Raw genomic sequence first — 61,651 nt, forward strand, 5'->3', positions numbered from 1 at the left:
TCTCTGATACAGACTTGTGTTTCTTACAGGGGTCTGGGAAAGAGGCCCAGCCTGGAGCAAAGGAGGCTCAGGGGGACCTTGTGGCTCTGCACAGCTCCTGACAGAAGGGGACAGCCAGGGTTCGGGCTGTGCTCCAGGGAACAGGGGCAGGAGCAGAGGGAACGGCCTCAGGCTGGGCCAGAGCAGGCTCAGGGTGGACACCAGGAGGAATTTCCCCTTGGAAAGGATGCTCAGGTCTTGACAGGGGCTGCCCAGGGAGGTTTGGAGTCCCCATCCCTGGAGGTGTCCAAGGAACACCTGGACATGGCACTCAGTGCTCTGGGCTGGGGACAAGGTGAGAATCAGACACAGGGTGGACTCGATGTTCCTGGGGGGCTTTTCAAACCTCAGGGATTTTGAGAATCTGTGACCACAAACTGGTTTAAGTTCAGGACACTATTAAATGATATCTTTTATTCAGGGAAGCCCCAGAAATTAAACACCTTATATGAGCAAAAAGCAAGTAAGCAAGAAGAGTATCCTAAAATCCACCACAAAACCCAGCAATAACATTTTTTAAAAATTCAAATTATCCCTAGCTTTTATTTCCTATACAGCATATAAACATCTGCAGATCCTTTCTTCACATTCTTGCCACCAATAAATAAAACAACAGGCAACGCTTTCATTTCAACATGATTCCAGAACTGCAGTTTGGAGTTCCTTCCTCCTAAAGGGAGTTTAAAGAATCTCAATACACAACCAGGGAAGATTTCCTTTGCTCCTCTACAGCCATTCCCTACTCAGTACAAGGAACAGGCTGGTTTCTGGCTGTCAAAGTGCTCCTAAACACCAGGAATTCATCTTGAGCTACTTGTTGCAGTTCTGCTACAAACTCAGAGGTGTCACCTGCAGACAGGTGGAAGGAAAAGAGATCCAACACACTGGGAATGAGAGCTGAGAAAGGGGATAACCCAGTGCTGCTGTTGTGTGTACAGGGGGCCAAATCACAGACAGATATTAAATATTAAATATTAAATATTAGACATTAAATATTAGCTATTGAATATTAGATATTATACATTAAAATTAACATACTAAAAGGCTACTGGGGATGCTGATTTTCACCCAGTGTGTTCAAACCCAGGCAAAACAGTGGGAAATGAAACCCAGGGCATTTCCATTCGAGTGTCACCCAACTCCTGCAGCACTGGAACCTCTCAGAGCAGTCACAGCCTCCTTGCTGGCAGATCTGCTCTGCTGGTGGCACTTGATCCAGCTGCTGCAGGACTGCAGGGGTGTCCCCATGAGCTGGCAGCTGCAGTTTGGTTGCAGTGGGAGATGGAGCCCAGAAAAACTGATGGGTGAAAGTACATGATCCTGCTATAGAAATGCACAAACTTCCCAGCTGGACATGTCTTTCGTGGGTTTTTCCACCTTCTCAGAAGCAGATGGTGCAGGCAGTACTGGCACACATCTCACACAGGCTGTCCTCAGCAGCCAGGCCTGTCCGGGAGGAAGGAGGGATTCAGTTGGATGCCAGGAGAGCAGAGCCACCTGCCAAAGCATTTGGACACTCCTTTCCATTCCTGTTTTATTATTTTGAAGTTCCTTGAAGCCACCTCTGCTCTAAAGTAAAATTACCTCATGCTAAAACTGGCTTAAGGAATTAAATAAAGCTGAATTCATTAGGATGGGAACATCTGAAGGCAAGAGGACAAGGAGGATTTCTTCCTAAAGTTTCCCTTATACTGAACAATAGATAAATGCAATATAATAACATAAAAAGCAAATACTGCAGCAGCAGAGGACATGGCACTTTTGACAAGGGGGAATGTTTTAAGCTGAAGGAATGTCAATTTAGATGGGATATTGGGAGGAAAGTCCTCCTTATGACGGTGGTGAGGCTCAGAGCAGCTCCCAAAATCTGCTTCCAAGTGCATAAAAATCTGCACCTACAAAAAGGTACACACTGGAGTTAAAGGTGCTTCAGGCACAGGCTCCCTGAACTGCAGGACAATTGTCTCAAGCCTGGCTTCGGGCTGCTCCCCCTGCACACTGTCTCCTGCACACCAGCCACAATGTGGGAAGGATTTTGGAGCCCCTCTGGGACCCCCCAGCCCCAGTGCCAGCCTGCAATGACACTGCCAGTGCCTGCAGCCACCAACCCAATCTGTGTCACTCAGCAGGTGGCTCCTGAGGTGGCACCAGGGGACATGGGTCAGGGGTGGCCTTGCCTGTGCTGGGGCAGCAGCTGGATGTGATGGTCTCAAAGGGCTTTTCCAACCTCAGGGATTCCGTGGGGCATTCAGGGACTGACCCAGCCACACAGACAGGCACGAGAAGCAGTTACATATTGTGGAAAACATGTTCAATCTCCTGTGAAAATTTTAAAAATTTAATAATGGACAGTAGGAGACAAGGACCATAAAGCAAAGGTTATTACGGCCAGGTGCATCTTGGCACTCAGATAAGACCACACTGTTACTTTCATGGATACCTCTTAAATATCTTTTCCCTTACATCAGCCTGTTGCATATTCATACACCTTATGCATATCCATAAACTAGTTTACATTTTCAGGAACTATTTTACATGGCCCCTCCTTGGGTCTGCCTTTTTAGAGCATACCTGTTCCTTGGCTGTGGTTTTGGCTCCTTCTCCTTAACACTTCCAGTTCAGGCCTTGGTCCACACTTTCTTCAGAGAGTGAGTGATGATAGTTGGCAGATCTGTAGCAGGTGTCCTCATCCTGTGTTCATTGGATGTTATCCCATCCAAGCAGGCATTTTAACACAAACATAGCTATTTCACTACTATGTGTAATCTTAATTAACAACAGAAATATAAACTATATCTTTATAGCAAAGTTATTTTAACACCACACCATTAAAAACCATTTTAATATTTGCGAAAAGCCAATATTATAATATGTATCTATAACACACATAGATTACACTGCCATGAGCCAGAGCACCTCAGGGCATCATTAAGAGAGCACATAAAGCAGGAAAAACACACCCAGTCACACCAGTCTTGTGGGGCAGGTGGGGCTTGCAAGTGGGGCATGAACACCACTCATCCTGATCTTGGCAGCCCCAAGGAAAGCAACTGTTAAGGAGGCACTGACGATGCCATTTGTCTGATACTCCTGTCCCAGAGACACAGCCCAGCAGGCCTCTGTGACAGTCTGAACTATTTGTGTCCTTCAGAATCTCCACACTCCTAAAGCAGTGCCTTGGGAACACACAGTTTCCCACACGCCTCTTATAGCCCAGGCTGTATTTCCAGCACATTCCAAGATGGTTTAAATCAGAATGAGGTTGTGAAAAATGCACATTATATTATTGGCTTTTCAAAAATATTAAAATGAATATTATATGTGCTATGTTAGAAAGTTATACTGTATTAATCTTTTTTTAAGTAGTTTTAGGTTATAACATAATGTTAAAATAGGAACTATGCAATGTAAGATACTTTTAACTAGCTCAAGAAAGGGATGAGATAATCAAGAAATTCTTCACAGAGATAACAGCAACAAGACACCTAAATTCTCAAGAGAAGAATTATTGCAACCTTCCCACCTTTGAGGAACCAACAGGATTAAGGGGGAGAAGGTGACAATAACCAGAGAACACCCTTTGTTTGAAAAGAATTTATGCATCACGTATAAGATATATGAATATCCAATAGGCTATTGCTTTTAAGGGTTAATCCTTTGTTAGTGGGTGTGTTTTCCGGGCTTAATTGCCCTAGGAAAGCATCCAGACGTCTGTATTTCTTTGCTTTTTATTGTCTTCTATTGTCCTAACTCTGATTGTCCAAATTCTTATTGCTCTATTTTTTATTACTATTTTTATAACCATTTTATTGCTATTAAACTTTTAAAATTTTAAAACAAGTGATTGACATTTTTCACGAAGTCACTAGGTGACAGCACACCATTGGACCAGGCACATCAGGAGACTTGCCAGGCCACATTCACTGTGGGCCCTTGATGCCCAAAATCTAGTCAAGAACACAGTACTCCCTAGGAGGCCTAGAGAGCAGGTATTTGTTTATTGGACACTGGGAGTGAGGGGGTGGCTCCACCACAAACTCACTCATCCGTTCTTTGCACAGCACTAGCTTTTATACTCTTTTACTCATGTGCACATTTTATTTTCCTAACCTTCATAATGTAACATATTTTCTGATCACATGATTGTGTAAGCCCTTGCAGCACATGAGAAGTTTCTGCACAAGATGGTCATCAGCCTCCTGTGGTCATTTTTGATGAAGGCTCAGAAGTCTTCCTAGACTTGAACTTTTCACTTCTGTTTCTGCATATAATCTATAAGATTTTCTGCTCAGATAGCCAGTGGTTAGTTTTTTGTAGTTAGCTTGTTCTGCTAAATTTGCTGATTTCCAAAAAGTGCTTCATTCTCATACCCATTGTTATAAATACATATTATATTGTCGGAGTTTTGCAAATACTAGGATGAATGTTATATGTATAATGTTAAAAAACTTTGCTTTTAGTTCTGCTATTAACAAAAACTTAGACATAGTAGTAGTGGTAGGTGACATAGTTAGGAGTAAACTGTCTGTTTGGTCAGGATAACATCCAGCGAACATGTAATGAGGACCCTGCTATTGATATGCCAACTATCAGCATCTGCTGTCTGAAGAAAGTATGGACCAAGGCCCAAATTTATGATAAGGAAGTGATAAGGAGACAGAGCCAAAACCACAGCCAAGAAACAGGCATGCCCTAAAAAGCTGGACCTGAGGAGGGGCCATGTAAAATAGTTTCTGGAATCTGCAAACCAGTTTATGGATATGCACAAGGGTCTGTGAATATGCAATAGACTGATGTAATTGAAAAGGTATTTAAGGGGTATCCTCAAAGGTGAAGGTGTGCTCTTAGCTGAGTGACAAGATGCACCTGGCTGCAATCTTTGCTTTTATTGTCTTTGTCTCCTATTATCCTTTATCAAATTGTTTAAATTTTCACAGGAGAGTGAACACATTTTTCATGTGTTCACCTATTACAAAGCAACTTTTTTCTGCACAGCTACAGCTTTTTGCATAGCTCAAGCATTATCTTGCTGCCTCAGCATCACTCTCCATTCCCATTGCTCCGCCACAGCATCCTCATTTCTTGCACGTCTCGTTCTGTTCCAAGGGCTCCCGTTAGAAATGGACTGCTGTGCCCAGGATAAATTCCCGTTAGCCTTTGGCCTGCAGGCTGCAAAACTGAGCAGCGGAGCTGCGTCCCGACCACTGCCTGTCACTGCCCGCTCCAGCAGAGCCACTGCCCTCGTCCCCAGGCCGAGAAGCATGGCTGCAAGATCCGGCTCCAAGCTGGGACCGGGGCTGGCTTCAGGGGGAAAGACGCCCTTCTGAGGAGAGAGGCTCCCTTCTGAGGAGAGAGGCTCCTTTCTGAGGAGTGAGGTTCCCTGTAGAGGAGACAGGTTCTACCGCCGTTATTTCTCCTTCCCCATGATCAAGCCTAACCCACCGCCATCTTGGGAAGAACGGCCTGGTTAGCGCACCCGGGCCGCCATCTTGAGAGTGGTGTGGCGCCATTTCCTGGGCACTGTCACCATCTTGAGTGTGGCGCCGCGAGTTTCTTCCTGATCCGCCATCTTGAGTGCTGTGACACGTGAGTCCTCTCGCGATCGCCATCTTGAGAGTGGAATGACGCCAGTTCCTGCAACGCCACCATCTTGCGTGACTTGTCACGTGACATCTTGCAGCCGTAGCCCAATGCCACCTGGCGACAGCGCTGCTGCTCCGTGGGCTCCCTGAAGTCCTTGGACGACACTGACAGCACAGCCGGTACCCGCGCCTGGTGCTCCCACGCTGTTCCCCGGCACCGCGCGGGCTCCAGGGCCAGCGGGAGGCGGCGGCAGGCATGGCGGCCCGACGAGTCACTGCGCGTGCGCGCTGTCGGAGTTGCAGTACCGCTTTTGATCTGCGGGTGGGGCCAGAGAGCCGTTTGAGGCAGTGCGCATGCGCTCCTACCTTGCGGCAATACCGCCTTTGGCCTGCAGGTGGCGGTCCCGAGCCATCGAACGCGCGGCGCATGCGCAGTGCGCCTCGCCAGGCGCAGGCCGCAGCAGCGCTCGAGGCCCAGCCGAGATCCGGGACTTGGCGATGCACAAAAACTCCGGACCGCACAGAGCTGCTTCTGCTGCCCTCCTAGAGGTCATCGTCTCTCTCTTTTCAGGCCCTTTGTTGTTTAATTTATAAATACAAAAGTTATATTTGTATTTTCAAATCTTACATATATCCATATTTAGAATTCCTTATGCTGTATGATCCTTTATGTTAAACAGTAGATGCAGGGCTGTACTTGGAAAACATTTTTTTTTTGCTGCATGTATATAAAGAGATAAGAAATGTATTCGTATTTTTTGCACACAATTTGAGACAAACACTTACAGATGGACACACTGCACACAGACAAAACCAACAGTGTGACCCAGAGACATAAAAACCTCTCTGACCCAGAGACATAAAAACCTCTCTGACCGTGAGGGCAACACCAGAGCTGTCACCGGGGCCCATAGGAGCAAGGGCTGGGGATCACCCATCCCCACTGGGAAAGGCGGCCAGCGGGGATTAATTCTGTCACACGGGAGAAATTCCTGCAGCAAGGCTGCTCTGTCAGCTGGGGACACTGCCACTGCCCCTGGGACACCGGAGAAGAGAGAAGGAGGAGAAGTGGTGGAAGGAAGCGGCGGAAGGAAGCGGCGGAAGGAAGGAAGGAAGGAAGGAAGGAAGGAAGGAAGGAAGGAAGGAAGGAAGGAAGGAAGGAAGGAAGGAAGGAAGGAAGGAAGGAAGGAAGGAAGGAAGGAAGGAAGGAAGGAAGGAAGGAAGGAAGGAAGGAAGGAAGGAAGGAAGGAAGGAAGGAAGGAAGGAAGGAAGGAAGGAAGGAAGGAAGGAAGGAAGGAAGGAAGGAAGGAAGGAAGGAAGGAAGGAAGGAAGGAAGGAAGGAAAGGAAGGAAGTCTGGTGACATGGTGCAGCGAGAAAGCACAAGTCTGGGAATAGGACAGAGAAAGGTAGAAAAGACAGGGACAAGAAAGAGGAGACAGGAACTGCAGTGGAGGGGAAGGGAGGGGGTTGGGGGAGAACTCTGAGATGATCCAAGTCCAAGCATTCACCCAGTGCTGCTAATCCCCCTGCAAACCACCTCGGGTGACGGCAGCACCACCTGCCCCAGCTGGGGAATTGTGCCTGGAAGCACAGCAGGGAGCAGGACAGGCAGAAGGAGGAGTGGGAGCAGGCCAGGGAAAGGAAAATGAGGACAGGGTGCCAGGATGGAGGTGCAGAAAACAAAATGAATAGGCAGCACAACATACAGGGATTCAAAAATAATAAGGGCAGGGAACAGGACAGAAAGATACAGTAAGATAAAATGGTACAGAGAACACAATGGAGCAGCAGAGAATAAAAAAGAGGGATCATGAAAGAGGCATGGAGGACAGGTTAAAAGGACAGACAGCTAAAAGGACAGAGCAACAGGGAAGGGGTGTCAGGGACGAGGACCCTGAGCCACAATGAGAACATGAGGGGCAGTGTGGTAAGCACACACTATTTTTATTTCCTTCAAATAAATTATCTCTTACATTTTCAAACCTTTTATTATTTAATTTACATATAGAAAAGTTATGTTTATATTTCCAAACCCTATGTAATTATAATGATAATTTCTTATATTCTAAAATATTGTATATAATAGACATATTCTTATTTTGAAGTCAGTTAGTATATAAATTAGTAGTACTTCATGTACAAAAATGAGAAACTTTACACTTTTTAATGCATAAATTAATATGAGCAGAAATTCCATATTTATTTAGGGCCTGATGATGTCCAGATCTACACAAGCACACTGTGACAGTAGTGTTTATTACTAGTAAGTATTTAATGCTAGGTATTTAATAGTATTAGTACTAAATTAGAATTAGTAATTAGTATTAAATTAGTATTACTTGTTTAATTAGTATTATTATTTAATTAGTATTAAATATTTAGTATTAAATATTTGTAATATTATATATTTGTAATATTATTATAAATATTATAGTAAATATGTGGATAGCTATTACATTATAAATATTGAATAAGTTGATATGAATATTAAATGTTAAATAAATATTAACATACTTAATTCATATTTAATATAAATTAATTAAATTTAGTATTAGTATTAAATACCTAGTGTTTAATACTATGTATTAACACTAGTAGTATTTAATACTATATTTAATACTAGGATTCTCTAAATGGCAACATACAACAAACCAAGTGTGTCTCCTAATCTGCTATTCAAAGAAGACCAATAAGAAGCCTATAACATGCAGCTTGGCATCTGTCAGTGGTTAGCCTGCTCCTGGTTAAATTGCAGCTCCTGACTCTAAAACCCCTGAAAAGCACAACCTTAATCAATTTTTCCTCAGGCTGAAATAATTGTGACAACAGAATAGCATTCTCATTAAAAATTATGTCCTTGCATATAGGTAACACAGAACATTTTCAAATATCAAAATCTATTGAAAATCTGTTTCGTTTGCTTTTGGGCATTCTGTGAATACAGCAAGTTACCATACTGTACTGATGCTAAAATTTAACTTTCATTTGTCCAGTTTCTAGAGAATATTTATGGGATAAGAACAAATACTTGTAAATGTCTGGTTTCACTTCTGACCTCTTCCAAACAGTTGTCTCTGCTCCACTGCCTGTATTTCATTCTTTTGAAGTACTCACGTAAAAGTACATTTTTATTTGTACCAGCAGTTAACTTGCTTCAATAAAATAGAAAAAAACCTTTGCTTATAATTTCTCAGAAAAACGATTTTGTGAAGAACAGCTGTATTATTTTCATATGACTGCTCTGTATGGTAATGTGTGTTTCAAGTGATTACAGAAGAATTTGTCTGTATTTATTGCAAGGCTGAGAGTTTCACACATATCTTACATATCTTTGGTATGTGTGTTTCCACAGAATGTTTTTTTGATAGTTTTGAAATGTGTCTGTAATTCAGCACTGAAGAAACTTAGAAGGAAGACCTGCAAAGTTTTCAGCACACTCATCACTATTTTCAGGTCTCATTGTTATAAAACAAAACATCCTACAACCTCAAAAAGCAACAGATCATGCATATTAGTTCATTGTCTCTAAAAATGCAGCACATAAAAACTCTGAGGGTCAATGCCATGATTTGCACTGTAAGTGCTCCTTTTATTTTTTTTTTTGGTGTTGAGAGATTAGAAAAATATGGCTTTTGTACAGAAGAAAACAAAACAAAACAAAAATTGAAAAGAAAACAAAACAAAAATTGAAAAAAAAAAAAAACACACACAAAACCAGCCCTAGGCCATAGGTAAATGTACCACAATGCACACAAAGAACTGTACTGTGACAAGGCAGCACAAACCATACTTCCATTTCAGGGCAAAAAATGCCACATAGCTGCATGTGGTCAGCACAAAGGGGCCTAAGCTGGTTTCTTGTCATATACCAAAGCAAAAATTTCACTTCAATATTTCTACATGTTTTTGTGAGTACAATGTTGCAGAATGGAAGAAGATGAATACAGTAAACCAGTGTTCAAAGTAATTGTTTGTTTTTAAAAAAGATAACCATTTCAAACTATAATTACACATTATTCTTTCATCTGGTCACTGTTAAAAAAAAGGCAAACAAATGAAGCAAACAAAAAAAGTCAAACCAAAAAACAAAACAAAACAAAACAAAAAAAATAAAAACAACCTGTATGTTTAAAAAGTTTGTTTAGACCAAAATGCTGTCAAGCTTCAAACATCAGTCTTTATCATAGACTGCACAGGTGCAAAAAAAATACATTGATACCTAAAAGATGTCTTATTTTAGGACAGAAAAGTGTGTTTGAAAATGCAAATATAGTTGTGTTTTATTTAACATATCCACTTTCTATATGAGGACCTAGAAACATCTAAATCATATTTTAAATTCTTCTAAAGAGAACTTGTGGGTTTTTTTCCCAAGGCTGCAGTTCATACTGGCACAGATGGCATTGGGCAGGAGGGGCACTGAGACAGAATCACCACTGGTGAACTCGGGTGGGTACTGGGGAATGGCAAATGGCAGACTGTCCTAGGAGTGAAAGGAGTTTTGTGTGTGTGTGTTTGTGGGTTTTTTTGGGTTTTTTTTTTGGGGGGGATGTCTGTTTTTTTGGTTAGTTGGTTTGGGGTGTTTTTTTGGGGGGGTGATGTATGTTTGGTTGTGGGTTTTTTGTTGTTGTTTTTTGTTTTGGTTTGAGTTTTTTGTCTGGACAAAAGCATCAAAACACACCAGCAAGAAGTGGTGTCATATGTGGCATCACTGCTCTTTGAGATCACAGGGAGAACAGCAGTGACACCAAGATGTGCCCATCAGAGCCTGAAGTGTGGTGCCTGGAGCAGTGGATGGATATTTTCACCTTCCTTGATGTGCTCCCAGTGGCACCTCACATTCCCAGCCTTGAGAATCCTGAGAAATGACCTCAATCCTTCAGTGAAAGAACATTCTGAATTTTGGATAAACTGCGACAGGATTTGAGAGAAGGTGAGATACAGAAAAATGCCACCAAGGTGATGAAGAGATGAGTATCTGACATGCAAGAGGCTGAAGGACTGGGAGGTGGCATCTTAATTAACCAGTGTGCATAAATACTTGGTGGGAGGGAGTAAAACATTACAGGGCCAGACTGTTCTGGGAGGTATCCAGTGAGAAAAGAGGCATCAGGCACAAATTAAAATAGAAAAATTGCTTACAGACATAAGAAAAAGCTTTTTCTACATGAGCGTGGTCAAACACTGGAACAGGTTGTCCTTAGTGGTGGTGGACTGTTGATCATTGGAGAGACTCAAGACACCACTGGGAAAGGCCCTGACCAATCTGCTCAGGTTTGAACGAGGGCTTGGACTGGAGGATCTCCAAAAGTCCCTTTAATGTCCATAATTCCATGCTCCAAGTCTGTATTGGCCTCTCTGACATCAAACCCTGGCAGGGAACCTCACCACCCACCTTCTAAACAAGTGAAAAGCATGGAACCGTTCTCATTTATTTAGGGCAACTATTTGTATTTACTTAGGAACTGACCACAATGTTGGAGGGAGAAGTTGGCTTTAAATCTTTTTTTTTTAATCACCCCAAGAATTCTTGTGAAGCACCTGTAGTTTGTTCTGATAGCATCTGCTGTGTCAGAAAATAAAGACTTGTTGCTGTTTGAAATTAAATTTAGCATAAATAGTAAACTACTGAACTGCCAGTTGCAATTGGCCAAACACTGTTATGCACAAGAAATTCACCTCATCTTGTTTCTAAGTGCAGCCAGTTTTGTAAGGAACATAGCTTTAACAAAGATATCTGTTTAATTTCTCCATAGTTTTTCACACAAGGTAGTAAACAGTCAAGCAGCTAATTGCTCCTGCAGGTTTTTTAACTTATTTTCCACTTCCTTCTTCTTCTGAAGAGCAAGTTGTTTGTCCACATCTGCAGTGTTAGCACATTCTTTTGCTTCTTTGGCCTCTTTTTCCTGTGCATCAAATGCCTGGAAGAAAGATCTCCAGGATACAAAAAATAATTATTTTTTTAAATTAATAACAGAAAAGCAAATTCAAAGGCTTTAAATATGCAGATAATATCTAATTTTAGACATAATAATACATTTACTGTCAATTTAAATCTTCTCCCTACTTATCCTACCTTCTAATTAACAACTCTTCTTATTTGTCTTGATGTCATTTTTTAGGAATATTACTGTTGCTTGTCTGAAGACAGAAGCCTTTTTAGAGTTCTATAAATGGAACACATTTTAAATCTTAAGTTCATCATTTAATGCCGAGAGGCATCAAAAACTATCAAAATTTAGTACTGCTACTTGGCTGCTCTTGTCACAGGGAGAACAATGTGAGGGGAAGGAAAGGACAACAAATTATTTGAGGGAAGGAACACCTCTGCTATAGAAGCAGGACCAGAGAGTTGGGGTTGTGTAGCCTGGAGAAGGGAAGGCTCCAGGACTTCTTGTTGTGGCCTTCCATTGACCCATGGGGCTGTGAGAGAGTTGGAGAAGGGCTTCCAACAAGGGCAGGTAGTGATAAAACAGGGGAAATGGCTTTAGGATAGAAGATGATTGGTTTCCAATAGATATTGGGAAGAAATCCTTTACTGTGGTAGTGGTGAGGCACTGGCACAGACTGCCCAAGGAAGCTGTGAGAGGAGAAACCCTGGAAATGTTCAAGGCAAGGTTAGATGGGGCTTTGAGCAACGTGGTCTAGTGGAAGCTGTCCTTGCCCATGGCAGGAGGGAGGGGCTGGAAGCAGGTCATAGTTCAGGTCCCTTCCAACCCAGGATTCAGGGATTCTAGTGTGAAAAACATTCCTGTGAAAATTCCTGTTTATTCTCCCGTGAAAACATAAAAAGTTTAATAAAGGACAATAGGAGACAAAGACAGTAAAGCAAGGATTATGGCCCAAGAGCACAGTGTTATTTTCGGGGATACCCCTTAAATACCTTTTCCCTTATGTCAGCCTGTTGCATATTCATAGACCCTTATGCATAGTAAACTTTTTCCCAAACTAGTTTAAATTATCTAAGAATTGTTTAGCATATCTCTTCCTTGGAGCCACCTTTTTAGAGCATGGGTATTCCTTGGTTGTGGTTTTAGTCCTTTATATCACCTCGAGTTTTTGGGCCCTGGCCCACACTGCCTTCAGTGGTGAGTGCTGATAGTTGGCACATCTGTACAGGTGTCTTCATCCTGTGTTCATTGGATGTTATCCCACCCAAGCAGGCATTTTAACACAAGCATACTTACACCAGCTATTTCACTACTATGTCTAAGCTTAATTAATACCAGAAATAAAACTATATCTTTATAACAAAGTTACTTTAACACTACTCATATAAAATCCATTTTAATATTTACAAAAAGTTAATATTATAATACGTACCTATAACACTAGGATTTGCTGAACCTCTGACTGCCATCTGATGCTCAGATGCTGTCCAGGTGCACTGCACAACTGCAGCTGGTGGCGAGCCTCTACTTCTGTGTGTGGGGGTTTATCCTTTGTAAAAGGTACAGGACAGAGTATCTGAGATGGAGGGAAGAGAGAAAACAAGCAGAGAGACAGGAAAGTAAGAAGAGACAAAAGAGAGAGCAAAAGGGGCAAAGCAAAGAGGAAAGAGAAGAAAAGAGAGAGAGAGGTGGAGAGGGAGCAGGACAAAGATGGCAGAGAGAGACCCAGGGGAGTGAGCAAAAGAGAGAGGGTGAGACCCAGACAAAGTCAACAAAAAACACAAAAAAAAAAGAGTAATCACAGCAAAGAAAGAAGAAAAAGAAAAATCTTTATTACAATATCATAGCATCACTTATTTTCAGTTACACTTCCTCAGATACACTTCTGTGCAGCTTATTCATGTGACAGCTCACTAGTTTAAAATTTTATAAAAGTTTAATAAGGGATAAAAGGGATAAAATGCAGTGCTGGGGTGCTTGGCTATTTGCCAAAAGCACATGGTTAACTTAGCAACATGTTCTCTATATGCTGTTACAGTACAGGGGGTACAAGCATATTTATAAGAGTTTATACATATTCAAACATTCCTTTGAGTTTACTTGTCCTTTTGGTTGGTTTTAATCTTTGACTTGTCTTCATGCCTTCTTGTAGATTAAACCAATATATTTTATTTCTTCTTGTGGTTCCATCCTTTTGTATTTTTACTCCCTGATAATGAGGGATCAATAAATTATTCTCTTTTTTTGGTGCTCTGTTTTTTGTTTCCATTATCTTGTCAATAAGATAAGATAAGATAAGATGATAATGTGGGAGCTGATTTTCCCAAATGTGGGAAATCACCCACAATTATTTCACACCATTTTCTGAGTTAGTTACATGAAAAAGCATTTTAGCATTTCAGTCTCCACTATATTACTGTCTAAGATAGGATGTATTACACTACTATTTATAAAATCTATATGGTGTATGCATAAACTGACAGATTATATTATATCAAAAGCAGTAATTTCAAATTGTACTATATCAGGATTTTTGTGATCAATTGTACCTTGCAAAGCAAAAGTTAATACATAAATCGAAAGCAAATAACTGTATTTGTTATTTATATCATTTGGGAGTCTTTATGTCATTTGAGAGTAGAATTTGACATCAGTTTCAATACAGATTAATACAAGAGCACAGAGTGACAGGACAAAACTGGTAGAAGTTTTCAGAGAAGCTCTGATTTGCCAAATGTGCTTCTTCTACCTTAGAAAGGAGCACAAAGAAATCTTGCAGGACTGGTGAGGGCAAACCGGGGGGTGTTGGTGGCAAGTGGGTGTCTTTCCTTTCTATTCTGTCGAAAAAGGGGGTGTGGAAGCCTGGGACCAAGGAATATTGATGGCAAAGTGCTAAAGGGTGACAGCATCCACCTGACAGCAATGTTTATCCCCTTCCCTGAGGTTGCAAGACCTGTTTCTGTGTGTGTGTTAGCATGACATGAAATAAAAATTAAAAAAAAAAAAAAAGTAAAATAAAGACAAAAAGTCCTGGCAGGTGGCAGGGCCGCTGAGGGGTTTGGGATACACATTCCCACGTGTGTCCCCAGCTGACGGGATCGCTGTGGCCACGCCAGCACGGAGCTGTGTTGTGCTGCCGGGACAGTTGCTTGGAAAAAGAAGGGAAAAAAAAAACAAACTAAACAAATCGAAGAGGAAAAACTCACCCAGGCAGGCAGCAGCAGGCTCCGGCGTGGCCGACGTTTCCAAGGCTACTGCAGCCACACTGCCAGCTGGGACACGGCCGCTTTTGGGGTCATTTTGTACAGTGTTCAGTGTTTGAGCTGGTGGAGCCACTCGTGGCTCGGGTTGTGTGTTGCGGGGGGGAATTGCTGACTGAGGACTTATTTGTTTGGTGCAAGCCTTGCCAACAATGCGAGCTTTCCTGAAGAGCTCGGGGGGGTGTTTCCAGCTGAAATCCTACACCACGACCATCGGGAGCCACAGAGGGGCTGACATCGTCCTGCAGGTAGGGCCAAGGCAGCTGAGAGTGAGCATCCTAAACCGGGAGGGGGATGGAGGGAAGGGATGTGCTGGAGCCCTCCGTGCAAAGTGTGGAGGTACCAGTTTGTGCTGGGACTGACGGCCAGAAAAGGGGCTTGGCAACGCAGGAATGAGCCTGGAGCCACCTCCAGCAGCGTTCCCTTCCTGTCCCCTGCCTGCTCCCAGTCTGCAGGGGTCGCAGACCGCCATGCAGCCCTGGAATTCTCCGCCTCAGACAACAGCTTCATCCTTCATGACTTCAACTCCCCCCACGGCACCTTTGTCAACAGCTGCCAGGTCCAAAACGCTGCCGTCAGGGTGAGGCCGGGGGACATCCTGAGCTTTGGCACTGCGGGAGCATCCTTCGAGCTGGTGCTGGATGGGGCTGCCCAGGTAGGGTGGGGATGCCCAGGGAAAGGTGGATGCCATGGCCCTGGAAGGATGCCCGGGCAAGGGTGGGTGGGGATGTCCAGGGAAAGGTGCCCGGGGAAGGTCGGTGGGTGGGTGCTGATGCTCAGGGAGGGCTCCAGAAGCAGGAACTCGCTCCCAGCTCATCTGGAGATCCTGAGGAAAGGTGCCAAAGGTGAGCGTCAGGAAAACCCACAAACGCCAGAGGTTTATGTCCAAAAAGGAGACAGAGGAGTCCTTCGTCTTTATTCAGATAAATAATTCTCCCAATTCATCTCCCAGATAAATTATTCTCCCAATAAAGGGCGAGAGTCCACTGGGGCACGTGCCCCTGGGGTTTTCTCTCTCTCGGGGTTTTGGAAGGCACGGCCTTTTATCCTAACTCCCGGCCGCATGTTGCCCTCTTCCTTTTCCCACTGGCCGGGGTACTGGGAAAGTACAGCCTTCCCGAACCAGCTACCATATATTTCCCCCTTGAACCTACTGTTTTACCACAAAGTTCAGGAGTTCAGGTTTGTGCAGACCCTTGCCTATCTCAGGAGCCGAGCTGTCTGGGCTCTGCAACAAACCTGCCCAAAGTCAACAGAGGCATTAAGACCCATTTCAAAGACATCAACACCCATACCTTCACGCATCAAATTATTTGTCAAGACATTAGCACGCATCTTTCCTGTCACGGGGGAGGAAGAAATTAAAAGCTGGAGCTCCCCCTGCTGAAGAAACTCAGGCAGGTCGGTAGGAAAATGGAAAAGCACGGGACAGAGATGCATTAGCAAAGGAAGACCTGGAAAATGTCCTTTCCCTCTATTTGCATTTTATGTTCCTTCTTAAGCCACTTAACAAGAAAGGAGCTGGGTTTCAAATAAAACATAGAGGAATGGATAATCCCCAGTAATATTTTTATTGTTTTGGCTCTTGAAAAGTCCAAGATGCTGCCTAGGTAAAGCTAGATCGTGCTGGAGCAGCGAGCAGTTGAATTCCCAAAGGCAGGTGAGCACAGAATTGGGTCTGTACAACAATGCAGAGCCTGTCCATGGGGTGCCTTTTCCTCACCCTGGGATCCCCCTTTGGAGGGGCAGCTTTGCAGCCTGACCCTGCTGCCTGCAGGGAGGGAACCACCTCGCTGTGAAGCGTCTGACAAGGGAGGGATTGCTCCTCTGAGTCTGAGAGAAGGTGCTGTGCAGAGAAGCACACCCAGCTGGGAATCACACCCTGCCTGCCCTCACAGGCACTCTGTCAGGTTTTTGTGCCATTCTGCTGGGAGCCAGCGCCATGGGCAGCAGCAGGAGCAAAGCAGCAGGAGCAAAGCAGCAGGGCTGGGATGTGCCCTGGGAGAAGGGAAGGTGCTGGAGGTGCAGGGAGCCTGCACTGGGCTCTGGGGCTCTGTTGACAGTGGGGGTTTGAGGGACTCACACCCAGGTCCGACCCCGCTGGCAGATGTTTAATACAGCCCTTGTCACTGAGACCTTGGAGGTGGCGTGTCCCCACTGTCCTGGAAAGCTCTGCTCTTGAGGAGAACAGCACACTGTGTCCTAATTGCCAGTCTGACAGGGTCAGCTGATGCAAAGACAGGAACACAATGAGAGGCTTTGGTTTGCCTGGGAGAATGGGAGAAACAAATGGCATAGGACCATGTGTGAGCCAGGAGAGCTGTGAAAGGAGTGCTGCTGCATGGTGCAAATGATGTGCAGAATTAGGGCAGTCAGATGGAGAGGGAAAAGTTCAAAAAGCAGAAAACCCCAATAATTTTCTTCTGTTTCAGCAAAGCATCTGGATGCCCTGATTCAAATCTGATCCTTGCGTCATGGAAATGGCAAAAATCTAAAATTGTGCTTCTGCTGAGATCTGTGCTTAGGTTTTCCACAACACAGTGCACGTGAATCCAGAGCTAAAATATTTCATAAAATCTTGCAGATAACTCGGTGCTTTCCCACCACAGATGCCCTGTTCTCCTATGAAACGTCGCATGGGGTGGAGTGGGCAGCTCCAGGTGGTTGCAGAGCCCAAACCCTGGACTGCTGCATCTCCTCTGTGCCTGCCCTCGCTGCAGGGGCAGCTCCCCCCTGACTCCCTGGGCAGTGGGGCCCCCAGAGCCCCTAGCCACGGGCCCCATCTGGTGCTGCCAAGGCGACCTGCAAGTGCCCAGAACAAGAGCACAGCCAGTGCCACCTCTCTGGACACCTCCAGCAGGACCTCTGCAGTCAGGCCAGGTACTCCATGATGCCAAAACCAGCCGTTTGTGTCCTGGTGTCCTCACAGAGCCACTTGATTGGAGCAGAGCAGTGACAAGTTGAGCAGCTGGGTGCAAGTCATTGTCCCCTGGAGCTGATCAAAATCTGTGTGTGGTCCTGGGTGGCATTTGGGTCAGGGATGAAAGGAGCTGTGCCATCCCAAAGGGAATGCTGTGGCCCTTGCAGAGGGACATTTCCTCTTCCTTTTTCCTGGTGTGGGACCCAGAAGAGCCATGACTGACTTTATCTGCACCACTGACTCCTGTACCTGTTCCTGACTCCTGTGTAAAGTGGTTTTTTTCCCCTCCTTTGAAGTGGCTGTCTCCAGTGAAAGCACTTTAAAATAGATCTGTATCTGATACACATCTGGAAATAAAGTATGTGATAGAGCAGGGCAGAGGTGAGGGTTTGGGCTGGAGAATGTGGCATTTGCCATGGAGGTTGTGGCCTGGTGCACAGTGCTGTGCTTTTCCTGCTGTGGAGTTGGGATTTTTGAGCTGTCATAAGCAACACAAAGCAGTGAGGCAGAACCATGCAGTCCCAGTGCTCAACTGGAAACCTCAGGGCAAAGGGGGGATACACACAGCCAGGGTAGCACAAACTCTTTTTTTTGAGAACAGCCCAAGGATCTCCATGCCCTAATGGGGGAAGACAAAAAAGCACAGCTTTCTGGGGGCTGGCCAGTGCTGAAAAATAAGGGTCGCCTCTCTCTGCTGTGTCTCTGCTTTTAGGCTGTTTTGGTTCCCAGAGGTGAATTAACGCTCTCTTCTGTGCAGACTGTTTGCAGTATAAGTTTTTTTGCAGTCTTTTTTTTTGTTTGTTTGTTTCTCTGCTGGTTATGAAGTAAACTCATGCCCTGAATAGTGGCCACTGCCTTGGAGTTTTGGGACAAGGGAAAAGGATGCTGCAGGGAGCATTTTTGCTGCCTGCAGCCACCTCTCATGCTGATAATTTGCTTTCTTCCAGTCTCAGCCAGCTTCTCAGGTGATGGTGCAAGCAGTGTGAGGAGAGCCCCTCCCCTGGGGCCTCACAAGGTGGATCTCCTCCTGCAGGGGAAGGTAATGCTGAGGAGAGAGAGAGGGAGGGAGGGAGTGAGGACCCTGTCCTGGTCCTTGGAGGAGCAGGTGAATCCTGCCAAATGTCTGTGTCCCACCAGGAGTCCCAGCAGGGTGTGGGGTCTGCCACCAAAGCAGATGGATGGGGACAGTGGGTGGCTGGAGCATGTGGGAAGCCAGAGATGCTTCCCACATGCTCCCTTGCTGATGGCCTTCAGTTGGTATCCCTGGGCAGGAGGTCTGGAGCTTCAGTGGCTGCAGAGTGACCAGTGGAACCTGAATCTGCCAGCAGGGTGAGAAGCTACTGGAGAAGGAATTGGGTCACCTTTTTTGTTTGGAAACACAGTTAAAGGGGAAGGATGTGGTGATGAGAGACCTACAGGAGGAGATCGCAGCCATGGCAAAGAAACTGGCCCAGGCAGCAGTGAGGAACGAGGCTGAGCTGACCCAGGAGCTGCTCACCTTCAGCCGAGAGCTGGGAGCCCAAACAGAGGAGATCAAAGCCCTGAGGGAACAGGTACTGGAGGCTTCCATAGTCCCTGAGCAGGGAAACACCTCTCAGGTACAGGTGTGTTTGTGGGGTAATACCCAGGTTTGGGGAGGAGAGGTTTGCGTGTCTGAAATCAAGGGAAGTGAGGGTGAGAGCCTTCCTTCCTTCCTTCCTTCCTTCCTTCCTTCCTTCCTTTCTTCCTTCCTTCCTTCCTTCCACCCACCCACCCACCCACCACTTCCTTCCTTCCTTCCTTCCTTCCTTCCTTCCTTCCTTCCTTCCTTCCTTCCTTCCTTCCTTCCTTCCTTCCTTCCTTCCTTCCTTCCTTCCTTCCTTCCTTCCTTCCTTCCTTCCTTCCTTCCTTCCTTCCTTCCTTCCTTCCTTCCTTCCTTCCTTCCTTCCTTCCTTCCTTCCTTCCTTCCTTCCTTCTGCCACTTCCTCCCTCCCTTCCTCCCTCCCACCTCTGGCATTAGGATTTCAGCAGGAACAGCCAGAGCACATTTAGGATGGTATGTGAAGATGCTAAGGAGTGGTCCAACCAAACCACAAGTGCCAGATGACCCTCTCTGAAGGATCTGTAGCAGTCAATGAACGTTCTGGTGAGGAGCACAGGTAAATCTGTATTTTGCAGATCAATGACCTGCAGAAAGGCTCAAACCAAGTTTTCAGCCATTCCCTCCATGAAAGAGACCTGGAGATCGGGAGGCTGCGGAAGGAAAGTGAGAAGTTGAAGAGGGACCAGGCTTTGACTGCAGGTTTTGTATCCCTGAAGCTTTGGGTCAGGGCATGAAGCAGTTTGGGACTGGCTCTGGATAAGGAGCAAGCATTGGCCAAATTGTACAGGCAACAAATCATTCCTAGTGCCTTGTGGTAAGGGACCCTAAAGAGCACCTCATTCCACCCCCTCCCATGGGCAGGGACACCTTCCCCTGTCCCAGGCTGCTCCAAGCCTGATCCAGCCTGGCCGTGGACACTTCCAGGGATCCAGGGGCAGCCACAGCTTCTCTGGGCACCCTGTGCCAGAACCTCCCCACCCTCACAGGGAAGATTTTCTTCCCAATATCCCAGCTAAATGTCACACCTGGGTGACCTCTGACCACAGTTCTTTTCCTCAGGTCTGGTGAGCAATCTGCAAAGAGAACTCCTGCAAAAGGATCAGAAAATCCAGCAACTTCAGCAAGAGACTGAAAAACTAAATAAGGAAAACCAAGAGAACGACAATCAGCTGGCTGTGGTTTCTGCCAAGGTTGGTAGCACTAATTAGGGGCTCAGTAATTGATGACCCATGCTTGACATGGGGATTAAGGTGGGAAAGCAGTGAGAAAGGTCATGCTTCTCTCTGGTGAGGATAGTAGCAGTTGTATCACTGGGATACAGTGGTGATGGTCCCATGACCATGTCTGGGTGTGCCAGGATGCCCACGGATCAGGGTCTCCTTCCCCAGCTGGATCTCTGCATCAGGTACTGTGTGCCCTGGACTCCTGTGAGCACAGGAGCTGTTTGTACACACAAAATATTCCTGCCAAGGTCCTCCCGAGGAGCCATGGGACTCCCTGTGGCCCAGCCTGGATTTGTCCTTAAAGAAGGTGCCTTGTGCAGCAGCAGTTTGTTCCCCTGCATGAGCAGCTCCTCCTCAGCTGGCAGAGCTGCACTGGGAGCATGATAAGGGCAGACTGTGCTGGCTGCAATGTGCCAGGAGATCACAATGATTGACTTGTGAATCGTAGAATTGCTGAGCTTTGAAAGGACCTGTAAGATCAGTGAGTCCAGCCATTACCCCAGGACCACCAAGGCCACCACTAAACTATGTCCCCAAGTGTCTTTTAAATCCCTACAGGGATGGCAACTTGACCACTGCCCTGGGCAGCCTGTGCCAGTGTCCCATTCACAGCAGGAGTGATGGTATCACTGCCCTGATGGTTATTTTTCTTGGTTGCCATTCCTTCTAGTGCTCAAGAATTAAAGAAGAAACAAAGCATGAACTCAGAGAGCAAGAGCTAATCTCCTGCAGAAATGTGAGTCAAAAGTCATTTTGGGTAAGCAGTGGCTGCAGGAATGCATCAGCAAGGGAAAATTAACTGAGCATTGTAAGGGAGCTGTTTGGAGCTCAGCTCCTGTCCTGAAAGGCACATAATGGGCATAAGACCTGGGGAAGTGTAAACTCTCTTGGATCTGCAATGCTGGTTTACAGTGTGAAGGGAAGGGTGGGGGAGAGGGAGCTTGGGGGGGATGTGATGGGAAATCAGATTAATTCCACTTGTAAGCTGATATAACCACAGTAAATGCAGGTTAGAAGATAATTCCAGTAAACAAAGTGAGTTAGATGGGCAGAAAATCATTCTGATGAGTGGAGGTCATCCAGAGGGGCAGTGCCCAGCTGCCCTGGTGAGACCCCCACCCTCCCCGGGCTCTTGCAGCGCATCAAGGAGCTGGAGCAGGGGCTGCAGGGGCTGCAGGGGGAGATCCGGAAGCATGAGAGTGTCCAGAAGCAACTGGCTGAGAAAACCAAGGTACTGTTGGCTGCAGGGGACACACAGAGCACAGGTGCCATCATCCCAGAGGGGTGGGACAGGGACCAGCAATCCCTGGGAGCACAGGCTGGATGGGCAGGACATCCAACTGTCCTGAGCTCTGCCATGGACCCTGATGGAAGAAGAAAAACAGATGGCAGAGCACCCTGTGTGGGTGTTGGGTGAGGAAGTCAAGGATGGACAATATCCCAGGGATTAAACCCAGACAAAAGGGTTGTCCCTGTGAAGCCCACTCCCTGAACCAGGATTGCTGTCTGTATCCTGGTATTCCAAAGGCACGTTTGGACTCGTCTGATGGGAACAGTGGTTGAAATGGCCGTGGCATGGTTTTGGATGTCACTGTGAGATGCCAAAGCTCTCGTTGCAGGTGGAGGAGGAGCTGAAGGCAGCCTGGTGCCAGCAGGCGGGGCAGCTGCGGGAGATGGGGCGCAGGGAGCGCCTGCTGTGGTCTGACGTGCAGAGAGCTGGGGAGCAGGTAGGGATGCAGGGATGGGAGCATCACCACCGGGGCCGTGAGCAGCACAGGGGTGCAGCTTCCCATGGGGAAGATGCTGTGGAAACAGAAACCCAGAGTCCTGAGCACCAAACCCTGGCACGGGACTTATCTTGTCACTGGGTGAAGTATAAAAGGCTTATCCAGAATTTGTGTGGGCAGCATGGACAATGTAGCAGTTTAATAGCATACAGAAAAGGAATCTCTAATCTTAGTTATGCTGTCTGGGAGCCACACCAACCTTCCTCAGTGCCTGGGTAATGCTGCTCTGGGCAGGGACAGCCCTTTGCAGATAACATCACACTAGATATGGACCATCAGTGATCAGCAGAGCAGCTGTCAATGATTCGTGGTGTTTGCTTCTATGTGTTGATCCCTGCTGCAGCTGGAGTCCTTCAAGACCCAAGTGATGCAAGTCTTTTCTCCATCAGCAGCTGGCAGCACAGGGAAACCTGTAACAGAGCAGCAGGTGAGTTTGGCCACCAGCTCACAGAGATGTTCAGAGCCTGCAGAGCCTGAGTGGTTTGAGGCAGCTGCTGCAGAACAGGCTTCTGTTGGTGCCTGCTCCATGTGCAGTAGGGCTGCAGCATCCAGGCTTCTCCAGAGGAGGATTTGGGCTGTGGCTGTCCCAGGTTAATGACACTGCTCCATTGTTACAGCAAACCAGCCCCTGGCTGGGTAATAATTGGCACAGACTCCATGAATTCACAGAAGGCTGATCAATAATCTTTATTAAGAAACCCATTGCTCTTTTTATACCCTAGTTCACTACAGGTAGAATTAATTGATCTTTTAATGAAAACACCATCACCACTGGCTGATTAAGAAACCACCCTTTGGTAAACAAATATCCATAACACATTCCACATGTTCACAATACCAGGTGTAGCAAGATAAGAATTGTTTCTCATTCTTTTCTCTGATCTTCTCACGGGTTTTCCCAGAACGATGCCTGGGAAAGTTGTGTGGTTCTCTCTGTGGCCAGAGAGCTGCTGCCACACTCCATGACATGAAGGAGACACAGTTCTTTTTTGTTCCTCAAAGCTTGGGGGGAGTCAGTGGTCTGCAACAAGGACAAGCCCAGGAGACTGTCAAGGCTGCCAGTTTGCAGCAAGTCTCAGGTGTTGCTCTCTGAGATGATCCCTGGCCCCTCAGCTGGAAAACAGTACGAGTCTTATCCTCCTCTTTCTTCACTCACTTTTGCCAGGTGATAGAGAAGGTCAGGCAGATCTCTGATGAGAAGCAACAAAGTCATGAGAGAGAAAAGAGTCTGCAGAAGGAATTAAGCTCCAGGCTCGCAAAGGAGAAGGAGGTGTCTGCAAACATCGAGGTGTTCAAGGACTCCCTGCAGAAGCTCCAGGTCAGCTCTTTAAATACTGAGGACCAAATGGCCTCTGGGAGATAGTGGCACAGGGTGTTTTGTTGGCCTGAGAAAAGGTCAGAGTAAAGATACAACCCTGAAACAAAGCATTATCCCTAAGTCCTCATGTTCCCAGGAGTTTGTCACAAATTCTCCATAAAGCCCATCCTGTTCCACCCCCTGCCATGGGCAGAGACACCTTCCCCTGGCCAAGGTTGCTCCAAGCCCCACCCAGCCTGGCCTGAGATGTTCAGAAATGTTGTGTCATTTGCCAGTCCCTGAAGGCCACTGACAGTGGAGACTGGCTTGTTCCCCACCGGTTCCGTTTGTTCCAGGCTTGCCTGAGGAGCCCCTGCAGCAGTGCCAGCCTGCGAGGGGAGCTGGGGCAGCTGGAGCTGTTGTGCCTGGATCCCCCTGTCTCGGCCATCAGGACAGCAGTGGTGGACATGGCACGTGGTCCCCTGTCCTGGCTGGAGGGTGCAGAGCAGCTCCTGGACAGCGCAGGGGTAGACCTGCACACCTCTGGCAAAGGTCTGTGTCCTGCTGGGCATCCCTGGGAATGTGGGATGTCCTGGCAAGACAGATGTAGAGGAGAAAGTCCAGCCTGAGCCACTCCTTGGGGAGAAAAATCACAGAATCATGGAAATTTTAGGGCTGGAAAATACCTCCAAGGTCACCAAGTACAACCATTAAGCCAGCACTGTTCCCAAGTGCCACAGCCTCACATTTTGTTGAACACAGGAATGGTGGCCCATTCCAATGCCTGACCATCTTTTTCATGAAGAAATTTTCCTGGATATCCATAATATGGTGTGTGAGCACCCCACACAGTGAGGTTCCCTTGACTTTTGCAGGGCTGTTGGCTGCTCTTGGGAGCTTGTTGGAAAAGAGTCAGGAGATGGCACAGAGGAATCAGATGTTGCAGGTACAGAAATATTTATGCACATAAACCAGGTGGATTTGGACTCTTTCTATGGGTAAATATGATGGCAGTCCCAAGCAAGCCAGTGTAGCACCTAGACTGGGGATGTGCAGTACCTGAGATCCCTGAGTCTAGAGAAAATGTAAGGTAAGGGAGACAGAGCCCACTGTCAGTGTGTCCTTATCCCTAATGCAGCAGGATGGAGAGGAGATCTCTTTTGTGAATTTTTTGTGAGTGAATGAACACAGGAGGTTTATCTCCTGCCCTGCTGCTGACACACTTCCTTTAATACTTCCATGTCTCCCTCTAGGAGCAATTAGAGAAGCTCCAGGAGCTGCAGGCAGAGCTGCTGCAGGGGCACACAAAGGAGCTGGAAGCAAAACATGAGCAAGACTTACAGAAAAAAATCCAGCAAATTATCCTGGAAAAGGACAAGGAGAGCAAACAGGTACAGTGACATGGTTGGTGTTTCAGAAGAGGAACATTATGCAGGAAAAACGGATATCTGTAAGAGTGTTGGATAACAAGAGGAGGAACCTCTAGCTCCAAACTGAATGCAGTCCCAAGGGACTGGATATCCTCCCATATGGATCCAGGTGATGTAAACTCACAAAAGCATCCATGGTGGATCTGGGAAGCACCTGCAGGTAACATCAGGGCACACAGCTGCCAGTCAGTCACCAGGGGAAAGGGATGCAAGGAGCATCATGATCCATGAGCTTAGGGAAAGATTGCACTGCTTCTTCTCAAGCCTTCTCTCCCTCCCTCCCTCCCTCCCTCCCACTCTGGGGTCCCGTTTGCTCCTTTTTGGCTGGAAAAAGTTCTTCCTGTGGAGCAGGGGGGCAGCAGTCCCCCTCAGCCCCAGGGAGGCCCAGGCCATCGCACCAGTGGCTCTGGTGTGGGGTGCAAATGGGTGCTTTGCCGTGTGTGTTGTGATCGTGGTGGCCTTGTAGGACAGTTTCCAGTCTGCTTCTGTGTCTGGCACCTTGGGAATGGTGGTTTCCTGGTGTTCAGTTTTCTAAGGAATCAGGCAAGGAGCAGCCAAGCACCTCCTACCCAGTCTCTCAGCTGTGCTTTTCCCCAGGTGCTCCCATCCTCTCTTTCACTGAGTTACCTCGTGTTCTGCCAAGTTTTTCTCCCATCGCCTGCCCCTGCTCCAGAGCAATGACCCTCCCTGCTGCTTTCCTCCTTGGAGCTGAGGGTTTTTTTTTTCCTGAAGTGAATCTGTGGTTTGTTGATTCACAGATTCTGGAAAGCGCTGTCACTGAGGAGAAGGAAAAATGCAAGAAATCTGTGGAGGAAGAACAGAGGAAGATCCAAGAGTTGGAAAGCCATCTAAGAAGCATGGCTGAGGTGAGCATGGGAGGTGAAGCAGAACAGCTCACTCCTGGAATGAAGAAAAGGGGAAGTGTAGTGTGGTGCTCCAGAGGCTCAAAGCAGTAGATGAAGGGGTTTCCCTGTCCCTCCCAAATACACAGAGAGCAGCTCTGCAGAAAGAAAGGTAGATTCCTGGCTAACCTAATTACTTCTAATTTCCTCTGATAGGCAAACACGAAGAAGGCAGAGGATCAGGAACTGACAGAGGGAAAACTGAGAGAAGCTTTGCTCGAGCTGAAGAAAATTACTGCACAAGAGGTACTTGCACCAACCTGTGCAGGTGGAGGATGCAGTGCTGGAGAACAAGGCTTCCCCCATCCCTGAAATCCTTCCCTCCAGTCTTGTCACCACCATCCAGGAGAGATGATGCTGATGGTGATCCCAAAAGAAGCCCCCAGTGCTTCCAACCGAGCTCCCACATCTTGTTTCCCAGGCGCTGTTACAGCAGCAGGTGCTCCAGCAGAGCCAACAGCTCAGGGCTGCCCAGGAGGAAAATGAGTTACAGAGGCAGAAACTGCAAGAAGAGGTAGCAGAATACAGGGAGCAGAGCAGGCAGCATTCCCTGACCATCTTGGCTTTAGAGGACAGGCTGCTAGAGGCCACTCAGCAGCAGAAGGTGCTGGAGGAGGAAAAGGCAGCACTTGTGGAAAAAATGGAAGGTAGGTGAGGGTTGTATGGGATGTGCCTGTACCAGGAACTGGCTGGGTTAACATGAAATGTGTGTGGAGATGGGACAGTGAATTTGCTGCTATACAAAACATTGGGAAGATGTTGAATGAAGGTTATTGCCCTGCAGGACAAGCTCTGTGAGGCCCTGCAGAAGCCGTTTCATTGTTTGGTGGTTTTGGAGAACATTTTCTCATTGTTTGGTGGTTTTTTCAGGGCTTTGCTGCTGGAGAAGGGCTCTTTGCCCTCTAAAATTACAAGACTGGCATGCTTTGGGCTTCTCCAAGACAGAAGCAATCCCAGTCAAGGCTGGATGTCAAGAATTGTCCAGTTTGCCTTGGAACTGGGCTCTTGGGGGCATGGATTTCCCAAAAAGACAGTCCTCAGAGCTGCCACATGAAGGAAATTATTTGTGTAGCAGAAGCAACAAGCATGTAAGTGTTACAAAGAAGTAATAGGCATTTTTTTGTGTCCTTTAGGACTCCAGTGTGATGCCCACAGCTCAGCATCGGGAGCTTGGCTGGAGATTTGTCCTGCCTTGGAGTCTCATGTTTGTCTGAGGTGAGCAGCACTCGCTGATGGTGATCAGAGATGCTTGGAGAAGGGCAGGGACCACTTGGGAGAGCCTAAGGAAGTCCAATGCCTCTTGTCCCAAGATCTTTTTAGTCTGGGATAGGACCCTTTGCTAGGCTGAAGTGATCCTAAGAGCACAGAGCATCAAAGTGATGCCAAATAGCACGTGATAATCTGCCATCCCATCTGGATGGCTCCAGGTGAGAGCAAGTGATGTGGCCAATCCCACACCACAGGGTGACCCCAGGGGACCAAAAGGCAGGTGAAAAAAGAATTAGATAATAAAATATTAAGCAGGAATGCAGCACAGGAAGGCGTGCATGGGCTCCCTGCAATGAGGTTTCCCAATGGCTGTGAGATCTGCACTGGTCTTTCCTAGGAAACTGCATGAAAAGCTGGCAGTGGTGCAGGGCATGCTCCTGGAAAAGAAGGTAGTCATCAGCAGGCTCAGCAGGGAGCTGTCAGAAACCAGAGCCAGGATGTCGGACATGAGAGGTGGGTGATGTGCACTGTGTGGCTGCCATCATCCCCATCCTCCTCCAAGCACACACAGGTCACAGAAAATTAATGTCACAATTCTCAGGCAATGCTTTGTCCTGCTGGGGGCAAAGCAGGCAGTCTATTCCCTTTGGGAAAGTGAATTTCTCCCCATCTTTGGCTAAGTAATAGCAGTGACAATGAGAGAGCAGAGTAATCAGGGAGGGAGCAGGTAGACAAAACTGAGCTCAAAATCACACTGGTGAACTTCTTGGAGCTGAAGATGCTCTAAGCCAGTGGACTGGGAAAGCCTTGCCTGGGATTCCTCCATGGGCAGTGCTGTGAACATAAGGACAGAGCCCACGAGGAATGTATGGAGTCAAAAAATGCAAGTCAGAAAATGCTGGTGACCTGTCCTCCTTCAGTATGAAGGAAAATTGCCACAGCAAAGAATTGCCCTGGCTTGTACCTCCACAGAGGGACTGGGATTTAGTAAACCAGGATGTCCTGTTGGCATGGCCCAGGATCTGAGGGCAGCTGTCAAGGCAGAGCTCTGCAGGCATGAGCCCCATTCTTGCTTCCATGAGTGTGCACCAGCTGCAGATCCCCCAGGACTGGGTGATGAGTCAGCCAGCATCCCACGAGGCTGTTCTGTGCTTAGGGGAGCTGAGTGAGGAGCAGAAGGTGGAGCTGGAGCACAGCCAGAGGCAGCTGAAACACCGGGAGTGGGAAGTGAACCAGCTCAGGGAGAAGCTATCCGAGATGTCCAGCCTTGTGGAGGAGAAGGATCGGGCCCTGAAAGCAGCAGCTGAAGAATTAAGGTACACCCTGACATCACCCAAGGCTTCATGGATGCCGCTCTGTGTGCCCAGCAGCTGATGGTGTTTAGGGTTCTCCTCAGAGCAAAAGGCACGTGTGAGAGTATCAGGATGGAGCTCAGCTCTGAATCCATGACACAGGAACCGAAATCGGGGTTTAGTGGAGCTCATGCCAGTAAATGTGTCACTCAGGCACTTGTATCTAAGCAAGTGTTCCCACCCACACTGTGATAGTCATCAGTGGGTGCCCAGGGTGCTGCTTTCCACAAGCTGTTTGGGTCACCTTTACCCATCATAGGGTCCCACAACTTCTTGTCTCTCCACATAGCCAAGCCCAAAGGCGCTGCCAGGTGCTGAAGGATGCTTCCCAGCAAACACTGGAAAACAAAGAGGATGCTCCCAGGACACCAGTGCAGGTGAGTGAAGCCTCCCAGAGAGTGAGTCCTCACGGAGAGCACCGAGGTGTGGGTTTGCCAAGAGCACTGATGGCACGTGGTGTTTCTTGGCATCACGGTGAGAGCCAAGCCTGGAGCTGCCCTGCACTGGCCTGAGGGTGGGATGGCCGGGCACCCTTCCCAAGCCAGGGCTGCCTGTGCTGCCTCTGATCCAGGGAACCCACAGCCCCCACCAGGCTGCTGCTGGTTAATGAGCTGATGTTTGCACAGCACTTTGGAACCACCAAGTGTTGTGTGTGCTAATGGCTGTGTTAATTGCCAATTAGAGGGAATAGCAACATGCAAGCATTCCTTCCTTTTCCCAGCTTGCCAAGCTGTGGATGCTGGCTGTGCAGGTAATGCAGAAACAGTTCTAGGCTTGTATGTGCAGAAGTAAGGGCAGCTTGTTGCACAGGACAGGAAGAAACGCTCCTCATTCTCCTGTGCCAAATCCCTATTTGATTTTCCCAAGGCTGGAAAAGGGAATAACTCGCAGGTGGTGGCAGCAGCAGATGGAGGGACTGTGGGAATTGTACATTCTGTTCAGCGGTGGTGGCAGCCAGCAGCATGCCAGCGAGGCCGGCTGGCTGCGGGGGCCGGCGTGACTCACAGCCAGCTGATGAGCGGGCGGAGGCACTGCCCATCCTGCTCCACATGCTGTGCTGGGGAGGGGGAGATCCCCGTGCTGGGAGTGCCATTCAGGAGCGGGACAGGCAGAGATGTGGGGTGACAGCAGCCAGACCAGAGCTGGGGGTCTGCAGCCGTCATCACCCTGTGGCCCTAGTCCCACCACAGATTTTTGGACGTTTGTCGTAATGCAGGGATCTGGATGGGGCTGGGAGAGGCAGTGCACATGTAGAGAGTAATGTCCAAGTTTGTGTTTGGGACACAGTCTCTGAAGTCCACAGGTGTTTGTGTGTAGATGGCAAATGCTCTCTGGTGGTGCAAAAGACAAGGGAAAAACACCAACGTGGCTGTTCAGAGCTATGCACCAACCCTCTCCTGGCTCTCCAGAGCATTTACAGGGTTCATATCCTGACCATGGCACAGCAGAGCAGGAAAGAGGTCTGTGACAAGTCTCTTATACCCCTCCAATCCATGGAGATGCTCCCCAGCCTTTGTTCTTGTGCCGAGTGCCCGGTATCTGGCAGCAAGGCTGTGTTTACATTGAGCTTGTGCTGTGCCAGATGCAGACTGGTCAAGAACCTGTCTTCTTTCAGGAGCCACCATCAGACCTGGCTGAGCTCGGTGCAAAGTGCCGAGGCCTGAGGCACGAGGAAACGATCCAGCGCCAAAAAGAAGGTTTGGCCGAGCTCCGGGAGAGAGTAAAGATGCTGGAGAAGAGACAGTGCTCAGGTGAGCAAGGCTCTCCTAGAACTATGGAATGGTTTGGGTTGGAAGAGACTTCAAGGACCATATTGTTCCACTCCCTGCCATGGGACACCTGCCACTTTCTCAGGTTTCTCCAAGCCCTGTCCAGCCTGTCCTTGGGCACTTCCAGGGATGAAGTTGCCACAGCTGCTCTGGGCACCCTGTGCCAGGGCCTGCCTACCCTCTCAGGGAGGCTGGGAGAGCTGGGCAGCCTCAAAGTTGTGTGGAGAGTGGAACAATTTAGCACCTGTTTCTTTGCCTCTAGGTGCTGTGAAGAGCAATTCAGAGCCACTGGTGGTCTGGATGAAAGACTTACCAGAGAAAATAGTCCAACAAAGAAGCCTTGAGCTGGAACCTGCTCCTGTGTTGGGAGAAAAACCAAAGGCTGGCAAGGTAGGGAGGCAATGTGTGGTTTGTAATGCCTGTGACTTTGTTTGGAAAGTACGCCCTGGGAAAGGGAGAAATAGGTTTTCAGAGATGCTAAGGAGTCAGGGAGATGCAGCCTGATGGATAGCAGGCAGTGCTCCTGCAGAGGGTGGCAGCTCCATCAGGACCAGCACATTGCCTGGTGCTGTTGGAGTAGCACCAGGGATGCCATGGGCTGAGCAGGATGGGAAGCTTAGGACCACAGCAATACTGGGGTGGTTTTCCCATGGGGTGAAAGGGAGGCACAAGGCCACTTCACCAAAAACAAGGCCCAAAGTGGGCTCCAGAGGTCTTTCCCTATCTTTGCAGGCTCCTGACCATGTTCCTAATGGGAGCTCATTCAGGATCACCAACAGCACAGTGAGCTTGGAAATGGCTGAGGCAAGAGACTTGGGTGAGAAGATGGTACGTCAGGGATAGATGTGGTAAATGATGTAGAGTGTGTACATGCCCAGCATGTGTAGAGTTCAGATGTTTTTTGAAAACATTTTGGAGGTATGTCACATCAGGATGCTGCAGGAATGTTGAAGATGAACTGCTTTGTGGCCCAATTAAAGACATCCCTGTCCATGGCAGAGGGGGTTGGTTTGATGATCTTCATATTTCCCTTCTAATCTAAACTATTCTATGGTGCAGAGCACATTGTGTGTCTGTCAGGACATCCTGGGACCCCAAAACATGCCATGGTGCATCAGAGAGGCTGGGGAGCAATGGAGGGAGCTGCCAGGGAAGGGGTCCATGGGTAGCACAAGGAGGGGTTTCTTCCCTCCAAAAATGCAGGGAAACACCCAGCAGGGAAAACAGTCATCTTAGAAAAGGAAGCAATCCAGTTCCAGTGAGCTGTGCAGCTGGGAATGAGATGCAAACCTACTTTCCTTGGGACGCTGTTGTGTCCTCAGGAAAGCAGACAGAAAGCAGATGGCTGAGCAGCGTGATGGAATGCAGCAGACCTGGTAAATAATGCATTCCCTCTTTTTCCCACAGTACCTTGATGTAATCGGTGCTCTGGGAAGCCTGGTGGAGATGAAGGAGCTGTCAGGAATGCAGCCTCTGCAGTACCTTCCTCAGGAGAAAAGGGCAGAAGTGGGACTGCAGAGACAGAAGGCCCTAGAGCTGTTGTACAAAAAGATCAGGAACCTCCAGGTTCACCTGGAAAGGAAAGAAGAAATCCTGAAAGATTATGAGGGAAGTGTGGAGCAGCTCAGGTATGGAAAGTCAGGGTTCTGAACAAGACCTGATCCTTGGATGCCAAGTGACAGGGAGCTTGGGGCAAGAAGTGACATGACCCTGCTGAGTCCTGTGTCTGTCTGGGACCAGTACTATGGCCACAGTACAAAAGTCAAATGTCAAGATGAGTGGGGAAAGGTCCTCCCAGTTCTCTGCCGTGGTACCTTCTGCAGCCTCACACAGTTGAGCAGTGTCAGAGCTGGGAAAGCCTTGACAAGTTCCCTTGTGCTGGGTGGCTGGAGCCTGGGACAGCAGCGGCATCGGCTGGGGCAGAGGGACGGTGTCAGCAGGACCAAGGAAGGCGTGGGAGAGCACAGCTGAGGGTCAGGGTGCTGGTAACGGAAAAAGACTGACAGAATCCTCCCCTCCTGTTCTGCACAGGCAGAGCCAAGCTTCCCTGCAAAGGTGCCAGGAGGAGATGTCCACCCTGGAAGATGAAGCCCACAGAGAGGCAGAAGAGAAGGCTCTGCTGAGAGAGGCTCTGGAGAGGATGCAGCTCCAGCTGGACCAGGAGAAGAGGCTGCGGCAAGCGGCCAAACGGCGCAAGGTGAGAAGGCAACACCCAACTCCCGCTCTTTGTACAACAGCCAGCTCCACCTGTTGGGAACCACTCAGAGTGGTCAGTCAGACCATCCCAAGAGGCTGGATGTTCCAGGCCCCCAGCGCTCAGCTGCAGCATTGTGGCCAAATCCCTTGATGAAGTTGGAGGAGGCGCAGACACCTGTAGGGATGGGTTTGCACCGTGTATGAGGGTGAGGGAGAAGAGCAGGTCATGCTGAGCTCTCATGGTCAGCGCTGTGTCTGTTGTCTCTGTTCTGCAGCCTGGAGCCACAAAGACTCTGCTCAGGCAAGCCGAAGGCCAAGGAGTGCATGGCAGATGCTGTCAAATCGGGAAGCTCATAGGAGCAGCACCACGGGGACCTTCACTAGGTGGTGGTCTGCAGTAGGAACAGTCATCACTGCACACTCTGTGAGGGTGGAGGTGGCATGAGGTGAGGGTGCTCCAGTTTGTATCCCGTAGCTCTTGGGCACACTGGTGTGACTGTACAGTGTAGGACCTTATCTTCCCACAGACCATGTCCCATAGAGTGTGTCGGGACTTATGGCAGTGGAAAAGGTGGTGAGGATATATCCAGTGTACACGTATGTGTATTTGTGTGTGTGAATACAGCCTAGTGATGTGTCAAATCGGTTGTGGGGGGTGTGTCCTGTCCTTGCTGAAGTGGCCTCAAGCACATGAAGCCAACATGGCTTGAAATACCCCTTGTAACTCCTGTATCCTGCAGTCATGTTCCTCATGTCATGGGGAAACTGGAATGTAAGACACAATGTAGTATGGAATTCTGGAGTTCCTGGAACACCCCAGGAATGCTGGACCTGCCACCTGGGAAGGGGGAAGAAGAGGATCTATGTCAGCCATGCCAGTACTGCAGCAGCATGAGGAAAAGCTGGGGAGATGAGAGCGATGTGCTGGGGGAGTGGGGTGATGGCACAGGCTCACTTACTGATTCTTACCCTCAGCAAAGGGGAGAGCAGGCCCTGGATTTTGGGGAACAGCAGTGTTTTGGGGAGGGGGTCCCTGCAGGCAATAGGCAGCTCCAGCACATCATCCCTGCAGCTGCTCTGCCTCAGCACCGCTCGGGGCAGTCCATGTGCCGAGTCCTCTGCAGACCTCTTCGGCTAAGGATAATTTGGATGTGAGCAAAACCCCACTGTGGTTTCTTGGTCTTTATTTTTTAATAGGTTAAAAAAGGTCTGGAAGCAACACAGAGGGCTGCAGCGGGCTGATGCAGGGCTGCATCGTCTCTGGGCATGCATGTGTGCACAGTGGCTGATCCCTAGTGGGGCTCTGGGCATTGGTGTGGCCTGGTTTTCCTGCTCCCTGTGCCAGGAGAAGCTGGATGCTTCCCTGTCTGAATGCCTGGGTTTACTCTGGGGCAAAGCATGACCTTGACCGATGCTTGAGTAGGTTAAAGGTGCTGCCGTGGGCATCCTCTGCAGGTGTATCTGGAGATGTTGGGCTGCTCCATGACTCTGTGTGTCCTCTCCATGCCACCTTTGGCAAACTCTGGGTCAGAAATGGACGGAGATGGCAAGAGCACAGGTGGTTGTGAGTGCACCAGACTCCCCGTACTCGAGCCTGTAGGCTCACAGAATCATGGGCTGGTTTGGGTTGAAAGGGATCCTCAAAATGGTCCGGGGGATCCCACCGGGGTATGGTGATGCCGGGCCTTAAAGACCATCCCAGGCTGGTCCCGCCGGGGGACTGATGAGCCGTGCCGATGCTGCCGGTGGAGGGGAGGGGGTCTGAAGGGACGGTGATGGCTGATGGAGGGCGGCGGGGAGGGCACCCTCGGGGCCGGTGCGGGAGCCGGGCGGGCGGGGCGGCCCGGGGGGACGGGATGTGCTGACGGGGGCGGGCAGCCCGAGCCCCCCGGGGCGGGCGCAGGAGCCGGGGGGCCGCAGCCCGGCCCCGGGGCGGAGCGGGGCGGAGCGGCGCGGCCATCCGGGCACCGCACCATGGCGGCGGCGGCGGAGGAGCCGGAGGGGCGGCGGGGCCGGGGGCCGCGGCCGGGGCCGGCGCCGGGCAGCCCCGCGGGGCGGGCGGTGGGCGAGGGCTCGCCCGGGGGCGGTGGCCGCCGCGTCTTCAGCCCCGCCGGGGAGTTCCGCGAGTTCTCCCGGCGGCAGCTCCGCGACATGGAACGGCTCTTCCGACAGTGAGTGTGGGGCACAGGGAGCGGGGGGTCCCCGGATGGCAGCGCCGGGGGGGACGGGGGACACCGGGCATCCGGCACCCAGGACATCCCGGTTCCTGCATCCCGGCTTCTAGCAGGGCGGGTGTCCCAGCGCCTCCCGCCCCGTGCTTGCGGCGGGACCCCCCTATTCCTGGTGAGAATGACCCCCATGCACCTCAGCCTCTTGCGGGAGGGATCTCCCGGTTCTTGTCGGAGACTCCCCCGCCCCAGCTCTGTGCAGCAGGGATGCAAGGCACATCCAGTTCCTTGCAGGAGGGATGCCTCTCCTGCCCCTCTCAGGAGGGATGCCAGGGACACCCCTGTCCTCCCAAAACCCCTCCCAGGATTGGTGCCGGGGACACCTTCCTCCAGCTATCCCCTTGCCGCAGGCGTTCCTGTGCGCCCCGAAATTCTCGCAGAAGGAGCCTCCTGTCCCCCATGAGGGGGTACCCTGGTGCTGAGGCCAGAGAAGGGGGTCTGAAAGAGGGGACCGGGGACCGGGAACCCCCACATTCCTTCTGCCGCATCACCGAGCGATCCCACATCCCTGCAGCTCCCGGGGCCGCAGAGGCCAGGCTGGCGTGTCCTCAGCATCCCTGCCCGCGCTGCGTGCCACCACGCGTGGCGGAGCGTGACTCGGAGCACAAGCTCGGCCCCCGGCCCCTCGAAGGGGGGAGCTGGCAGCGAGCCTCCAGCCCTGGAAATTTCCAGGGGGAGCCAGAAATCGGGGTGACTCCAGCTGTGGTCACGCTGGTACGCGCGGGAGTAGCCGGGGGCAAACGGGACAGCCCGGAGCATCCCCATGGATCCCGCGCTGCGTGCTTTGTGCGGGAGGCGTGGAGACAGCGCGACTCCGGGAAAGCGCGGACATGCAGTACAGGCGGAGGATGGCTGCGACATGCCAGTAGCCCTCAGCCCGCCTGGCACCGGGGACAGGAGCCGCATCGCCGTCCTGGGTGGTCTCGCTCGGACCCGAGCGGGGAGGCGGAGGAACTGGGGAGCTGGAGGCGGTGACCCCCGTCCACGAGGCTGGGGGGCTGCGTGGGGTGCGGGCACACCCTGTCAGCAGCCCTGGCGGCGCACGGAGCCTCCCTGTTCCCGTGTCCTCCTGGGGGGCTGTCACCCCCCGCCTGCACACGGCAGCGAGCCGTGCATTGCAGCAGAAGGGAGCCAGGGCGGGGGCAGCGTGCGGGGGCCCGCGGGGGGACGGGGCCGCCCCGGTGCCGCAGGCGATGGCCGTGCCGGGCCGCTCCGGGCGCAGGTGGCCGGGCGGTGTCGGCGCCGCGCAGGCGGGAGCGGCGCTCGGAGCAGACGTGTTTGCTCTGACAGCTGCGGCGTCTCGCCGCAGCGAAAGGAGCAGCGCCGGGGCTGCGAGCCACTGGGGAGGTTTGGGAGCTGGGGGTTTCCCAAGGGAAGGATGCTCTGCAGCAGAGCCCTGCCACACCGTCCTCGCTGCTGCTGCTGTCCTGGGGATGTGACAATCCGCCTGTAGAGGATAAAGTGAAGCAGGGAAGGGTTTTGGCTCTCCACAGGGGAGATGATGCCCTTTGGGAGATGCAGGATGCTGGTATCCCAAAAAGAAACAGAGAAGGGGATTGAGAGAATGAAGGTGCCCTGCATCTGGGGAAGTGGCATGCGTGGGATGAAGTGGCAAAGTCAGGCCAGGCAACTCATCCCTTGCAGAGAAACTCTGTGGGATGCAGGATGGAGAAGGACTTTGGACAAGGGCATGGAGTGACAGGACAAGGAGGAAAGTCTTCAAAAGTGAGAGAGGGCAGGGTTAGTTTGGATACTGGGAGGAGGTTCATCCCCTGTGAGAGTGGTGAGGCCCTGGCACAGGTTGTCCAGAGAAGCTGTGGCTGCCCCATCCATAGAAGTGTCCAAGGCCCAATTGAACAGGGCTTGGAACAAACTGGGAAGGTGTCCCTGCCCATGGCAGGGGATTGGAATGAGGTGGTCTTTAAAATCTATTCTAACCCAAACCATTCCATGATTCTATGATCGTATGCTCCAAGAGGGGTACTAGAGGCAAAAATCATGTGGCATCTGTACCCGCAGTCCCACTCTGAGGCTGATGGCAGCAGTAGGCAGGGATGAGCAGGACCAGCCCCATTTTGGGGTCCCTGGCAGATCAGGAAGGTGCTGGAGACATGGACGAAGCAGACAGCAGCAGGGGAGGTACAGATGAGTCACGGACCTGCAGGATGGGGAGCCGGGGCTCTGCGTGGCTGCTGCAGTGACAAGATACAAAAAAAAGCCTTGTCACAACGGGTGCTGTGAGTAGCTATCCACCTACAACGTACAAAGCGTGGCTCTGTGCTGACTCCCCATGGAGATCCTGCTGTGCCACGCCAGCACGCTGCTGGCACAGCCCATGGTGCACAGGCAGGGGAGAGAACAGCAGGGTGGCTGTGGGGAAGCTGGAGGGGACTGTGGCACGGCCACAGGCAGGAGTCTGAGGAGGGTCATTCCTGATAGGTCTGTAGGTAGCATCAGTGAGCAGAGCTCACTGTGACTTGGGGAGCGGTGCCCGGTGGGCTTTGTCCCATGGCTTGTTATCCCATGCTGCAGCCAAAGGGAGCGTGTGCTCAGGCTCCTGGCACAGGGAGCTGGCAGCAGGCTTGGCAGCATCCTGGCAGGTTCTCCTGCCAAGTGCCGCACGGAAACAGGCACGATCCTGGATAATGCTCCGGGGGGTTGTTAGTGGTTCAGAGGCAGTTCCCTGTGGTCTGGAGAGCTGCCAGAGACCATCAGTGCCCAAGTCCTTGCTGAGCCCTCTTCACTTCCCAGCTAGTGTGAGAGCACACAGGGGTCTGCTGCTGGGGATTCAGTGTGGGGGGCTATGTGGGCTCTGCACCCTGTGGTGATGTGTCAGGATTGTGCCACCATCCTGCAGGTACGACGCAGGGAAAGATGGCTTCATTGACCTGATGGAGCTGAAGCTGATGATGGAGAAGCTGGGGGCTCCACAGACACACCTGGGACTGAAGAACATGATTAAGGAGGTGGATGAAGACCTGGACAGCAAGCTCAGTTTTCGAGAGGTGAGGGGATAGGAGGCTCCACGCTGGGAGGGAGATGTCCCCAGCCACTGTTCAAGCTGGTGAGAAGGTGGGCAGTGGCTGTGGTGGCTTTGAGGTCTTCAGGGAGCCAATGCTACCATCTCCCCTTGCAGTTCCTGCTGATTTTCCGGAAGGCAGCAGCGGGCGAGCTGCAGGAGGACAGTGGGCTGCACGCCCTGGCCCGGCTCTCTGAGATCGATGTCTCCACCGAGGGGGTAAAAGGCGCCAAGAACTTCTTTGAGGCCAAGGTGAGGCAGGGCTCAGGAGGCCCCACTGCAAGACGGCAATGCAGCAGGGCAGTTTGGTGCCGGGTAGGCAGGAGGTGGAGATGTTGGGGTGGGCAGGAGAGCTTGGCAGAGCTCACAGCTGAACATTTCTATCCACAGGCACAAGCCATCAACGAAGCCAGCAGGTTTGAGGAGGAGATCAAAGCAGAGCAGGAGGAGAAGAAGAAGCAGGCAGAGGAGCTAAAGCAGAGGAAGGCAGCCTTCAAGGAGCTGCAGTCCACCTTCACGCAGTGACAGGGCCAGGCAGGACTGGTCAGCAGTGCCCAGACTGGCAGCGCTGTCTGTGCCACGTGGCAGCCGTGCCGGGAGTGATGCCCGAGCCGTGTGTCACCTGGGCTGCTGGCAGGATCCCGGCGCAGGCTCGGCACAGCGCCCACCTTGTTGGCAGAGCCCAGTCAGCCCTGGCTTCCCCTCCCCTATTGCTGTGGTGTCTGTAGGTGTTGTTCGTACCCCCACCTCCCCAGCGTGTCCCTCACCCTGAACAGCACCCTGTTCTCTGCCTGCAGCTGCACTGGGGGTTGCTGCTGCTGCTGAGTCCCAGGGGAGCTATGTCCAGAATGTCTGTCCCTGGGACACCTGTGCCCAGACTGTTTTATGTTGTGAGTGCATTGGGAGGTTTGCAGGATGGGGGCTTGCACAGGTGACTATGGTGGGTGTTTTGGTGGCCATGCTGGCTCAGCATCTGTTGGTATTGCTATGTCTGACACCAGTGACAAAAGCCATGGCAAGGGCAAGGTGCTGGTAGAGGGGCTCTGTGTGTTTGTGTGTGTGTGTGTGGTGCTGGGGGTGCGTGCCCACCCAGCTGAAATGGAGCCCCTCAGGAGCTGTGTCTCTCTTTATTTTGATCAAAGATGTACAGAAAGGCAGCTGCTGGCTCATGGGGCTGTATTATGGTTTTTTTATGTTGTATTCAGCCTGGCAGGATGAGCATGGTGGCCATAAGTGGCTAGCATTGGTCACTGAGGCTCTCGTGTTTGTGGGTGGCTGTAAAAACCAACATCTGTCCCACAGTGTCCCCCAAGTGGCGGTATAGGGGGTGTGTTATGTTTTTTTTAATTTAATCCCAAATAAATATTATATTTCTTAAGTGCTGGTTGCTGGGGTGCAGCTGCGGGATGGGCATTTCTGTGGCAGGGGCTTGGATGGGGGGAAGGAACTTGGGGAGTGGGGTGTGCCCGTGGGGACACAGCTCCCACTGGAGATGGTGGCACTGAACAGGGATGAGCCGTGGCTCATTGGGCCACCTGTATGGCACAATGGTTTGGGAAGATGCAGGGACCTTCCAGGTGTGAGGATGTGTACTGAAGGCCATCGACAGCACTGCTGATACCTGAGCCTGTCCCAGCCTGTGGCACCTGTGGGGTTTTGGCTGGTCTTGACCATATCAAGAGTGAGATAAGGAGACCTTGTGCCTCAGGGGAGGTGGGGTGAGGGGGCAGTGTCCTGGTGAAGTCAGTTCTCGAGGCTGGGGGGCAGCAGGGCTGACCAGCACCTCACTGACACCGTCATGGGTAGGGGGCTGCCCCAGGAGGGACCCTGTGCCCCAGGAGGCAGCCTGCCCCTTCCCAGAGCAGGGCCAGGTGTCCCCACCATGGCCCAGCATGGTGCCAGCGCATGACAGGCAGATGTGGCCATTCCCAGGTGGGACGGTGAGTGCGATAAGAGTGGGTGATGGGGCTGAGGAGTCCCTGTGCCAACAGCTTGGGACAGTCCCCACGTGTCAGCGGCAGGCAGGGCCACTCCAAGGTCGCCAGCAGTCCGGACACTATAAGAGGGGTGAGCAGCCCCATTGCGGCACCTTTGCTCAGCACAACCATGCTGGGAGCCGTCTGTCTCTTCCTGCTGCTGGGCTACGGTAGGTGCAGGGGATGGGGAAGGGTCAGGGCAGGGGGGACAGGCAGCCTCTGATGTCCCTTTGCTGGTGTCCCACAGCCTACGGATGCGGTCAGCCGGCCGTGCCACCACAGCTGAGCTCCCGCGTGGTGGGCGGTGAAGATGCTGTAGCCCACAGCTGGCCATGGCAGGTGAGGGGGCACAGGGACTGGCATGGGCACAGGGATGGGGACAGGGATGGGGACGTTCTGCTCTGACCCTGTGCCTCTGCCCTCACAGATCTCGCTGCAGTACAGCCGCTCTGGGTCCTGGAATCACTATTGTGGCGGGACCCTCATTGCCCCCCAGTGGGTGCTGACAGCTGCCCACTGCATCAGGTGGGTGTTGGGGTGCTGGGAGCCCATCTGTACCAGCAGGATGAGATATCTGTGGGGACTGACACCCCCTCTCTCCCTGGCAGCTCTTCCCTAACCTACCGTGTGGCGCTGGGCAGGCAGGACGTGTCACAGGCTGATGAGCCCGGTTCTCTAGCTGTGGCTGTGGAGAAGATTATCGTCCATGAGAAGTGGAACTCCTACTACATCACGTAGGGAATGGGGTGCATCAGGGGTGGTTTGTGGTTTGTGTGGCCATGGATCCTGTTCTCATGGCCAGGGACCACGTCTTGTGTCTCCTTGCAGCAATGACATTGCCCTGGTCAAGCTGGCAGAGGAGGTGCAGGAGACTGACAACATCCGTGCTGCCTGCCTGCCAGCTGCTGACAAGGTCCTGCCCAACGACTACCCCTGCTATGTCACCGGCTGGGGAAGCATGAGGAGTAAGTGGGGTGTCCCCAGCAGGGTCTCCAGGAAGGGCATGCTGGCACAGGGTGTGAGGTACGAGCATTGGCTCTCATTGCAGCCAACGGGCCCCTGGCTGACATTCTGCAGCAGGCTCTGCTGCCTGTGGTGGATTATGAAACCTGCTCCAGTTGGGACTGGTGGGGCAGCAACGTGCGCAGCACCATGGTGTGTGCCGGCGGCGATGGCGTCGTCTCTGGATGCAACGTGAGTGTGGGCACTACTCGTGGTGGATGCCCAAATGCTGGGGAACCCTGGGCACTGGGAGGAGAGGGGATGGAGCCATGGTGGTGGATGGCCAGGAGGGATGAGGGGAGTGTTGGCAGAGTGCCCAGGAGCAATGGCCCACACTGTCTCTCCCCACAGGGCGATTCTGGAGGCCCCCTGAACTGCCAGCGCGATGATGGGATCTGGGAGGTCGAGGGCATCGTCAGCTTCGGCTCCAGCCGGAGCTGCAACTTGAAAAGGAAGCCAACAGTCTTCACCCGGGTGTCTGCCTACATCGACTGGATCAACAAGGTGGGTGCCCCTTCCTCTGCCCCCACCCAGGGGCTATTCTTGCCCCACTCAGGGTCTTACCATGACCCCCCTGTGTCTTTTTGGCAGAAAATGAGCACGAACTGAGGACGCGGCATTGTGGAGATACCACTGTTGACCAAGATAAAAGCAAAAATGCTGAGCTGGTCTTGCTGGTTTTTTTGGGAGAGGGGATGTGGTGGAGCTGGGGACACACATCCAGGGCTGGGTCTGCTGATGCCAAGGTCCTGCTTCTGTGCCGGGGAAGGTGCCCTGTTGTGCAGTGGGGCTGGGCAGGACTCTGGGGAGGCAGTCGGGCACTTCCTGCAAGATGCTTCCAGTCCTCAAGCCGTCTTGTGCTTTGGCAATTAGTTTGATGGCAGAGGGGCTGGGGTTTGTCCGGGTCCCTCAGGGGATCTCCAGGGAACCCAGCTGGCCCCTGGGGAAGATCTGGAACTCTTAAAGCTCCCAGGGGGAGCTTTAGGGGACCTCACTGGCACTGCCTAAATGAGGGCTGACTTTCAAATGGGGCTCTTGAGGGAACTGGGTTGGCCTTGGGAAGCTTGAGAGTCTGACTGGTCTGGGAGGGGTCAGGGCTGCCTGCAGGAGCTCTCTTGGAGACAGAGCCCTTGGCAGCTGCATGGCACTGCCGGCTCCAACGACGGGACCTGTGACGTGGCCCAGGAGCAGAGCATCTTACCTTGGATCTCCTTCTGTGGTGGCTGGAGGAAGGAGGTGGGTGCTGGGCAGCTACAGGACCCCAGCTGTGGGGTTCCCAGGAGGAGCCCAGGCTGCCCGGGAGGAGGCAGGGAAGTTTTCCAGGAAGAAGGCAGCGCGTTGGTGGCAGCAGCTGTGAAGGAGCTGCCCAGGAAGAGGGGGTGGGTACAGCACCATGAGCCCCTGAGCAGAGCCATCCATCACACCATCATCCCTCGTGGCTGCTGGAGCCCAGCCAGGATCCTCACGGCGTGGAAGGAGGAGCAGAGCCAGCAGGGATGGACAGCAGCAGCTCAGGCTCGCTGGGGGCCGTGATGGACTGTGCCTGCTTTAGGTGCCATGGTGCCACTGCACCATTGAGCAGCACCATCACCTGCCCAGAGAGCAACACTGGCACCTGCACCAGGGCCCAAGAGCACTGGCATGAACCCTGGCACCGTGTGAGCCCCTTGGGGACTCTCCAGGGACCCCCTGGCAACTGTCAGCCCGATCAAAGCTTCAGCAGGTGACGAGGGATGCAGGGTGGGAAATGGTTTGGATGGACAGCAAATGTGCTATGGCAAAGGAACTGTAGGGGTCACCCCAAAGGCAATTAAAGTCCTGCCACTCAGCTGATGTGTGGAGGTGGCTACTCTGCACAGCAGCATGGGGCCAGGTGCTTGGGACACTGGCATGGGATTGGCAGCAGGATCTGCTGGCTCGGATGGAGAGCTCCAGGCTGCCCATGGACACCTGGGCAATGTGGGGTGCCCCTGTCCGCTCTGCATGTACCCACATGTGCCATGGGGACAGTTGTTTGGGCTGGGAGTGCAGGACCCTGGTGTCACAGCCTGTTGTGCATGTACTTGTGCATTGTGTGCCATCCTCAGCGGGGCTTTGCTGGACGGAGGAGCCCTGGACAAGGCCCCAGAGTGCCACAAGCCTCTCTGCTGGGGCATCAGCCCTGCCCCAGCCAGGCACGGGTACCCCGCACAGTGTGTGTCATCCCAATAACCAGTGTCCCCCTGCCCAGGACGTGGTGAAGGGTTGTGATCCCTCTGGGTGAAGAACCTTTTTCTAACATCCACTCTGTCCTTGGCCACAGCTCCAGCCGTTCCCTCGGGACCTGTCCCTGGTCACAGAGAGCAGAGAGCAGAGCTGCCCCTCGGGTGGAGCTGCAGCCTCCAGTGAGGTCTGGCCTCAGCTTCCTCCAGCTGAACAAACTCAGTGACTTCAGCCTCAACTGCTTTTAATCTCTATAGCTGCATAGAGTTTAGCAAATATTTGTTATGCTTCCGTGTTAATTATCAATTTTGTCATATTCTTTTCATACAATTTATAATTGACACAATAAATCTGTAAGTTAACCAAAAGAGGTGTAACTTTATTTTTATTAAATGTCTAACATCTTATATAAACTCTATAGGATGTGTCCATTATTAAGTATTTAACAATTTGGGAGAAAAAGGAAAAGTTTAAAAGAATACAATAAAATTTCATGAAGTTTATAACTTTTACTTCACTTTTGAAATATTAGTACTCATACAATCACTTATATAAATATTTGTCATGGTTTGACACTGGCACAATTCTAGTGTCCTATGAAAATATATTCTTCCCAGTGGCTGCTGTGAGATGTGACCAGAAATAGAGGCAAGCAGGCTCCCACTTAGTCCCACTTAGGAATAAAGGGAAAAAAACTTTATTAACTACAATATATAAAAAGGAACAGGCACAGAACTCAGAATACAATCTTTCTAAACCATTCCTCCTCCTCCTTCCCCCAGTTTGCACCACAACATGAAATAAGACCTTAGCTTTTCAATCCTGTCACCACCCCTCAGATAATCAACTTTCAGTTCATTAAGGAGAAAGGAGCCCCTCTTGTGCCATAGGCTTCCTTTGGAAACACAGTTGAAACCTCTTTTGTTTCTATGTCACTCGTGGCACGCCAGGACAGCATCTGCCCTCCTAACTTCTGCCTTCCATGTCCAGTGCTCTCACCACTGTGCATGGACCACAGCTGCTTCTAGAGTTCCCTTTTCAGGGATGCTTTGCCCAGTTCCAAAACAGCAACAGTCTCTCACTTCTGGGACACCAGTGCCCCCCAGATTCACCCCCTGGGGCCGAGGGGTCTTAAGAACAGAGACCTTCCTCTTCACTGAAGACAGAGAGCATTACCACATCCTCCTCATCCATCTCTGTTCATGCCACTGATTCACATAACATCACTGCAATCTCTTGGCTCCAAGCCATTGCCTCCCCCTAAATGCAGTCTCTGTGTCACAGGAAAAATGGGTTTGTCCATGGCTATACAAGAAAAGAGTCCAGCCCAAGGCCGCTCCATCATCTCCACCCACCTAGGATTCCTCTCAACTCCTTCTGACATCTTCTACTTGCACAAACTTTCACCACACTTGCTCATTTCCTCCTCTTCCATCTCTCTCTCTCTTCTCATCCAGATCCAGGAGGATCAGGTTTTGGTAGGTTTCCATTATCCCAGAAAAGGGTTAAAATCTTCGGCTCTGCCTGCCCAGAACTCCCACTGCTGCCGGGCACCTGCTCGGGCCGCACCCCTCTTCTTCTTCTCGGCCAGCCATGCTGCCAGCACATGATAGCAAAATATCAAATTCCAAGGCTGCAGCACAGGCACAGGCTCTCTCTCTGTCTGTCTCTCACTCTCTCTCCCCCGAGGGGGCTGCCCGATGCCTCTCAGGGCTCCTCCACCCTTCCATCCTGCAAGGCCTTCACCCCCTCCTCTGCCCGAGGCTCCTCAGCCTACCTCAGCCAGGCCGCATGGCTTCCCCTCCGCCACCCAGCCCCACAGGGGAGGTCCCTCCTCTTTCACGGACCCCAACGAACAGAGTTCCCTGGGCATTCTCTGCCTTTTAACCCCCTGTGTTCTCAGACGCGGCCCATGTCTTCAGTGGCCACAACAGGTGCCAGTATTCAAATTTGACCACTGATTGGTTTTGACCGCAACTTCCCAAAAAACTCACTTCCTTCTCAACCCAGGACAAAATTACAGGTTAAAAGTGATCTTTTACCCACTCCTGGGAATGAGAGCTCAGGTCACCCAGGGACACATGAACAAACTCCCCTGACACTGGGCAGCATCCTGATGCTGATGGCACAGAGCATAGGGGAGCCCTGCCCTGACACATGGTGCCAGTCCACATCCAGGCCTCCGCTCAGGGGCATTGTCTTAGGTTGGAAATGTGGGTGTGTATTCTACTCCTATCTGTGGAACAGTTCTCTGCTGTTCATTGGGAAGTCTCTTCCACAACCAATCTTCCCTGCAGGAGATAGCTTCTGTTCACGGCCCATTGAGTCTCACCACATGACTTCAAAAATTGCATCATCCCACTGCGAGTAGCTCTGCCCAGGGGAGGAGCCAAGCATTCCTATCTGGACAGAATCTGAGATCTGGAAGACCACAGTCAGCCTTTCCCCACTGGATTCCCAGAGGATCAGCTCTCTTCTCCACTGCATTCCCAGAGGAAGACCAGGCCCACCTACACCACCGCTGGACCTTCAGAGGAAAACTACACCCTTCTCCAGGATCCCTGCTTCTCCCAGAACCACAGCTGGCACTGCAGGAGGGATGAACCACCATGGAATGGGACTGCTGCCACCACCCTGACCCACAGGGTGTCAGGTTGTATTCTGACTCTGTCCATAATTTATTTCTTTGTACTATTCCATTTGTATTTTTTTCATTTTCTTAGTAAAGAACTCTTATTCCTATTCCCATATTCTTGCCTGAGAGCCTTTAAATTTAAAAATTATAACAATTCAGAGGTAGGAGGTTTATATTTTCCATTTCAGGGGAGGCTCCTGTCTTCCTTAACAGACACCTGTCTTTTCAAACCAAGACAGGCATCCAGCACTGAAACACATGGAGGAGAGACAAGAGCACTGGGGCCCATGCAGTAAGCCCAAAAGAGCATTTCCCCATCTCTCCCTGGGCCCCCACTCTCCTCCAGCTCCACCACACACCCCAACACCACAAATGTGCCACTGCAGTGCTCCTGCTCTGTCCTCACCTCCACCAAGGATGTCCCAAGAAAGGACAAGCCACTGCAATCAACATCACGGAAGAAGGTAAAGGGCAAGACGGAGCCATCTCTGCCCAAAGTCAAGCACCAGCTCCCTGCTCCCCCCAGCCCATGGGACACCCCAGTCCCAAGGCTCCCTTGGTGAGAGGACTGGGGAAATAAACAAGGGGAAGGGTGCAGGGTCGCTTTTCCCAAAGGAAAACAGGTCCAGGGGAGATAGGATCAGTGCTAGCACCACCTGTACACCCAGGTGCTCTCTGCAAAAGTAGCCAACACAGAACAGGGCAAACCAGAATCTCACACTGCAAGGGCATGGGGAAGGGGACACATGTACCACTGAGTTCCTGGAAAAACTTGGACAGAGGCAAGGCCATTCCAGCCACATCCTGGCTCCTGCTGGAGCCCCTCGGGGTGCGTGGGTGGCCCTGGCTCCCTCTGGCAGAAGCAGCCACACATGTCCAGGTGCTCTTCTCCAGACATATGAGGGCACTGACACCCACCCTGCCCTGGGGCACAAACCACCACCCAAAGATACAAAGATACAAAAAGAATCACCAAAAATAAACTTCCACAGCTTCAAACCATAAACACAACAATCTAATATAACAGCATAAAGAAAAGAAAAAGCCACCCTAATCCTCATGCATGCACTTGGTAATTATACATGGCACAGCCACTCACCCCCAGCTTTCCCGAGCACAGAATGTACCACCAGCACCCACAATGATGCCACACACAAGGCAGCCATCAGGAACAAGCACCCAGACCTGCCAAGGATGGGTACACAATGTGAACAAACACTAACAGGGACTCAGAGACACCCAGTGATGAGCATTTTGGGAAAGGGAGCGCCTTCTCCCTGGGGCACTGAGGGGCTGGGGGCAGAGAGTGTCCTGGGCGAGTCAGTGCTCAGGGCTGGGGGGCAGCAGGGCTGCCCAGCACCTCAGTGACAGCATTACAGGCAGAGAGCTGCCCAACAACTGTGCCCCAGGAGGGACCCTGTGCCCCAGGAGGCGCCCTGCCCCTTCCCAGAGCAGGGCCAGGTGTCCCCACCATGGCCCAGCATGGTGCCAGCGCATGACAGGCAGATGTGGCCATTCCCAGGTGGGACGGTGAGTGAGATAAGAGTGGGTGATGGGGCTGAGGAGTCCCTGTGCCCACAGCTTGGGACAGTCCCCACGTGTCAGCCGCAGGCAGGGCCACTCCAAGGTCCCCAGCAGTCCGGACACTATAAGAGGGGTGAGCAGCCCCATTGCGGCACCTTTGCTCAGCACAACCATGCTGGGAGCTGTCTGTCTCGTCGTGCTGCTGGGCTACGGTAGGTGCAGGGGATGGGGAAGGGTCAGGGCAGGGGGGACAGGCAGCCTCTGATGTCCCTTTGCTGGTGTCCCACAGCCTACGGATGCGGTCAGCCGGCCGTGCCACCACAGCTGAGCTCCCGCGTGGTGGGCGGTGAAGATGCTGTAGCCCACAGCTGGCCATGGCAGGTGAGGGGGCACAGGGACTGGCATGGGCACGGGGATGGGGACAGGGATGGGGACGTTCTGCTCTGACCCTGTGCCTCCGCCCTCACAGATCTCGCTGCAGTACAGCCGCTCTGGGTCCTGGAATCACTACTGTGGCGGGACCCTCATTGGCCCCCAGTGGGTGCTGACAGCTGCCCACTGCATCAGGTGGGTGTTGGGGTGCTGGGAGCCATCTGTACCACCAGGATGAGATATCTGTGGGGACTGACATCCCCTCTCTCCCTGGCAGCTCTTCCATGACCTACCGTGTGGCGCTGGGCAGGCAGGACGTGTCAAAGGCTGATGAGCCCGGTTCTCTAGCTGTGGCTGTGGAGAAGATTATCGTCCATGAGAAATGGGACTCCTACTTTGTCCGGTAGGGGATGGGGTGCATCAGGACTGTGTTGTGGTGTGTGTGGCCATGGACCCTTGTTCCCCTGGCCAGGAACCTATTTCTCATGGCCAGGGGCCACGGTTTGTGTCCCCTTGCAGCAACGACATTGCCCTGGTCAAGCTGGCAGAGGAGGTGCAGGAGACTGACAACATCCGTGCTGCCTGCCTGCCAGCTGCTGACAAGGTCCTGCCCAACGACTACCCCTGCTATGTCACCGGCTGGGGAAGCATGAGGAGTAAGTGGGGCGTCCCCAGCAGGGTCTCCAGGAAGGGCATGCTGGCACAGGGTGTGAGGTACGAGCTTTGGCTCTCATTGCAGCCAACGGGCCCCTGGCTGACATTCTGCAGCAGGCTCTGCTGCCTGTGGTGGATTATGAAACCTGCTCCAGTTGGGACTGGTGGGGCAGCAACGTGCGCAGCACCATGGTGTGTGCCGGCGGCGATGGCGTCGTCTCTGGATGCAACGTGAGTGTGGGCACTGCTCGTGGTGGATGCCCAAATGCTGGGGAACCCTGGGCACTGGGAGGAGAGGGGATGGAGCCATGGTGGTGGATGGCCAGGAGGGATGAGGGGAGTGTTGGCAGAGTGCCCAGGAGCAATGGCCCACACTGTCTCTCCCCACAGGGCGATTCTGGAGGCCCCCTGAACTGCCAGCGCGATGATGGGATCTGGGAGGTCGAGGGCATCGCCAGCTTCGTCTCCAGCCAGGGCTGCAACTGGAAAAAGAAGCCAACAGTCTTCACCCGGGTGTCTGCCTACATCGACTGGATCAACGAGGTGGGTTCCCCTTCCTCTGCCCCCACCCAGGGGCTATTCTTGCCCCACTCAGGGTCTTACCATGACCCCCCTGTGTCTTTTTGGCAGAAAATGAGCACGAACTGAGGACGCGGCATTGTGGAGATACCACTGTTGACCAAGATAAAAGCAAAAATGCTGAGCTGGTCTTGCTGGTTTTTTTGGGAGAGGGGATGTGGTGGAGCTGGGGACACACATCCAGGGCTGGGTCTGCTGATGCCAAGGTCCAGCTTCTGTGCTGGGGAAGATGCCCCTGTTGTGCAGGGGGGCTGGGCAGGACACTGGGGAGGCTGTCGGGCACACCTGCAAGATGCTTCCAGTCCTCAAGCCATGGCTGAGGCAAGGGGCTTGTGCTTTGGCAATTAGTTTGGTGGCAGAGAGGCTGGGGTTTCTCCGGATCCTTCATGGGACCTCCAGGGAACACAGCTGGCCCTTGTGGACGATCTGGAACTCTTAAAGCTCCCAGGGGGAGCTTTAGGGGACCTCACTGGCACTGCCTAAATGAGGGCTGACTTTCAAATGGGGCTCTTGAGGGAACTGGGTTGGCCTTGGGGAGCTTGAGAGTCTGACTGGTCTGGGAGGGGTCAGGGCTGCCTGCAGGAGCTCTCTTGGAGACAGAGCCCTTGGCAGCTGCATGGCACTGCCGGCTCCAACGACGGGACCTGTGACGTGGCCCAGGAGCAGAGCATCTTACCTTGGATCTCCTTCTGTGGTGGCTGGAGGAAGGAGGTGGGTGCTGGGCAGCTACAGGACCCCAGCTGTGGGGTTCCCAGGAGGAGCCCAGGCTGCCCGGGAGGAGGCAGGGAAGTTTTCCAGGAAGAAGGCAGCGCGTTGGTGGCAGCAGCTGTGAAGGAGCTGCCCAGGAAGAGGGGGTGGGTACAGCACCATGAGCCCCTGAGCAGAGCCATCCATCACACCATCATCCCTCGTGGCTGCTGGAGCCCAGCCAGGATCCTCACGGCGTGGAAGGAGGAGCAGAGCCAGCAGGGATGGACAGCAGCAGCTCAGGCTCGCTGGGGGCCATGATGGACTGTGCCTTCTTCAGGAACCACGGTGCCACTGCACCATTGAGCAGCACCATCACCTGCCCAGAGAGCAACACTGGCACCTGCACCGGGGCCCAAGAGCACTGACACGAGCCCTGGCACCGTTTGAGCCCCTTGGGGACTCTCCAGGGACCCCCTGGCAATTGTCAGCCCGATCAAAGCTTCAGCAGGTGACGAGGGATGCAGGGTGGGAAATGGTTTGGATGGACAGCAAATGTGCTATGGCAAAGGAACTGTAGGGATCACCCCAAAGGCAATTAAAGTCCTGCCACTCAGCTGATGTGTGGAGGTGGCTACTCTGCACAGCAGCATGGGGCCAGGTGCTTGGGACACTGGCATGGGATTGGCAGCAGGATCTGCTGGCTCGGATGGAGAGCTCCAGGCTGCCCATGGACACCTGGGCAATGTGGGGTGCCCCTGTCCCCTCTGCATGTACCCACATGTGCCATGGGGACAGTTGTTTGGGCTGGGAGTGCAGGACCCTGGTGTCACAGCCTGTTGTGCATGTACTTGTGCATTGTGTGCCATCCTCAGCGGGGCTTTGCTGGACGGAGGAGCCCTGGACAAGGCCCCAGAGTGCCACAAGCCTCTCTGCTGGGGCATCAGCCCTGCCCCAGCCAGGCACGGGTACCCCGCACAGTGTGTGTCATCCCAATAACCAGTGTCCCCCTGCCCAGGACATGGTGAAGGATTGTGATCCCTCTGGGTGAAGAACCTTTTTCTAACATCCACTCTGTCCTTGGCCACAGCTCCAGCCGTTCCCTCGGGACCTGTCCCTGGTCACAGAGAGCAGAGAGCAGAGCTGCCCCTCGGGTGGAGCTGCAGCCTCCAGTGAGGTCTGGCCTCAGCTTCCTCCAGCTGAACAAACTCAGTGACTTCAGCCTCAACTGCTTTTTATCTCTATGGCTGCATAGAGATGAACAAATATTTGTTGTACTTCCATGTCCATTGTCAATTATTGTTATATTCTGTTCATACAATTTACGACAGACACAGTAAATCTACAGGTTAACCTAAAGAAGTGTAAGCTATATTTTTATTAAATGTCTAACATCTTATATACACTCTATAGGATGTGTCCATTATTAAGTATTTAACAATATGGGAGAATAATGGGAAGTTTAAAAGAATACGATAGAACTTCATGAAGTTCGTTACTTTTTCTTCACTGTTGAAATATAAGTACTTATACAATCACTTACATAAATATTACATGTTAAACATGATCTTTACTCACTCCTGGGAATGAGAGCTCGGGACACCCAGGGACACATGAACAAACTCCCCTGACACTGGGCAGCATCCTGATGCTGATGGCACAGAGCATAGGGAAGCCCTGCCCTGACACATGGTGCCAGTCCACATCCAGGCCTCCGCTCAGGGGCATTGTCTTGGGTTGGAAATGTGGGTGTGTATTCTACTCCTATCTGTGGAACAGTTCTCTGCTGTTCATTGGGAAGTCTCTTCCATAACCAATCCTCCCTGCAGGAGATCGCTTCTGTTCACGGCCCATTGAGTCTCACCACATGACTTCAAAAATTGCATCATCCCACTGCGAGTAGCTCTGCCCAGGGGAGGAGCCAAGCATTCCTATCTGGACAGAATCTGAGATCTGGAAGACCACAGTCAGCCTTTCCCCACTGGATTCCCAGAGGATCAGCTTTCTTCTCCACTGCATTCCCAGAGGAAGACCAGGCCCATCTACAACACCACCAGACCTACAGAGGAAAACTACACCCTTCTCCAGGATCCCTGCTCCACCAGAACCACAGCTGTCACTCCAGGAGGGATGACCTTCCAGTTAATGGGACTGCTGCCACCACCCTGACCCACAGGGGGTCAGGTCCTATTCTGACTCTGTCCATAGTTTTTTTGTTTATACTATTACATTTGATTTGTTTTGGGTTTTTTATTAGTTTTCCTAGTAAAGAACTCTTATTCCTATTCCCATATTCTTGCCTGAGAGCCTTTTAATTTCAAAATTATAACAATTTGGAAGGAGGGGGTTTACATTTTCCATTTCAGGACAGGCTCCTACCTTTCTTAAGCAGTCACCTCTCTTTTGAAACTAAGGCAGATTTTTGGTGCCCATTGTGGGGCTAGAGGACATAGAGAGAAAAAGGGTGAAAAAAGGGAATAACAGTTCTTTAGCAATCTAATTTTTGTTTGCTGATGTGGAAACCTCATTAAGTGTTGCCATGTAGTCTAGCTTACTGTGGTTTGGGTGGCACGTGCTCGTGACTGTATTTCTTCCATTTGCAGGCCCTTATCTAAACATGGGTCCTACAACTAAGGCTGCTGTGGCTGTTATCCAGTTTGCTTTATGGGTTAATAAGGTGAGGAATTCATGTATTTTTAATTTCCTCTGGAAAGCAGGCACATGGATTAACAGCTATCACACACTAACTGTATGGTTTTGGGGTTACTTTAATAATAGTACCTCCTGTGAGGAAATCACACCAGGGGAAATTTTCTCCCAACCTTTCAACCATCTCTTTGGGTCTGCCCTATCAGTTTTCAAAGGGTTCAGATCCACTCTAAATACTAATGATATCATACAATGTTTGGTGTTACTGATGTGCCTGTTCTATTTAGCATTCAGAGATAAAGGAAGATTAACCTAGATAACCACCTTGACAACTACACCAGAGCTTAGGGATGCTGCTGCCTCAAAGCCTGAGCGTGCCCCACAGCCCACCTCGGATATGAACCACCCAAATTGGGTGGGGGTTCTGGTGAAGGAGATATGTGACATGGGCCAGATGCTGAAGGAATACATCTTCCCAGCTGGGGAGAAACCCTCCCCCTGCCTCAAAGAGAGAGTCTAATAGTGCACCCACAGATGTTACAACTGTCCAGGTTCCAGCTGAACTGCAAGGGCAGTCACAGCCAGCAGCAGTCGCCCCTGTGGAAACGAGGTCTAAGATGCAATCAGAGCACCCAGATTGGGATAAGAATGGAGGGCACTCACAACCCACAGAGGAGCCAATGGTTGAGATCATCACTGAGTCCCTGACGTATGAAAGTCTCCATAATCTGCACAAAGACATTGTACGATGAGGACATGAGGCTTATACAACCTGGCTACTCCAGGTCTGGGATCTTATGGGTACAGGCAGCCAACTGGATGTGGTGAGGCAAGGAATTTGGGACTCTTGACCAAGAACTCAGGTATGAATCAGAGTTTTGTAAGGGAGCCAGGGTCCTTTTCCCTCTGGGAGCGGCTTTTAATGAGTGTCAGAGATAAGTTAGTCCACAGGGAGAGAATGCAGGAGCACCACCATAGAATGCACTGGAAGACCCTTGAGGAAGGGATCCAACAGTTGAAAGAAGTGGCAGTATAGGAGGTACTCTTTGGGCAGGATGGACAGCATGATAATGACCCCGAGAAGGCCAAGTGCACTGGGCAAATGTTGTGGAGTCTGGCAGATCTGGGGCCATCTCAATACACCACCTTCATTGCAATGATTAATGCCAATACCAACCGAGAGACTGGGCTCTGCCACCAACAAGCTTAGAAATTATGAGAGTGTGATCAATGGCCTGATGCAGGCTCATGTCTCTGCTGGTATTAGAGAGTTCACAGAGGAGATGAGGGACATGAGAGAGGAGGTGAGTAAGATCAACGCAGCACCCATGCGAGTCACAGGTCCTGAAGTCAGAGTCCAACGTCCCCCAGCTAGACAGAGAGGGTACACCCCACGGGCTGACCTATGGTTCTTCCTGCATGACCATGGGGAAGACATGGGAAGATGGGATGGGAAACCCACTTCTGTCCTGGCAGCACGGGTGTGTCAGCTCAAGGAGGGAAACACTAACAAAGGGAGGTCCACTAAAGTGAAGGTAGCCTCAACCTCCCATGACCAAGCTGCTGAGTATGATCTGTCAGATCCCCTTGAAGGTACCTCCACCATGTATGCCCAGGAAAGGAATAATAACCAGGGCTAGAGAGGCCCTGCCTCTAGCCAGGGAGAGGCATGGGAAAACCAGATCTTCTGGATGGTGTGGATCCAATGGCCTGGCACATCAGAGCCACAAAAATATGATGCCTTAGTTGATTCTGGTGCGCAGTGTACCCTGATACCAGCAGAGCATGTGGGGGCAGCACCTGTTTCCACTGCTGGGGTGAGGATAGCAGCAATTGACCCTGTTGGAAGCCGAGGTGAGCCTGACTGGGAAGGAGTGGCAGAAACATCCTATTGTGACTGGCCCAGAGGCCCTGTGTATTCTGGGCACAGACTTCCTTTGGAACGGCTATTGCAAAGACCCAACGGGACTCAGGTGGGCTTTTGGCATAGCTGCTGTAGAGGCCAAGAACATTAAACAGTTGAACACCTTGCCTGGACTGTCAGAAAACCCATCTGCAATAGGACTCCTGAAGGTGGAAGAGCAACAAGCACCAATTGCCACCTTGACGGTGCACCGCCAGCAGTATTGAATCCACAAAATGATCTGCGAGCCGGAGAGCCAAGGGGTGGTCAGCAAAACCCATTCACCCTTCAACAGCCCCATTTGGCCTGTGCGTAAATCTGACAGAGCATAGAGATTAACCGTGGACTATTGTGCCTTGAATTAAGTGACCACCGCTGAGCACCGCTGTGCCGGACATGCTGGATCTCCAGTATGATCTGGAGTCCAAGGCAGCAAAGTGGTACGCCACTACTGACATTGCTAACGCATTTTTCTCAATTCCTCTGGCAGCAGAATGCAAGCCTCAGTTTGCTTTCACCTGGAGGGGTGTGTAGTACACCTGGAACCAACTGCCCCAGCAATGGAAACACAGCCCCACCATCTGCCATGGACTGACAGAGGCTCCACGGGAAAAGGGTGAAGCTCCAGAACACCTGCAGTACATCGATGACATCATTGTGTGGGGCAACACAGCAATGGAAGTGTTTGAGAAAGGAGAGACAATCATCCAGATTGTGCTAAAAGCCAGCTTCACCATTAAGAAGAGCAAAGTCAAGGGACCTGTCCAAGAGATCCAGTTCCTGGGAGTAAAGTGGCAAGATGGACGGTGTCAGATTCCCACTGAGGTCATCAACAAGACCACAATGTCTCCACCAACCAGCAAGAAGAAAACACAAGTTTTCCTAGGTGCCATAGTGTGGATATTCTCAGTTCAGTCAAAGAGAGAACAGAGACAATTTCTTCCAGGCTGAGCCTGGGAATCTTAGCTGAAAGAATTCAAACAATTATTATCTCTCTGTAACCATTGTTTATTCTTATGGTTCTTTACAGTGTGCTATTCATAGTCACCAATAATGTGAGACATTTTCTACTTTGCGACCAGTCCAGTCACACCTAGTGACTGAGACTTTAAAAACTCACTGCTTCTTGCTAATAAAGATTCTTCTTAAGACTTCTGATCCACCTGAAGACTGGAGTCTTTCTTTCTGTCCCTGACTCAACAATGTCACCATAGGATTTTGGAGAATGCACATTCCCAAGTACAGCCAGATCGCGAACCCTCTCTCCCTGGTCACCCACAAAAATGATTTCCACTGGGGCCCTGAACAGCAACAAGCCTTTGCCCAGATCAAGCAGGAATCACTCATACGGTTGCACTTGACCCAGTCAGGATGGGACCAGAGGTGAAGAATGTGCTCTGCTCTGTGGCTGGGAACAATGGCTTGTCCTGAAGCCTTTGGCAGAAGCTGCCTGGGGAGACTCGAGACCGACCACTGGATTCTGGAGCCAAAGTTACAGAGAGTCCAAAGCCAACTACACTCCCACAGAGAAGAAATCTTGGCCTCCTATGAAGGAGTCCAAGCCGCCTCGGAGGTGACTGGCACAGAAGCACAACTCCTCCTTGTTGTAGTTCGTTTTGGGCGGGGCACCCCGGGGAGTCCCCGGAGGGCCCCCTAGGCTGTGTATTTGCTGGCAGCAGCAGGCAGGCAAGGAGACTCCACACGGCTTCTGAGGGTGCTGATTACATGAGGGTTTATTGGGGGTCCCATCCCCAGGAACAGCATGGTGGTTACTGAGGGAGAAGGGGGGAGGGGGAAGGAGCGGGAGGGAGAGCCTAGGAAAGGGAAGGAGCATGAGGGGAGGAGAAGGGCTAAGAGAGGGGAAAGGCTAAGAGAGTGACTGGTCTCGCTCACACAGTTTAAGAGGGGGATTGAAAATGGGCGTGGAATCAGACTTGTGCCAATGAGATTACAGATATATGATGGTTCAGGGATATACCACAGGCCTGGGATATACCATACATTTTGGAGGGGTGGGACAGAGCATACCATTTAAATAAAATGCAATACTACACCTCCTGGCAGCGCAACTACTGGTGCTGTAGTGGATGTTTAAAGGAAAGGTTCCCACTACCCACCATGCCACCGACACCACTGGGAGCAAATGAATTACTCTCATCACACAGCACGCCCTTATTGGACACCTGAATCACCCTGGGATTTTGGAGATAATTGAAAACTGGCTGGAAGGTGAAAACTTTGGTCTCACTGATGAAGAGGAACAAGAGCAAGTGACACGTGCTGAAGAAGCTCCACCATACAACCAACTGCCAGCAGAGGAAACACGCTATGCTCATCTCACTGATGGTTCCTGTCACATCGTAGGGATGAACTGAAAATGGAAAGCAGCCGTATGGAGCCTCACTTGACAGGTTACACAAGCTACCGAAGGAGAAGGTGGATCAAGTCAACTTGCTGAACTTAAGGCCGTTCAGCTGGCCCTTTGTGGGAGCTCAGTACATCACTCCGGATGTCCAGAGCTACCGAGATAACCCTTGGGGGGCTCGGAGGCCCTGGAATGTTGCCAAAAGTACCTGGTGGCTTGACTTTGATCCTTTTAAAGAAATGACACCTGAAGGTGAGGAGATGAGAGAATTTCATGTCTAAATGGTGAGGGGATGTTATTCACTTGTTAGAACTTAAGTTAGAATGCACTGTACAGGGGGGTTTTATGTATTGTACAGGGGGGTCTAGAATTCTGTACATGGATCAGGAGTCCCAAGATGGAGGAATTTGGGCGTGCCCTGTCCTTCTTCTTTCTTCTCCTTGGCATCCATGTTCAGGATGATGTTGGCATGTGTGGATTGGTTCATAGAAAGAGGACACTTGCCAACAAGGGCAGAAAGTATTGGGAAGTAAAGGTAAATATCGAATACGTAATTTTCATTATAAAAGAGACAACCGCCTCGTGGGCGGGGGAGAGTGCCTTTGGCTGTCCTGCTGAAAAGACCTCAGCTGGACAGACAGAAAATCTTTGTAGATAAGAAATAATAAACTCGACTGAAGACCGAAAGCAAGAGTCCAGACTCCTTCTTCGAGAGCGCGGCCTACCCAGAACCACTTTTTCCCGTGCTGGGGCAGAGACAAGCAACAGTCGACCCCGGCAGCCCTTCTCCAGGATCCCTGCTCCACCAGAACAACAGCTGCCATTGCAGGAGTGCTGAGCCAACATGGAATGGGACTGCTGCCACCACCCTGACCCACAGGGGGTCAGGTCCTATTCTGACTCTGTCCATAGTTTTTTTATTTGTACTATTCCATTTGTATTATTTTTCATTTTCTTAGTAAAGAGCTGTTATTCCTATTCCCATATTCTTGTCTGAGAGCCTTCTACTTTCAAAATTATAACAATTAAGAGGTAGGAGGTTTATATTTTCCATTTCAGGGGAGGCCCCTGCCTTCCTTAACAGACACCTGTCTTTTCAAACCAAGACAGGCATCCAGCACTGAAACACAAGGAGGAGGGAGAAGAGCACTGGGGCCCATGCAGTAAGCCCAAAAGAGCAGTTCCCCATCTCTCCCTGGGCCCCCACTCTCCTCCAGCTCCACCACACACCCCAACACCACAACTGTGCCACTGCAGTGCTCCTGCTCTGCCCTCACCTCCACCAAGGATGGCCCAAGAAAGGACAAGCCACTGCAATCAACATCACGGAAGAAGGTAAAGGGCAAGACGGAGCCATCTCTGCCCAAAGTCAAGCACCAGCTCCCTGCTCCCCCCAGCCCATGGGACACCCCAGTCCCAAGGCTCCCTTGATGAGAGGACTGGGGAAATAAACAAGGGGAAGGGTGCAGGGTCGCTTTTCCCAAAGGAAAACAGGTCCAGGGGAGATAGGATCAGCGCTAGCACCACCTGTACACTCACGTGCTCTCTACAAAAGTAACCAACACAGAACAGGGCAAACCAGAATCTCACACTGCAAGGGCGTGGGGAAGGGGACACATGTGCCACTGAACCCTTGGAAAAACTTGGACAGAGACAAGGCCATTCCAGCCACATCCTGGGTCCTCCTGGATTCCCTTGGGGTGCGTGGGTGGCCCTGGCTCCCTCTGGCAGAAGCAGCCACACATGTCCAGGTGCTCTTCTCCAGACACATGAGGGCACTGACACCCACCCTGCCCTGGGGCACAAACCACCACCCAAAGATACAAAGATACAAAAAGAATCACCAAAAATAAACTTCCACAGCTTCAAACCATAAACACAACAATCTAAAATGACAACAAAAATCAAAGCAAAAGCCACCCTAAATCCTCATGCATGCGCTTGGTAATTATACATGGCACAGCCACTCGCCCCCAGGCTTTCCCGAGCACAGAATGTACCACCAGCACCCACAATGATGCCACACACAAGGCAGCCACCAGGAACAGGCACCCAGACCTGCCAAGGATGGCTACACAGGGTGAACAAACACTGACAGGAACTCAGAGACACCCAGTGATGAGCATTTTGGGAAAGGGAGCGCCTTCTCCCTGGGGCACTGAGGGGCTGGGGGCAGAGAGTGTCCTGGGCGAGTCAGTGCTCAGGGCTGGGGGGCAGCAGGGCTGCCCAGCACCTCAGTGACAGCATTACAGGCAGAGAGCTGCCCAACAACTGTGCCCCAGGAGGGACCCTGTGCCCCAGGAGGCACCCTGCCCCTTCCCAGAGCAGGGCCAGGTGTCCCCACCATGGCCCAGCATGGTGCCAGCGCATGACAGGCAGATGTGGCCATTCCCAGGTGGGACGGTGAGTGAGATAAGAGCTGACAAAGGGGCTCAGGGGCCCCTGTGCCAACAGCTTGGGACAGTCCCCACGTGTCAGCCGCAGGCAGGGCCACTCCAAGGTCCCCAGCAGTCCGGACACTATAAGAGGGGTGAGCAGCCCCATTGCGGCACCTTTGCTCAGCACAACCATGCTGGGAGCCGTCTGTCTCGTCGTGCTGCTGGGCTACGGTAGGTGCAGGGCATGGGGAAGGGTCAGGGTAGGGGGGACAGGCAACCTCTGATGTCCCTTTCCTGGTGTCCCACAGCCTACGGATGCGGTCAGCCGGCCGTGCCACCACAGCTGAGCTCCCGCGTGGTGGGCGGTGAAGATGCTGTAGCCCACAGCTGGCCATGGCAGGTGAGGGGGCACAGGGACAGGCATGGGCACAAGGATGGGGACAGGGATGGGGACGTTCTGCTCTGACCCTGTGCCTCTGCCCTCACAGATCTCGCTGCAGTACAGCCGCTCTGGGTCCTGGTACCACACTTGTGGTGGAACACTCATTGCCCCCCAGTGGGTGCTGACAGCTGCCCACTGCATCAGGTGGGTGTTGGGGTGCTGGGAGCCCATCTGGACCAGCAGGATGAGATATCTGTGGGGACTGACACCCCCTCTCTCCCTGGCAGCTCTTCCCTGACCTACCGTGTGGTGCTGGGCAAGCAGGACCTGTCAGAGGATGATGAGCCTGGTTCTGTGGCCGTCGGTGTAGAAAAGACGATCGTCCATGAGGATTGGGACTCCTACCTCATCATGTAGGGGATGGGGTCAATCAGGGTGGTGGTCCCTTGTCCCCATAGCCATTGGGCCTGTTCTCATGGCTAGGGACCACGTCTCGTGTCTCCTTGCAGCAACGACATTGCCCTGGTCAAGCTGGCAGAGGAGGTGCAGGAGACTGACACCATCCGTGCTTCCTGCCTGCCAGCTGCTGACAAGGTCCTGCCCAACGACTACCCCTGCTATGTCACCGGCTGGGGACGCATCAGGAGTAAGCAGAGGGTCCTCGAGGGGGTCTCCAGGAAGGGGATGCAGGCACAGGGTGTGAGGTACGAGCTTTGGCTCTCATTGCAGCCAACGGGCCCCTGGCTGACATTCTGCAGCAGGCTCTGCTGCCCGTGGTGGATTATGACACCTGCTCCAAGTGGGACTGGTGGGGTGACCTTGTGCTTGAGTCCATGGTGTGTGCCGGCGGCGATGGCGTCGTCTCTGGATGCAACGTGAGTGTGGGCACTGCTCGTGGTGGATGCCCAAATGCTGGGGAACCCTGGGCACTGGGAGGAGAGGGGATGGAGCCAGAAGGGATGAGGGGAGTGTTGGCAGGGTGCCCAGGAGCAATGGCCCACACTGTCTCTCCCCACAGGGCGATTCTGGAGGCCCCCTGAACTGCCAGCGCGATGATGGGATCTGGGAGGTCGAGGGCATCGTCAGCTTCGGCTCTGGATGGAGCTGCAACATGAAAAAGAAGCCAACAGTCTTCACCCGGGTGTCTGCCTACATCGACTGGATCAACGAGGTGGGTGCCCCTTCCTCTGCCCCCACCCAGGGGCTATTCTTGCCCCATTCAGGGTCTTACCGTGACCCCCCTGTGTCTTTTTGGCAGAAAATGAGCACGAACTGAGGACGCGGCATTGTGGAGATACCACTGTTGACCAAGATAAAAGCAAAAATGCTGAGCTGGTCTTGCTGGTTTTTTGGGAGAGGGGATGTGGTGGAGCTGGGGACACACATCCAGGGCTGGGTCTGCTGATGCCAAGGTCCTGCTTCTGTGCCGGGGAAGGTGCCCTGTTGTGCAGGGGGGCTGGGCAGGACTCTGGGGAGGCTGTCAGGCACTTCCTGCAAGATGCTTCCAGTCCTCAAGCCATGGCTGAGGCAAGGGGCTTGTGCTTTGGCAATTAGTTTGATGGCAGAGGGGCTGGGGTTTGTCCGGGTCCCTCAGGGGACCTCCAGGGAACCCAGCTCGCCCCTGGGGAAGATCTGGAACTCTTTTAAAGCTCCCAGGGGGAGCTTTAGGGGACCTCACTGGCACTGCCTAAATGAGGGCTGACTTTCAAATGGGGCTCTTGAGGGAACTGGGTTGGCCTTGGGAAGCTTGAGAGTCTGACTGGTCTGGGAGGAGTCAGGACTGCCTGCAGGAGCTCTCTTGGAGACAGAGCCCTTGGCAGCTGCATGGCACTGCCGGCTCCAACGACGGGACCTGTGACGTGGCCCAGGAGCAGAGCATCTTACCTTGGATCTCCTTCTGTGGTGGCTGGAGGAAGGAGGTGGGTGCTGGGCAGCTACAGGACCCCCAGCTGTGGGGTTCCCAGGAGGAGCCCAGGCTGCCCGGGAGGAGGCAGGGAAGTTTTCCAGGAAGAAGGCAGCGCGTTGGTGGCAGCAGCTGTGAAGGAGCTGCCCAGGAAGAGGGGGTGGGTACAGCACCATGAGCCCCTGAGCAGAGCCATCCATCACACCATCATCCCTCGTGGCTGCTGGAGCCCAGCCAGGATCCTCACGGCGTGGAAGGAGGAGCAGAGCCAGCAGGGATGGACAGCAGCAGCTCAGGCTCGCTGGGGGCCATGATGGACTGTGCCTTCTTCAGGAGCCACGGTGCCACTGCACCATTGAGCAGCACCATCACCTGCCCAGAGAGCAACACTGGCACCTGCACCGGGGCCCAAGAGCACTGACACGAGCCCGGGCACCGTGTGAGCCCCTTGGGGACTCTCCAGGGACCCCCTGGCAACTGTCAGCCCGATCAAAGCTTCAGCAGGTGACGAGGGATGCAGGGTGGGAAATGGTTTGGATGGACAGCAAATGTGCTATGGCAAAGGAACTGTAGGGGTCACCCCAAAGGCAATTAAAGTCCTGCCACTCAGCTGATGTGTGGAGGTGGCTACTCTGCACAGCAGCATGGGGCCAGGTGCTTGGGACACTGGCATGGGATTGGCAGCAGGATCTGCTGGCTCGGATGGAGAGCTCCAGGCTGCCCATGGACACCTGGGCAATGTGGGGTGCCCCT

The 61,651-nt window shown here is 51.7% G+C and overlaps 4 protein-coding genes and 2 long non-coding RNA genes across 26 annotated transcripts; 5 read left to right on the forward strand and 1 right to left on the reverse strand.

The window, feature by feature from the left end:
* The first annotated feature begins 7,093 nt into the window (after positions 1–7,093).
* Positions 7,094–10,485, forward strand: LOC135285270 (uncharacterized). Its single transcript, XR_010350210.1, has 3 exons — positions 7,094–7,885; positions 9,998–10,071; positions 10,353–10,485. It is a non-coding gene; the product is annotated as an uncharacterized LOC135285270 (long non-coding RNA).
* On the reverse strand, positions 9,828–14,856 carry LOC135285271 (uncharacterized). The gene is made up of 3 exons (XR_010350211.1): positions 14,720–14,856; positions 12,946–13,089; positions 9,828–11,556 (listed from the first exon to the last, which is right to left on the reverse strand). It is a non-coding gene; the product is annotated as an uncharacterized LOC135285271 (long non-coding RNA).
* Positions 14,780–39,065, forward strand: LOC135285229 (EF-hand domain-containing protein D2). 21 transcript variants are annotated; one of them, XM_064397288.1, is made up of 30 exons: positions 14,783–15,021; positions 15,222–15,428; positions 17,383–17,653; positions 18,641–18,732; positions 19,019–19,246; positions 19,693–19,728; positions 19,851–19,974; positions 20,335–20,465; positions 21,169–21,234; positions 21,637–21,729; positions 22,106–22,225; positions 22,629–22,712; positions 23,451–23,603; positions 23,939–24,134; positions 24,458–24,528; positions 24,836–24,973; positions 25,771–25,878; positions 26,071–26,160; positions 26,336–26,561; positions 27,048–27,129; positions 27,521–27,636; positions 28,280–28,439; positions 28,765–28,852; positions 30,091–30,226; positions 30,507–30,634; positions 30,977–31,072; positions 31,652–31,872; positions 32,276–32,441; positions 32,716–32,886; positions 37,526–37,661. In XM_064397288.1, exons 1-29 carry the CDS (start codon positions 14,926–14,928, stop codon positions 32,839–32,841), a joined length of 3,849 nt encoding a protein of 1,282 aa, XP_064253358.1. In that variant the 5' UTR covers positions 14,783–14,925; the 3' UTR covers positions 32,842–32,886; positions 37,526–37,661. The 21 variants fall into 21 exon arrangements, 20 of the variants coding, with proteins under 20 accessions (XP_064253358.1, XP_064253362.1, XP_064253361.1 ...); XM_064397292.1 differs by having other exon boundaries at positions 22,118–22,225; XM_064397291.1 differs by having other exon boundaries at positions 19,022–19,246.
* Positions 39,066–39,211: 146 nt separating this feature from the next.
* On the forward strand, positions 39,212–41,329 carry LOC135285246 (chymotrypsin-C-like). The gene is made up of 8 exons (XM_064397360.1): positions 39,212–39,833; positions 39,911–40,002; positions 40,091–40,188; positions 40,272–40,397; positions 40,492–40,628; positions 40,712–40,857; positions 41,017–41,169; positions 41,257–41,329. Exons 1-8 carry the CDS (start codon positions 39,650–39,652, stop codon positions 41,272–41,274), a joined length of 954 nt encoding a protein of 317 aa, XP_064253430.1. The 5' UTR covers positions 39,212–39,649; the 3' UTR covers positions 41,275–41,329.
* A 3,315-nt stretch (positions 41,330–44,644) lies between these two features.
* Positions 44,645–60,326, forward strand: LOC135285248 (chymotrypsin-C-like). The gene is made up of 10 exons (XM_064397362.1): positions 44,645–45,520; positions 57,342–57,570; positions 58,714–58,844; positions 58,922–59,013; positions 59,102–59,199; positions 59,283–59,408; positions 59,505–59,641; positions 59,725–59,870; positions 60,014–60,166; positions 60,254–60,326. Exons 2-10 carry the CDS (start codon positions 57,524–57,526, stop codon positions 60,269–60,271), a joined length of 948 nt encoding a protein of 315 aa, XP_064253432.1. The 5' UTR covers positions 44,645–45,520; positions 57,342–57,523; the 3' UTR covers positions 60,272–60,326.
* On the forward strand, positions 46,908–50,661 carry LOC135285247 (chymotrypsin-C-like). Its single transcript, XM_064397361.1, has 9 exons — positions 46,908–47,238; positions 47,316–47,407; positions 47,496–47,593; positions 47,676–47,801; positions 47,918–48,054; positions 48,138–48,283; positions 48,443–48,595; positions 48,683–49,829; positions 50,409–50,661. Exons 1-8 carry the CDS (start codon positions 47,055–47,057, stop codon positions 48,698–48,700), a joined length of 954 nt encoding a protein of 317 aa, XP_064253431.1. The 5' UTR covers positions 46,908–47,054; the 3' UTR covers positions 48,701–49,829; positions 50,409–50,661.
* Positions 60,327–61,651: the final 1,325 nt, after the last annotated feature.

The sequence above is a fragment of the Passer domesticus genome, chromosome 22, assembly GCF_036417665.1.
Source record: "Passer domesticus isolate bPasDom1 chromosome 22, bPasDom1.hap1, whole genome shotgun sequence".
Lineage (NCBI taxonomy): Eukaryota > Metazoa > Chordata > Aves > Passeriformes > Passeridae > Passer > Passer domesticus.

Bases quoted from the DNA above. Each gene is read 5' to 3' on its own strand.
- LOC135285229 (XM_064397288.1), top strand. From the start codon at position 14,926: ATGCGAGCTTTCCTGAAGAGCTCGGGGGGGTGTTTCCAGCTGAAATCC. The intron at 24,974-25,770 runs GTACAGTGACAT...GTTGATTCACAG, and splicing joins AGGACAAGGAGAGCAAACAG to ATTCTGGAAAGCGCTGTCAC. The intron at 32,442-32,715 runs GTGAGAAGGCAA...TCTGTTCTGCAG, and splicing joins AAGCGGCCAAACGGCGCAAG to CCTGGAGCCACAAAGACTCT.
- LOC135285246 (XM_064397360.1), top strand. From the start codon at position 39,650: ATGGGGCTGAGGAGTCCCTGTGCCAACAGCTTGGGACAGTCCCCACGT. The intron at 40,003-40,090 runs GTGAGGGGGCAC...CTGCCCTCACAG, and splicing joins CCCACAGCTGGCCATGGCAG to ATCTCGCTGCAGTACAGCCG. The intron at 40,629-40,711 runs GTAAGTGGGGTG...CTCTCATTGCAG, and splicing joins CGGCTGGGGAAGCATGAGGA to CCAACGGGCCCCTGGCTGAC.
- LOC135285247 (XM_064397361.1), top strand. From the start codon at position 47,055: ATGGGGCTGAGGAGTCCCTGTGCCCACAGCTTGGGACAGTCCCCACGT. The intron at 47,802-47,917 runs GTAGGGGATGGG...GTCCCCTTGCAG, and splicing joins TGGGACTCCTACTTTGTCCG to CAACGACATTGCCCTGGTCA. The intron at 48,055-48,137 runs GTAAGTGGGGCG...CTCTCATTGCAG, and splicing joins CGGCTGGGGAAGCATGAGGA to CCAACGGGCCCCTGGCTGAC.
- LOC135285248 (XM_064397362.1), top strand. From the start codon at position 57,524: ATGGCCCAAGAAAGGACAAGCCACTGCAATCAACATCACGGAAGAAG. The intron at 59,014-59,101 runs GTGAGGGGGCAC...CTGCCCTCACAG, and splicing joins CCCACAGCTGGCCATGGCAG to ATCTCGCTGCAGTACAGCCG. The intron at 59,200-59,282 runs GTGGGTGTTGGG...TCTCCCTGGCAG, and splicing joins ACAGCTGCCCACTGCATCAG to CTCTTCCCTGACCTACCGTG.